The following is a 71,229-nucleotide window of genomic DNA, read 5'->3' as shown; positions in this document are numbered from 1 at the left end:
GAGCAACAGCTTCAGAGCATCAGCTTCAGAACAGCAGCTTCAGAGCAGCAGCCACAGAGCAGCAGATTCAGAGCAGCAGCTTCAGAGCAGCAGTCACAGAGCAGCAGCCTCAGAGCAGTAGCCTCAGAGCAGCCAGCACAAAGCAGCAGCCACAGAGCAGCACCTTCAGAGCAGCAGCTTCAGAGCAGCAGCTTCAGAGCAGCAGCTTCAGAGCAGCAGCCACAGAGCAGCAGCCACAGAGCAGCAGCCACAGAGTAGCAGTCACAGTGCAGCAGCTTCAGAGCAGCAGCCACAGAGCAGCAGTCACAGAGCAGCAGCTTCAGAGCAGCAGGCACAGAGCAGCAGCTTCAGAGCAGAAGCTACAGAGCAGCAGCTTCAGAGAAGCAGCTTCAGAGCAGCAGCTTCAGAGCAGCAGCTTCCGAGCAGCAGCTTCAGAGCAGCAGCTTCAGAGCAGCAGCCACAGAGCAGCAGCTTCAGAGCAGCAGCTTCAGAGCAGCAGCTTCAGAGCAGCAGTCACAGAGCAGCAGCTTCTGAGCAGCAGCTTCGGAGCAGCAGCTTCAGAGCAGCAGTCACAGAGCAGCACCTTCAGAGCAGCAGCTTCAGAGCAGCAGTCACAGAGCAGCAGCTTCAGAGCAGCAGCTTCAGAGCAGCAGCTTCAGAGCAGCAATCACAGAGCAGCTGCTTCAGAGCAGCAGCTTCAGAGCAGCAGCTTCAGAGCAGCAGCCTCAGAGCAGCAGCTTCAGAGCAGCAGTCTCAGAGCAGCAGCTTCGGAGCAGCAGCTTCAGAGCAGCAGTCAATGAAAAGCAGAGCAGCAGCTTCAGAGCAGCAGCCTCAGTGCAGCAGCTTCAGAGCAGCAGCTTCAGAGCAGCAGCTTCTGAGCAGCAGCCTCAGAGCAGCAGCCTCAGAGCAGCAGCTTCAGAGCAGCAGCATCAGAGCAGCAGCCTCAGAGCAGCAGCTTCCGAGCAGCAGTCACAGAGCAGCAGCTTCAGAGCAGCAGCTTCAGAGCAGCAGTCACAAAGCAGCAGCTTCAGAGCAGCAGCTTCAGAGCAGCAGCTTCAGAGCAGCAATCACAGAGCAGCTGCTTCAGAGCAGCAGCTTCAGAGCAGCAGCTTCAGAGCAGCAGCCTCAGAGCAGCAGCTTCAGAGCAGCAGTCTCAGAGCAGCAGCTTCGGAGCAGCAGCTTCAGAGCAGCAGTCAATGAAAAGCAGAGCAGCAGCTTCAGAGCAGCAGCCTCAGTGCAGCAGCTTCAGAGCAGCAGCTTCAGAGCAGCAGCTTCTGAGCAGCAGCCTCAGAGCAGCAGCCTCAGAGCAGCAGCTTCAGAGCAGCAGCATCAGAGCAGCAGCCTCAGAGCAGCAGCTTCCGAGCAGCAGTCACAGAGCAGCAGCTTCAGAGCAGCAGCTTCAGAGCAGCAGTCACAAAGCAGCAGCTTCAGAGCAGCAGCTTCAGTGCAGCAGCCTCAGAGCAGCAGCCTCAGAGCAGCAGCCTCAGAGCAGCACCTTCAGAGCAGCAGCTTCATAGCAGCAGTCACAGAGCAGAAGTTTCGGAGCAGCAGCCACAGCCAGCAGCCACAGAGCAGCAGTCACAGAGCAGCAGCCACAGAGCAGCAGATTCAGAGCAGCAGCTTCAGATCAGCAGCTTCAGATCAGCAGCCACAGAGCAGCAGCTTCAGAGCAGCAGCTTCAGAGCAGCAGCTTCAGAGCAGCAGCCACAGAGCAGCAGCCACAGAGCAGCAGCCTCAGAGCACCAGCTTCAGAGCAGCAGCCACAGAGCAGCAGCTTCAGAGCAGCAGCCACAGAGCAGCAGTCACAGTGCAGCAGCTTCAGAGCAGCAGCCACAGAGCAGCAGCCACAGAGTAGCAGCTTCAGAGCAGCATCTTCAGAGCAGCAGCTTCAGAGCAGAATCTTCAGAGCAGCAGCTTCAGAGCAGCAGCCACAGAGCAGCAGCTTCAGAGCAGCAGCTTCAGAGCAGCAGCTTCAGAGCAGCAGCTTCAGAGCAGCAACTTCAGAGTAGCAGCTTCAGAGCAGCAGCTTCAGAGCAGCAACTTCAGAGCAGCAGCTTCAGAGCAACAGCTTCAGAACAGCAGCTTCAGAGCAGCAGCTTCAGAGCAGCAGCTTCAGAGCAGCAGCCTCAGAGAAGCAGCTTCAGAGCAGCAGCTTCAGAGCACCAGCTTCAGAACAGCAGCTTCAGAGCAGCAGCTTCAGATCAGCAGCCACAGAGCAGCAGCTTCGGAACAGCAGCTTCAGAGCAGCAGCCTCAGAGCAGCAGCCACAGAGCAGCAGCCACAGAGCAGCAGCTTCAGAGCAGCAGCCACAGAGCAGCAGCTTCAGAACAGCAGCCTCAGAGCAGCAGCTTCAGAATAGCAACTTCAGAGCAGCAGCTTCAGATCAGCAGCCACAGAGCAGCAGCATCAGAACAGCAGCTTCAGAGTAGCAGCTTCAGAGCAGCAGCCACAGAGCAGCAGCTTCAGAGCAGCAGCTTCAGAGCAGCAGCTTCAGAGCAGCAGCCACAGAGCAGCAGCTTCAGAGCCGCAGCTTCAGTGCAGCAACTTCACAGCAGCAGCTTCAGAGCAGCAGCTTCAGAGCAGCAAATTCAGACCAGCAGCTTCAGAGCAACAGCTTCAGAGCAGCAACTTCAGAGCAGCAGCTTCAGAGCAGCAGTCACAGAGCAGCAGCTTCAGAGCAGCAGCCAAAGAGCAGCAGCCACAGAGCAGCAGTCACAGTGCAGCAGCTTCAGAGCAGCAGCCACAGAGCAGCAGTCACAGAGCAGCAGCTTCAGAGCAGCAGCTTCAGAGCAGCAGCTTCAGATCAGCAGCCACAGAGCAGCAGCCACAGAGCAGCAGCCTCAGAGCAGCAGCTTCTCAGCAGCAGCCTCAGAGCAGCAGCTTCAGAGCAGCAGATTCAGAGCAGCAGCCACAGAGCAGCAGATTCAGAGCAGCAGCTTCAGAGCAGCAGCTTCAGAGCAGCAGTCACAGAGCAGCAGCTTCTGAGCAGCAGCTTCGGAGCAGCAGCTTCAGAGCAGAGGTCAGGAAGCAGCACCTTCAGAGCAGCAGCTTCAGAGCAGCAGCTTCAGAGCAGCAGCCTCAGAGCAGCAGCTTCAGAGCAGCAGTCACAGAGCAGCAGCTTCAGAGCAGCAGCTTCAGTGCAGCAGTCACAGAGCAGCAGCTTCAGAGCAGCAGCTTCAGAGCAGCAGCTTCAGAGCAGCAGCCTCAGAGCAGCAGCTTCAGAGCAGCAGTCTCAGAGCAGCAGCTTCGGAGCAGCAGCTTCAGAGCAGCAGTCACTGAGCAGCAGAGCAGCAGCTTCAGAACAGCAGCCTCAGAGCAGCAGCTTCAGAGCAGCAGCTTCAGAGCAGCAGCCTCAGAGCAGCAGCCTCAGAGCAGCAGCTTCAGAGCAGCAGTCACAGAGCAGCAGCTTCAGAGCAGCAGCTTCAGAGCAGCAGTCACAGAGCAGCAGCTTCAGAGCAGCAGCTTTAGTGCAGCAGCCTCAGAGCAGCAGCATCAGAGCAGCAGCCTCAGAGCAGCAGCTTCAGAGCAGCAGCTTCATAGCAGCAGTCACAGAGCAGAAGCTTCAGAGCAGCAGCCACAGAGCAGCAGATTCAGAGCAGCAGCTTCAGAGCAGCAGCTTCAGATCAGCAGCCACAGAGCAGCAGCTTCAGAGCAGCAGCTTCAGAGCAGCAGCTTCAGAGCAGCAGCCACAGAGCAGCAGCCACAGAGCAGCAGCCTCAGAGCAGCAGCTTCTCAGCAGCAGCCTCAGAGCAGCAGCCACAGAGCAGCAGCTTCAGAGCAGCAGCTTCAGAGCAGCAGCCACAGAGCAGCAGCTTTAGAGCAGCAGCCACAGAGCAGCAGTTTCAGAGCAGCAGCCACAGAGCAGCAGTCACAGAGCAGCAGCCACATATTAGCAGCTTCAGAGCAGCAGCTTCAGAGCAGCAGCTTCAGAGCAGCAGCTTCAGAGCAGCAGAATCAGAGCAGCAGCCATAGAGCAGCAGCTTCAGAGCAGCAGCTTCAGGGCAGCAACTTCAGAGTAGCAGCTTCAGAGCAGCAGCTTCAGAGCAGCAACTTCAGAGCAGCAGCTTCAGAGCAACAGCTTCAAAGCAGCAACTTCAGAGCAGCAGCTTCAGATCAGCAGCCACAGAGCAGCAGCTTCAGAGCAGCAGCCTCAGAGCAGCAGCTTCTGAGCAGCAGCTTCAGAGCAGCAGCCACAGAGCAGCAGCTTCAGAGCAGCAGCCACAGAGCAGCAGCTTCAGATCAGCAGCTTCAGAGCAGCAGCTTCAGAGCAGCAGCCACAGAGCAGCAGCTTCAGAACAGCAGCTTCAGAGCAGCAGCTTCAGAGCAGCAGCTTCAGAGCAGCAGCCACAGAGCAGCAGCTTCAGATCAGCAGCCACAGAGCAGCAGCTTCAGAGCAGCAGCCTCAGAGCAGCAGCTTCTGAGCAGCAGCTTTAGAGCAGCAGCCACAGAGCAGCAGCTTCAGAGCAGCAGCTTCAGAGCAGCAGCCACAGAGCAGCAGCTTCAGAGCAGCAGCCACAGAGCAGCAGTCACAGAGCAGCAGCCACAGAGCAGCAGCTTCAGAGCAGCAGCTTCAGAGCAACAGCCACAGAGCAGCAGCTACAGAGCAGCACCTTCAGAGCAGCAGCTTCAGAGTAACAGCCTCAGAGCAGCAGCCACAGAGCAGCAGCCTCAGAGCAGCAGCTTCAGAGCAGCAGCTTCAGAGCAGCAGCCACAGAGCAGCAGTCACAGAGCAGCAGCCACAGAGCAGCAGCTTCAGAGCAGCAGCTTCAGAGCAGCAGCCACAGAGCAGCAGCTTCAGAGCAGCAGATTCAGAGCAGCAGCCACAGAGCAGCAGCTTCAGAGCAGCAGCTTCAGAGCAGCAGCCACAGAGCAGCAGCCACAGAGCAGCAGCCTCAGAGCAGCAGCTTCAGAGCAGCAGCCACAGAGCAGCAGCATCAGTGCAGCAGCCACAGAGCAGCAGCTTCAGAGCAGCAGCCACAGAGCAGCAGTCACAGTGCAGCTGCTTCAGAGCAGCAGCCACAGAGCAGCAGCCACAGAGTAGCAGCTTTAGAGCAGCAGCTTCAGAGCAGCAGCTTCAGAGCAGCAGCCTCAGAGCAGCAGCTTCAGAGCAGCAGTCTCAGAGCAGCAGCTTCGGAGCAGCAGCTTCAGAGCAGCAGTCACTGAGCAGCAGAGCAGCAGCTTCAGAACAGCAGCCTCAGAGCAGCAGCTTCAGAGCAGCAGCTTCAGAGCAGCAGCCTCAGAGCAGCAGCCTCAGAGCAGCAGCTTCAGAGCAGCAGTCACAGAGCAGCAGCTTCAGAGCAGCAGCTTCAGAGCAGCAGTCACAGAGCAGCAGCTTCAGAGCAGCAGCTTTAGTGCAGCAGCCTCAGAGCAGCAGCATCAGAGCAGCAGCCTCAGAGCAGCAGCTTCAGAGCAGCAGCTTCATAGCAGCAGTCACAGAGCAGAAGCTTCAGAGCAGCAGCCACAGAGCAGCAGATTCAGAGCAGCAGCTTCAGAGCAGCAGCTTCAGATCAGCAGCCACAGAGCAGCAGCTTCAGAGCAGCAGCTTCAGAGCAGCAGCTTCAGAGCAGCAGCCACAGAGCAGCAGCCACAGAGCAGCAGCCTCAGAGCAGCAGCTTCTCAGCAGCAGCCTCAGAGCAGCAGCCACAGAGCAGCAGTCACAGAGCAGCAGCCACAGAGCAACAGCTTCAGAGCAGCAGCTTCAGAGCAGCAGCCACAGAGCAGCAGCTTCAGAGCAGCAGCTTCAGAGCAGCAGCCACAGAGCAGCAGCTTTAGAGCAGCAGCCACAGAGCAGCAGTTTCAGAGCAGCAGCCACAGAGCAGCAGTCACAGTGCAGCAGCTTCAGAGCAGCAGCCACAGAGCAGCAGCCACAGATTAGCAGCTTCAGAGCAGCAGCTTCAGAGCAGCAGCTTCAGAGCATCAGCTACAGAGCAGCAGAATCAGAGCAGCAGCCACAGAGCAACAGCTTCAGAGCAGCAGCTTCAGAGCAGCAGCTTCAGAGCAGCAGCTTCAGAGCAGCAACTTCAGAGTAGCAGCTTCAGAGCAGCAGCTTCAGAGCAGCAACTTCAGAGCAGCAGCTTCAGAGCAACAGCTTCAAAGCAGCAACTTCAGAGCAGCAGCTTCAGATCAGCAGCCACAGAGCAGCAGCTTCAGAGCAGCAGCCTCAGAGCAGCAGCTTCTGAGCAGCAGCTTCAGAGCAGCAGCCACAGAGCAGCAGCTTCAGAGCAGCAGCCACAGAGCAGCAGCTTCAGATCAGCAGCTTCAGAGCAGCAGCTTCAGAGCAGCAGCCACAGAGCAGCAGCTTCAGAACAGCAGCTTCAGAGCAGCAGCTTCAGAGCAGCAGCTTCAGAGCAGCAGCCACAGAGCAGCAGCTTCAGATCAGCAGCCACAGAGCAGCAGCTTCAGAGCAGCAGCCTCAGAGCAGCAGCTTCTGAGCAGCAGCTTCAGAGCAGCAGCCACAGAGCAGCAGCTTCAGAGCAGCAGCTTCAGAGCAGCAGCCACAGATCAGCAGCTTCAGAGCAGCAGCCACAGAGCAGCAGTCACAGAGCAGCAGCCACAGAGCAGCAGCTTCAGAGCAGCAGCTTCAGAGCAGCAGCTTCAGAGCAACAGCCACAGAGCAGCAGCTACAGAGCAGCACCTTCAGAGCAGCAGCTTCAGAGTAACAGCCTCAGAGCAGCAGCCACAGAGCAGCAGCCTCAGAGCAGCAGCTTCAGAGCAGCAGCTTCAGAGCAGCAGCCACAGAGCAGCAGTCACAGAGCAGCAGCCACAGAGCAGCAGCTTCAGAGCAGCAGCTTCAGAGCAGCAGCCACAGAGCAGCAGCTTCAGAGCAGCAGCTTCAGAGCAGCAGCCACAGAGCAGCAGCTTCAGAGCAGCAGCTTCAGAGCAGCAGCTTCAGAGCAGCAGCCACAGAGCAGCAGCCACAGAGCAGCAGCCTCAGAGCAGCAGCTTCAGAGCAGCAGCCACAGAGCAGCAGCATCAGAGCAGCAGCCACAGAGCAGCAGCTTCAGAGCAGCAGCCACAGAGCAGCAGTCACAGTGCAGCTGCTTCAGAGCAGCAGCCACAGAGCAGCAGCCACAGAGTAGCAGCTTCAGAGCAGCATCTTCAGAGCAGCAGCTTCAGAGCAGCAGCTTCAGAGCAGCAGCTTCAGAGCAGCAGCCACAGAGCAGCAGCTTCATAGCAGCAGCTTCAGAGCAGCAGCTTCAGAGCAGCAGCTTCAGAGCAGCAACTTCAGAGTAGCAGCTTCAGAGCAGCAGTCACTGAGCAGCAGAGCAGCAGCTTCAGAGCAGCAGCCTCAGAGCAGCAGCTTCAGAGCAGCAGCTTCAGAGCAGCAGCCTCAGACCAGCAGCCTCATATCAGCAGCTTCAGAGCAGCAGTCACAGAGCAGCAGCTTCAGAGCAGCAGCTTCAGAGCAGCAGCTTCAGAGCAGCAGCCTCAGAGCAGCAGCTTCCGAGCAGCAGTCAAAGAGCAGCAGCTTCAGAGCAGCAGCTTCAGAGCAGCAGTCACAGAGCAGCAGCTTCAGAGCAGCAGCTTCAGTGCAGCAGCCTCAGAGCAGCAGCCTCAGAGCAGCAGCCTCAGAGCAGCAGCTTCAGAGCAGCAGCTTCATAGCAGCAGTCACAGAGCAGAAGCTTCAGAGCAGCAGCCACAGAGCAGCAACCACAGAGCTGCAGTCACAGAGCAGCAGCCACAGAGCAGCAGATTCAGAGCAGTAGCTTCAGAGCAGCAGCTTCAGATACGCAGCCACTGAGCAGCAGCTTCAGAGCAGCAGCTTCAGAGCAGCAGCTTCAGAGCAGCAGCCACAGAGCAGCAGCCACAGAGCAGCAGCCTCAGAGCAGCAGCTTCTGAGCAGCAGCCTCAGAGCAGCAGCCACAGAGCAGCAGTCACAGAGCAGCAGCCACAGAGCAACAGCTTCAGAGCAGCAGCTTCAGAGCAGCAGCCAGAGAGCAGCAGCTTCAGAGCAGCAGCTTCAGAGCAGCAGCTTCGGAGCAGCAGCTTCAGAGCAGCAGCCACAGAGCAGCAGCTTCAGAGCAGCAGCCACAGAGCAGCAGTCACAGTGCAGCAGCTTCAGAGCAGCAGCCACAGAGCAGCAGCCACAGAGTAGCAGCTTCAGAGCAGCAGCTTCAGAGCAGCAGCTTCAGAGCAGCAGCTTCAGAGCAGCAGCCACAGAGCAGCAGCTTCAGAGCAGCAGCTTCAGAGCAGCAGTTTCAGAGCAGCAACTTCAGAGTAGCAGCTTCAGAGCAGCAGCTTCAGAGCAGCAACTTCAGAGCTGCAGCTTCAGAGCAACAGCTTCAGAGCAGCAACTTCAGAGCAGCAGCTTCAGAGCAGCAGTCACAGAGCAGCAGCTTCAGAGCAGCAGCCACAGAGCAGCAGCTTCAGAACAGCAGCTTCAGAGCAGCAGCTTCAGAGCAGCAGCTTCAGAGCAGCAGCCACAGAGCCGCAGCTTCAGAGCAGCAGCCACAGAGCAGCAGCTTCAGAGCAGCAGCTTCAGAGCAGCAGCCACAGAGCAGCAGTCACAGTGCTGCAGCTTCAGAGCAGCAGCTTCAGAGCAGCAGCTTCAGAGCAGCAGCTTCAGAGCAGCAGCTTCAGAGCAGCAACTTCAGAGCAGCAGCTTCAGAGCAGCAACTTCAGAGCTGCAGCTTCAGAACAACAGCTTCAGAGCAGCAACTTCAGAGCAGCAGCTTCAGAGCAGCAGTCACAGAGCAGCAGCTTCAGAGCAGCAGCCACAGAGCAGCTTCAGAACAGCAGCTTCAGAGCAGCAGCTTCAGAGCACCAGCTTCAGAGCAGCAGCCACAGAGCAGGAGCTTCAGATCAGCAGCCACAGAGCAGCAGCTTCAGAACAGCAGCCTCAGAGCAGCAGCTTCAGAGCAGCAGCTTCAGAGCAGCAGCCTCAGAGCAGCAGCCTCAGAGAAGCAGCTTCAGAGCAGCAGCTTCAGAGCAGCAGTCTCAGAGCAGCAGCTTCAGAACAGCAGCTTCAGAGCAGCAGCTTCAGATCAGCAGCCACAGAGCAGCAGCTTCAGAACAGCAGCTTCAGAGCAGCAGCTTCATAGCAGCAGCCACAGAGCAGCAGCCACAGAGCAGCAGCTTCAGAGCAGCAGCCACAGTGCAGCAGCTTCAGAGCAGCAGCCTCAGAGCAGCAGCTTCAGAACAGCAGCTTCAGAGCAGCAGCTTCAGATCAGCAGCCACAGAGCAGCAGCTTCAGAACAGCAGCTTCAGAGCAGCAGCTTCAGAGCAGCAGCCACAGAGCAGCAGCTTCAGAGCAGCAGCTTCAGAGCAGCAGCTTCAGAGCAGCAGCCACAGAGCAGCAGCTTTAGAGCCGCAGCTTCAGAGCAGCAACTTCACAGCAGCAGCTTCAGAGCAGCAGCTTCAGAGCAGCAATTTCAGAGCAGCAGCTTCAGAGCAACAGCTTCAGAGCAGCAACTTCATAGCAGCAGCTTCAGAGCAGCAGCCACAGAGCAGCAGCTTCAGAACAGCAGCTTCAGAGCAGCAGCTTCAGAGCAGCAGCCTCAGTGCAGCAACCACAGAGCAGCAGCTTCAGATCAGCAGCCACAGAGCAGCAGCTTCAGAGTCGCAGCCTCAGAGCAGCAGCTTCAGAGCAGCAGCTTCAGAGCAGCAGCCTCAGAGAAGCAGCTTCAGAGCAGCATCTTCAGTGCAGCAGCCACAGAGCAGCAGCTTCAGAGCAGCAGCCTCAGAGCAGCAGCTTCAGAACAGCAGCTTCAGAGCAGCAGCTTCAGATCAGCAGCCACAGAGCAGCAGCTTCAGAACAGCAGCTTCAGAGCAGCAGCTTCAGAGCAGCAGCCACAGAGCAGCAGCTTCAGAGCAGCAGCCTCAGAGCAGCAGCTTCAGAACAGCAGCTTCAGAGCAGCAGCTTCAGATCAGCAGCCACAGAGCAGCAGCTTCAGAACAGCAGCTTCAGAGCAGCAGCTTCAGAGCAGCAGCCACAGAGCAGCAGCCACAGAGCAGCAGCTTCAGAGCAGCAGCTTCAGAGCTGCAGCTTCAGAGCAGCAGCTTCAGAGCAGCAGCCTCAGAGAAGCAGCTTCAGAGCAGCAGCTTCAGTGCAGCAGCCACAGAGCAGCAGCTTCAGAGCAGCAGCCTCAGAGCAGCAGCTTCAGAATAGCAGCTTCAGAGCAGCAGCTTCAGATCAGCAGCCACCAAGCAGCAGCTTCAGAACAGCAGCTTCAGAGCAGCAGCTTCAGAGCAGCAGCCACAGAGCAGCAGCCACAGAGCAGCAGCTTCAGAGCAGCAGCCACAGTGCAGCAGCTTCAGAGCAGCAGCTTCAGAGCAGTAGCCTCAGAGCAGCAGCTTCAGAGCAGCAGCCACAGAGCAGCAGCTTCAGAACAGCAGCTTCAGAGCAGCAGCCACAGAGCAGCAGCTTCAGAGCAGCAGCTTCCGAGCAGCAGCCACAGAGCAGCAGCTTCAGAGCAGCAGCTTCAGAGCAGCAGCCACAGAGCAGCAGCCAAAGCTCAGATTGATCATGCTTGGTGCCCCTTGTGCCCAGAGTGCTGCCACCATGGCCGCAGATCTCAGTGGTCAAAGGTGCTTGCAGGCTCTTGCTACAGGCCAACAATCTGCCCTCCAGCTGTTTCTTAGCATTGCTGAACTGTCGGCCTGAGGGTGTGATAGTGGCTGCGTGGTGCACGGACCTTCTGGCCTTGCCGTGGTCTCCTACAGTCTGCTGCCACCATATATATTGAGGGTCTGGACAGATACCTCACGGGATCTGTCTCTATGCTTAGCAAGATATTAAGACTGACGAGGGTTCCGGTTGAACACAGTTACATGAAGTTTATTACTGGCAACAACTATATATAGCTCGGCACAGGCTGTGATCTCGCCTGGGTCCTAATAGTTACATAGGCTGATTACTTGACTATATGCCTGACTCATGAGGTTTGCATAAAGTTTAACTGATACAGAGGCTGGAATTTTCTGCTCCCATTCCAGAGGATGTGTCTGGCAGCTTGAGCAGGAAAAATGGTGAGAAGGCCAAAAATAATTTTTACAGCATTGTGAAACCAGTATGTGATTCCCTGCTCCACCATCAATGGCGGGCCATGTTTCCTACCACCGCACTTCGGGAACCTAATTTAAATACATAAGCATCTCATTATAAGCTATGCTTGTCAGAATCAACCCCGCCCCCCCCCGGCTCCCACCCACCCCACCCCACCGCCCCCTCCTATGCTGGATCATCCAGGCATGTTGCGGTGATGCACTCCGATGTGTTTCACAACTGTACATAAGAGACTTGCATCTAGCGAGCTGCACTATGCTCAGGACTTCGAGGTTTGTTTGCCTACCTTGCTTCAGGCAGCACTCGTGGCCATCAGCGCCCGGCTTCGCAGACAGCACCACATCATTTTCAGCGGGGCTGATGGGCAGGTCTCTACCTACCAGACCAGCTGTAAGGCGGGGGTGACTTTTCATTGTCTGCAGGGCTAGGGCTTGCTTGGGGAAGAGGGAGAAGTGGTCTCAGGCAAGGGAAGAGGCTGCAGGACAAGGGCTGTAAAGGGGAAGGGAGTCAGGGTATCCCAGGGTCTTTGTGGGGGCAGATATTGATCTGTGCAAGTGGCCTGAAGACAGTGTAGACTGGGGAGGCAGTCTCCAGAGGAGATGAGGCCAGATGGAGATGTGAGGGTGTGTGTGAGAGAGTGAGTGGTGATGTCCCTTCAGCTGGCAGTGAGTGAGATGCCAGTGAATGTGTGATGGGCTTGTGAGTGTGTGAGTTTCGAGTGATGAGATGGTTGCCTTACCCTGGCGGCACGGATGAGATAATTCATCCTCTTTCCGCACTGAATGGCCAACCTCTTCTGTGCAGCGTTGGCACTGACCACCTCTGCCACCGCCTCCCAAGCCGGAGTGGTGAGATCGCTGGACCTCCTGCGGCCAGAGCCGTGGTGGACGACATCACTGGGGGCCTCCAAAAGGCCTTCCAGTGATGGGTCATTGAACTCTTCTTGGCTTTCAGGGCCGTGTCTTCACTGCAGCAGTCCCGGGCTGCAAGCATTGAGAGCTGTGTGTGTGGCTGTCATTTAGATACGGCATCCGGAGTGAGGAGACGGAGTGGTAACAATGTGGTGGGTGAATCAGACGCCACCCACCAGTGAGGCAGCGTTTTTCCTGTGGCTGCGTAATTAATGAGGTGAGAAGCAGACAATACGGTGCGAAAACCTGCCATTGTGGCCGGCGAGTAAAACGTCTAATTTCACGCCCACTACTGCACTTGGTGCAATTCTGGAACGATTCCACCCAGAGTCACAGACAGTGGTGAGCATCTGCTGGAGAGGTCACAGGCAATCGTGAACGTCTAACATGGAGGCTGCACCTTTTATCCTCCAGCCGTACACACGAGGATACCATATGCAGCTTCTTAGAGGTACCTGTCATTGTCTGCACTGGCATGCATACAATATCACAACAGGCCTCTTTCAGGATTACCGCAAGTTTTACAAGGGTAAAAGTAAGGGTAAAAGGACAATACTTGCAAGTTAGGTGGTTCGCCCTTTAAATAACATTAATGGAGGAGCAGGGTGGGAGTGGGGACAACCCTCAGCTGTGAATGATGAGGAGAAGGTATTATCCCGTCCTCCGTGGTCCAACCCAGAAAGAAAAAACTGTTCAGGCCAGCACTCTTACTTCCCAGTTTCACTGGCATAAAGGTATAAAAGGCCAGTTCGGACCAGTATTCTTATTTTCCAGTTTTTATTGTTTTCTTTCCTTCTGGGAAGTTTGCAGGCCGTGCATTGAGCCATCCTGAGAGGCTAACATATATCACGATCGGCCGCACTCAGCACGGTTATGGTACACGCACAGCACACTCTTCCAAGCAGGAGGCGCTGTGCTGATCACACCAGAAGGGACCTTAAGAATTGCAACCACCATTTTGAGGGCCTGTGGTTGAACATTGCAACAGCATTGAAACTCTAAGCATAAAGATAAGTCTGAAGCATTCGCAATGATCTTCAGCTAGAAGTACCAGGGAATGATCCATCTTGGCCTCCTCCAGAGGTTGCCAGGATCACAGATGCCTGTCTTCAATCAGTTTGATTCACTCCACATGATATCATGAAATGGATGAAGGCACTGGATACGGCAAAGGCTATGGGCCCTGACAATATTCCGGCAATAGTACTGAAGACTTGTGCTCCAGAACTTGCTGTACCCCTAGCCAAACTGTTCCAGTACAGCTACAACACTGACACCTACCCAGCAATGTGGAAAATTGCCCAGGAATGTCCTATACACAAGAAGCAGGACAAATCTAATCCGGCAAAGTACCACCCCATCAGTCTACTCTCAATCATCAGTAAAGTAATGGAAGGGTCATCAACAGTGCTATCAAGTGGCACTTGCTTAGCAATAACCTGCTCACTGATGCTCAGTTTGGGTTCCTCCAAGGCCACTCAGCTCCTGACCTCATTACAGTCTTGGTTCAAATATGGACAAAAGAGCTGAACTCTGGAGATGAGGTGAGAGTGACTGACCTTGACATCAAGGCCATATTTGACCGAGTGTGGCATCAAGGAGTCCTATCAAAACTGTAGTCAATGGGAATCAGAGGGAAAACTCTCTGCTGGTTGGAGTCATATCTAGCACAAAGGTTATTGTGGTTACTGGAGGTCAGTCATCTCAGTTCCAGGACATCACTGCAGGTGTTCCTCAGGGTTGTGTCCTCAGGCCCAACCATTTTCAGCTGCTTCATCAATGACCTTCCTTCCATCAAAAGGCCAGAAGTGGGGATGTTTGCTGATGGTTGCACAATGTTCAGCACCATTTGTGACTCCTCAGATAATGAAGCAGTCCATGTCCAAATGCAGGAAAATCTGGACAATATCCAGGCTTGGATTGACAAGTGGCAAGTAACATTCATGCCACCCAAGTGTCAGGCACAGATCACCTCCAACAAGAAAGAATCTAACCATTGCCCCTTGACACTCAGTGACATTACCATTGTTGAATGCCCCACTATCAATATCCTGGGGGCTTACCATTGACCAGAAACTGAACTGAACTAACCAATAAATACTGTGGCTACAAGAGCAAGTCAGGGACTAGGAATTCTGTGGCAAGTAACTCACCTCCTGACTCCCCAAAGCCTGTCCACTAGGCATAAGTCAGGAGTGTGATGGAATACTCCCCACTTTCCTGGATGAGTGCAGCTCCAACAACACTCAAGAAGCTTAACACCATCCAGAACAAAGCAGCCTGCTTGATTGGCACCCCATCCACAAACATTCACTTCCTCCATCACCAATGTACAGTAGCAGCAGTGTGTACCATCTACAAAATGCACTGCAGCAACTTACGAAGACTCCTTAGACAGCACCTTGCAAACCCACAATTACTGCCATCTAGAAGGACAAGGGCAGCAGATACATGGGAACAGCACTACCTGGAAGTTCCCCTCCAGGCCACTCACCATCCTGACTTAAGCAAATGGAGTGCAGCTGCATAACTGAGTGAAGACTTGGAGTTTGGTGGGAGGGAAGTTTTAAGTGTTCATTTTGTTCTTAAATTTTGCTCTTAAAATCTAATCTAGTCTGTAATTCACAGGAACTGGGAAGGGCTGTGTGAGCAGGCTAAGTTCTTTCTTTCTTGCAGTTTGGACAGGGTAAGTGCACTCTCAGCTGTAGGAGCTGAATAGTAAATGAGCTAACTGGCTGAATCTGGTTACTGTAGCCACGGTTCAGTTTACTATAAATTCAGGGTTCTTTAGTGCATTAATTAACAAAGCCTCCTGTAGTGGCCTTGCAAACAGAATGCAGCTGAGAAACTGGGTGAGGACTTGGAGTTTGGTGAGAGAGGAGTTGGAGAATGAGTTATACATTTCCTCTTTCTATCTTTCTCACCCCATAGAAATTGGTTCTTGCTCTACTACAGGGAAAAGAGCTAGCTGCTTGGTGACTGTCTGGTAAGTGGGTAAGTTCTATTCTATCCATAAGGTTTAAAATAGTACACAATTTGGTGGTAAAGTTAATAAAATATATAAGAAAGCAACATCATTAAGTGATTAATATTATTCTTAAAATGCCTTCTGAACAAGGGGAATTAGAGATGCGCAATAAATGCTGGCCTCACCAGCGATGCCCACATCACATGAACGAATTTTTAAAAAGCAATTGTTCACAACACTTCAAGGGTGGCAGGACAGGTGATGTGTCAAGCCTGCAGCATGTGGGAGCTCCTGGATAATATTGTGTTCCAGGGCAAACGCGTCTGTTTGCATCTTGAGGAACTTTGGCTAAGAGTCATTGAGCTGGAGGCTGAGCTGCAGACTCTGCGACACATCAGGGAAGGGGGAAAGTTACCTGGATGCTTTATACCAGGAGGCAGACACACCACTTAGGATAGGGTCTTCTGATTTGGTCAGTGACCAGGGACAGCAGGGTGTGACTGCGAGTGAGGCAGGTAAGGGGACTCAGAGTGCAGGAGTGTGAGCCTCTGCAATTGTCCAACAGGTTTGAGGTTGTCTCAGTTTGTTTGGATGAGGTTGGTGGCTGCAGGGTGGATGAGCTAATTGACCATGGCACAGGAAGCCATCAAAGTGGGGGGAGTGAAAAGGGATGTAGTGGTAGTAGGGGACAGTATAGTAAGGGGGATTGACCCTGTTCTCTGTAGCAAAGAGCAAGAGTCCTCATTGCTTTGTTGCCTGCCCAGTGCCAGGGTTCGGGGCATCTGCTCAGGGCTGGAGAGGAACTTGCAGTGGGAGGGGGAAGATTCAGTGGTTGTGGTCTGTGTAGGTACCATAGGCAGGATGAGGAAGGAAGTTCTGCATAGTCAGTGTGACAAGCTATGCATCAAATTAAGAAGCAGACCCTCAAAGGTTATAATTTCTGGATTATTACTTGAGCCATGTGAAAATTAGCATTGGAAAAATAAGATGAGAGAAATGAATGCATGGCTCAAAGACTGGTGTGGGAGACATGGGTTCCAGTTTGTGGGGCACTGGCATCAATATTGGAGAAAGTAGGATCTGTACCATTGGGACAATCTATACCTGAACTGTGCTGGGCTGGTGTCATCGTGAGCCACCTAACTAGGGAAGTAGAGAGGGTTTAAAACTGAATAGTGGGGACAAGGGATCAAATTGGGAAGATGTGGTAAACCAAAGAGTAGAGAAACGTAAGAGAGACAGATATTAATATGGGAAATGATAAACAGACTGTACAAATCTAAGGGTAATTAGGAAGGGACAGAGAGTACAAATCTAAGAGTAAATCAGCAGATAAGGTTAGACGCTACAAAAATAATAAAAGGACAAAACTAAAGGCTCTGTATCTAAACGTACATAACATTCGAAATAAAACAGATGAACTGATGGCACAAACAGAAATAAATACGATCTGATAGCCATTACAGAGACATGGTTACAGGATGATATAGATTGGGACCTGAATATTGAAGGGTATGTGACATTTAGGAAGGACAGGGAGCCAGGAAAAGGTGGAGGGGTGGCTCTGTTAATTAATGATGGTATTAGCACATTAGAGAGGGATGACCTAAGTTCAGGAAACCAGGATTTAGAAGCAGTTTGGGTTGAGATGAGGAATGATAAAGGCAAGAAATCATTTATGGGAGTGGTGTACAGGCCCTCTAATTGTAACTACAAAGTAGTACAGAGTATAAAAGAAGGGATAATGGGAGTTTGCCAAAAAGATACAGCAATAATCATGGGGGATTTTAATCTACATATAGAATGGAAAAATTAGATGGGCAAAGGTAGCATAGATGAGGAGTTCATAGAACGTTTTCAGGATAGTTTCATAGAGCAGCATGGTCTGGAGCCAGAGAGCAGGCTATACTAGACCTGGTATTGAGCAACGAGACAGGATTAATTGATAACCTCCTAGTGAAGGCACCCCCTAAGTAACAGAGATCGTAATATGATTGAAATTTACATTCATTTTGAGGGAGAAACGAGTGCTTTTACGAATGAAACCAGATGGAGCACCCAGCATTGACCTAGGCACTGGAAACAGCATTGGCAATTGCAGTCCTGTCGACCCTGCAAAGTCCTCCTTAATAACATCTGGGGGGCTAGTGCCAAAATTGGGAGAGCTGTCTCATAGACCAGTAAAGCAACAGCCTGACATAGTCATACTCACGGAATCATATCATACAGATAATGTTCCGGACACCACCATCACCATCCCTGGGTATGTCCTGTCCCACCGGCAGGACAGACCCAGCAGAGGTGGCGGCACAGTGGTATACAGTCAGGAGGGAGTTATCCTGGAAGTCCTCAACATCGACTCAGGGACCCCAAGACATCTAATGGCATCAGGTCAAACATGGGTGAGGAAATCTTGTGCTGCTTACCACGTGCCACCCTCCCTCAGTTGATGAATCAGTGCTCCTCCATGTTGAACATCACTTGGAGAAAGCACTGAGGATGGCAAGGCTGCAGACTGTACTCTGGGTGGGGACTCAATGTCCATCACCAATAGTGGCTCATTAGCACCACTACTAAGCGAGCTGGCCGAGTCCTAAATGAAATAGCTGCTGGACTGGGTCTGCAGCAGGTGGTAAGGGAACCAACAAGAGGAAGAAACATACTTGATCTCATCCTCATCAACCTGCCTGCTGCAGATGCATCTGTCCATGACAGTATCGGTAGGAGTGACCACCGCACAGTAATTGTGGAGATGAAGTCCCGCCTTCACATTGAGGATACCCTCCATCATGTTATGTGGCACTACCACTGTGCTAAATGGGATAGATTTCAAACAGATCTTACAACTGAAGACTGGGCATCCATGAGGCACTGTGGGCCATCAGCAGCAGCAGAATTGTACTCGAACACAATCTGTAACTTCATGGCCCAGCATATCACCCCACTCTACCATTAGCATCAAGCCAGGGGATCAACCCTGGTTCAATGAAAAATGCAGGAGGATATGCCAGGAGCAGCACCAGGCATACCTAAGAATGAGGTATCAACCTGATGAAGCTACAACACAGGACTATTTGCATGCCAAACAGCATAAGCATTAAGTGATAGACAGAGCTAAGAGATCCCATAACCAACGGATCAGATCTAAGCTCTGAAATCCTGCCACATCCAGTCGTGAATGGTTGTGCACAATTAAACAACTCACTGGAGGAGGAGGCTTCACAAATATCTCCATCCTCAATGATGGAGGAGGCCAGCACATCAGTGCAAGAGATAAGGCATTTGCTACAATCTTCAGCTAGAAGTGCCGAGTGGATGATCCATCTCGGCCTCCTCCAGAGGTCCCCAGCCTCACAGATGCCAGTCTTTAGTCAATTCAATTCACTCCACGTGATATCAAGAAATGACTGAAGGCACTCGATACTGCAAAGGTTATAGGCGCTGACAATATTCCACCAATAGCATTGAAGACTTGTGCTCCAGAACTTGCTGTACTCCTAGCCAAGCTGTTCCAGTACAGCTACAACACTGGCATCTACCTGGCTATGTGGAAAATTGCCCAGGTATGTCCTGTACACAAAAAGCAGGATAAATCTAACCTGGCCAATTACCGCCCCATCAGTCTACTCTCGATCATCAGTAAAGTAATGGAATGGGTCATCAACAGTGCTAGCAAGTGGCACTTGCTTAGCAATAACTTGCTCACTTACACCTAGTTTGGGTTCTACCAGGGCCATTCAGCTCCTGACCTCATTACAGTCTTGGTTCAAACATGGATAAAAGAGCAGAATTTCTGAGGTGAGGTGAGAGTGCCCTTGACATCAAGGCCACATTTGACCAAGTGTGGCATCAAGGAGCCCTAGCAAATCTGGAGTCAATGGGAATCAATTGGAAAACTCTCCACTGGCTGGAGTCATACCTAGCACAAAGGAAGATGGTTGTGGTTGTTGGAGGTCAGTCATCTCAGCTCCAGAACATTGCTGCAGGAGTTCCTCTGGTTGGTGCCCTAGGCCCAGCCATTTTCAGCTGCTTCATCAATGACCTTCCTTCCATCATAAGATCAGAAGGGGGGGGATGTTTGCTGATGATTGCACAATGTTCAGTACCATTCACGACTCCTCTGATATTGAAGCAGTCCATGTCCCAGTGCAGCAAGACCTGGGCAATATCCAGGCTTGGCCTGACAAGTGGCAAGTAACATTTGCACCACACAAGTGTCAGGCAATGACCATCACCAACAAGAGAGAATCTAACCATCGCCCTTTGATGTTCAATGGCCTTCCAATCAGTGAATCCCCCACTATCAACATCCTGGGGATTACCATTGACCAGAAACTGAACTGGACTAGCCATATAAATACTGTGGCTACAAGGGCAGGTCAGAGGCTAGGAATCAAGCAATGAGTAACTCACCTCTTGACTCCCCAAAGTCTGTCCACCATCTACAAGGCACAAGTCAGGAGTGTGATGAAATATTCCCCATTTGCCTGGATGAGTGCAGCTCCCACAACACTCAAAGCTTGACACCATCCAGGACAAAGCAGTCTATTAGATTGGCACCACTTCCACGAACATGCATTCCCTCCACCACCAATGCACAGTAGCTGCAGTGTGTACCATCTACAAGATGTACTATAGGAATTCACCAAGACTCCTTCAACAGCACCTTCCAAACCCACGACCATTACCACCTAGAAGGACAAAGGCAGCAGATAGATGGGAACACAACCACCTGGAATTTTCCCTTCAAGTCACTCACCATCCTGACTTGGAAATATATCACTGTTCCTTCAATGTCACTGGGTCAAAACCCTGGAGCTCCCTTCCTAACAGCACTGTGGGTGTACCTACACCACATGGACTGCAGCGGTTCAAGAAGGCAGTTCACCACCACCTTCTCAAGGGCAACTAGGGATGGACAATAAATGCTGGCCCAGCCAGTAAAGCCCACATCCTATGAATAAACCTGTCCAGCCTTTCCTCATAAGACAACCCGCCCTTTCCTGGTTTTTTACATCTTTCTTTAAATAAGGAGACCAGTACAGTACACAACACTCCAGATGTGGTCCCTCCAATGCCCAGTGAGTTACTCGCCACAGGATTCCTAGCCTCTGGCCTGCTAGTCATTGGTAAATCCAATAGGGAATTCAGGGGAAACCTCTTTACCCAGAGTGGTGAGAATGTGGCATTGGCTGCCACAAGGTTTATTTGAGGTGAATAATAAGATACATTCCAGGGAAGCTAGATAAACACATAAGGGAGAAAGGAATAGAAAGTTATGCTGATGGAGTGAGATGATAAGAGGTGGGAGGAGGCTCATGTGGAACAGTAACATCAGCATAGGTCAGTTGGGCCGAATGGCCTGTTTCTGTACTGTAAATGCTTTGTAATACTATATAATACACAAACACATATACATGCACACAACATATACACACACACACATATATATATGCATGCAGACATATACACTCATTCATACATATTCAGTACTGCTAGAAGCTGGTATCTTTGTTGATCTGGTCATAACTACATATCTTGATATGCTGACTGTCATCGTTAATGCTGAGACACTATAAGAAAAAAGAGAATTGATAGAGGTGTTCAAAATGATGAGGGGTCTGGACAGAGGAGATAGACAAAAATTGTTCCTGTTGGTAGAATAATCAAGATCTAGAAGACAAAGATTTAAGCTGATTGGCAAAAGAACCAAAAGTGACATAAGCAAAATCTTTTTTACCCATTGGGTGTTTAGGATCTGGAATGCACCGCCAGGGACTGTGGTGGAAGCAGATTCAACTGTGGCTGTCAAAAGACAATTGGATAGCGCCTGTAGAAAAAAACATGCAGGGCTAGGGAGAAGGGCAGGCAAGTGGGACCAGCTAAATTGCTCTTGCCAAGAGTCAGCATGGGCTCAATGGGCCAAATTTGCTCCTGTGCTATAGCCATTCTATGATTCTATGGCTAAAAGTGAGTTATTAGTCAATGCACAATACCACAAGTTGCAGGAACAAACCTGCAGGTACTATAAGTCTGAAATAAAAACAGAAAATGCTGGAAGTGCCCTGAAGGTCTGGCAGCATCTGTGAAGAGGGAACAGAGTTGACATTTCAGATCGATGACCTGTCATCAGAACATTTCCAATGAAAGTTCACAGGCCTGATTAGCTTGGTTCCTCTCTCCGCAGATGCCACTAGACATACTGGGTGTAGCCAGCATTTTCTGTTTTTATTTGGTTTATATCTTGTTGAGTCATCAGGTGGAAGCTTGTGGAGGTCTCAGAGCTGGTGAGACCCCTGCATTGCCTCTTTTGGGGAAGGCCTACTGCATCTTGTGCCACTCAGTCACTAGACAAGTCAGCGGTGGACATTCCCCCACCCCCCCGCCACCCACCCCTTGCTGCCACCACCACCCCTCCCCCCACCCACCATCCTGATCAAGGATCCTGAGGCAGACGACCAGCCCAATGAGAGATACAAGCCAGTCAGAGGCCAGCAGCTCTTCTGTACTCAGCAGCACCAGTGGGAAGGCAGAGGCTGCTGTCAGTACTACACCCATCTGAGGCTTGGATTGACGAGGGACCCAAGCACAGGTGGGTGATGGCAGGGAGGGGGTCAAGAGGTGGGGTCACGGTGGTGTGAGGGGGCTTAGTAGTAAGGGTGGGGGATGGCTTTCATTGGACCCCATCCCCATTTCCCAAAGCAGGGTCCCTCGATCAGGCACTGGGACCTCCCCGACCCCCACCTGGGAGTCCGCAAACAAACACGCGGGGGTTTACATGTTGTCCTTACCCATGGTGAGTCTCCCCCCTCCCTACCACTGGGTTAATACGAACAGCAGCCGGATGAGAACATTCAATGGGCATTAATTGACCATTTAAGGTCCTTTCCGCCATGGGCTTAATCAGGGCAGAGGGGGAAAGCAGCAGAGTCCCCATCCATCACCCTCCCACACGATTAACTGCCCCCAACCCAACACCTGCCAACAAACCTGCCATAGGGGAGGGCACAAGATTCTGCCCATAAACACTAAAGCAGTAATTTAATCAAGTGATTGAGAAGATGTTACAGATTGTGGGGCCCAGTTGGTTAGAGAGCACAATGGCTCTTTTCCATTGTTTTACAGCCTTGAACTTTCTGTTATTTTGCTGAGTTTTGTCTCTTCTTCAAGTCAATGTACTGGTTGTTGTTTGGCAGTTTCACACAAAAGTATAAGAATTAGTTAGTACATTTCCTCTCAAGGCCATCAGACACCAAAAACAACTTGAATTTATATAGAAACAAAATACTGTGGATGCTGGGAATCTAAAATGAAAACAGAAAATGCTGGAAAAGCTCAGCAAATCTGGGGGCATCTGTGGAAAGAGAATCGGAGTTAACGTTTCGAGTCCATATGGCTCTTCTTCAGAGCATTTATGTAGCGCCGTTAAGGTCGTGAAACATCCCAAGGCATTTCACAGAAATGTTAGCAAAAGTTTGACACCAGGCCAAATAAGCAGGCAATAAGCTTTTTTTTTATTCATTCATGGGATGTGGATATTGCTGGCTAGGCCAGCATTTATTGCCAATCCCTAATTGCCTTGAGGTGGTGAGCTGCCTTTTTGAACCGCTGCAGTCCATGTGGTGTAGGTATACCCACAGTGCTGTTAGGGAGGGAGCTCCAGGATTTTGACAGAGTGACCGTGAAGGAACGGCGATATATTCCCAAGTCAGGATGGTGACTGGCTTAGAGGGGAACTTCCAGGCGGTGGTGTTCCCATGCATCTGCTGCCCTTGTCCTAAATGGTAGCGGTAGTGGGTTTGGAAGGTGCTGTCTAAGGAGCCTTGGTGAGTTGCTGCAGTGCATCTTGTAGACAGTACACACTGCTGCCACCATGCGTCGGTGGTGGAGGGAATGAATGAATGTTTGTGGATGAGGTGCCAATCAAGCGGCTGCTTTGTCCTGAATGGTGTCAAGTTTAAAACATACATAATAAATAGGAACAGGAGTAGGCCATTCAGCCCCTCAAGCCTGCACCGCCATTCATAAAATCATGGCTGATCATCTTATGTTTTGATTTCCACATTCCCATCTAACCCCCAAAACCTTTGATTCCCTTGCCTAACAAGAATCTATCTTCCTCTGCCTTAAAAATATTCAATGACCCCCACCTCCACCACCTTCTGAGGCAGAAAGTTCCAAAGTCGCACAACCCTCTGAGAGAAAAAAATTCTCCTCATCTCTGTCCAATAAGGGCAGCCCCTAATTTTAAAACAGTGGTCCCTAGTTCTGGACTCACCCACAAGAGGAAACATCCTTTCCACATCTGTCTTGTCAAGGCCATTCAGGGTCTTATATACTTCAATCAAATCACCCCTCACTCTTCTAAATTCCAGTGGAAACAAATCCAGTCTGTCTAACCCTTCCTCATAAGAGAAGCCACCCATTCCAAGTATCATTCTATTAAACCCCCTTTAAAGCATTTCTTGAGTGATGTGGGAGCTGCACTCATCCAGGCAAGTGGGCAGTATTCCATCACACGCCTGACTTGTGCCCTGTAGATGGTGGACAGGCCTTGGGGAGTCAGGGGGTAAGTTATTCACCACAGGATTCCTAGCCTCTGACCTGAACTTGTAGCTACAGTATTGATATGGCTTGAACAGAGAGCTAGGTTTTAAGGAGAACATTAAAGCAAGAGAGGGAGGTGGGGAGGTTAGGGAAGAAAATCCAGAATTTAGGGCCTAAGCAGCTGAAATTAAGTCCACCAATTGTGGAGTGATGGAAATTGGAAATGTGTAAAAGGACAGAATTGGAGGGACGCAGAAATCATGGAGGGTTGTGGGACTGGAGGAGGTTACAGCGATAGGGAAGGGGTGAGGCCATGGAGGGATTTAAACATAAGGATGAGAATTTTAAAACTGAGGAGTTGGTTAACTGGGAGTCAATGTGGATCTGCGAGCACAGGGGTGATTGGTGAACTGGACGTGGTGCGAGATAGGTGAGGGGTGATATTTGGTAGGATAATATGAAAAGGAGGCCCTGAGCTCAGTAACCCTGGCCGATTTCCTCCCTAATTCCAGGGACATTGAAATTTCATTCTACGATGGGTTCAATGAGTGAGCCATTGTACATACTGATATCATATTGTGTGATGCTCTTTCCTGATCTCCAGTAAGAAGGGCAAGTTGTGAGGGCAGTGTGGATAAAGTTGGTTTGTATTTGCTTGACTTTAGACGGTTGAAGACAATCCCATTGAGGTGCTCAAATCGATAATGTTTTCTTCTCCTTATGTATAGTATCCTGCAGTTTTACAAGTTGAAGTCCAAATCAGACAGCCAATCACAGCCCTGTGTGTTGCCAGGTGCATTGCCTTGAACCAAGGGCAGCAGATACATGGGAAAACCACCACCTGCAAGTTCCCCTCCAATTCACTCACCATCCTGGCTTGGAAACACATCGCTGTTCCTTCACTGTCGCTGGGTCAAGATCCTGGAACTCCCTCCCTAACAGCACTGTGGGTGTACCTACACCACATGGACTGCAGCAGCTCAAGAAGGCAGCTCACCACCGCCTTCTCAAGGGCAACTAGAGATGGGCAATAAATGGTGGCCCAGCCAGTGATGCCCACATCCCATAAATGAATTTTTAAAAAAATTAATGAGCTGCATTTGGTGAAGTGATGCCATTGGTTAAAAACAGGCTGGGCTGCGTGAAGGTTAGCATCTTCATCTCCCAATGATAACGTGGTTGATCTGAAGCAACAATTTCCTCTGGTGGGAAAATTAAGAACAAGGGGACAAAATCATAAAACTAGAGCTAGGCCGTTCAGGAGCAAAATCAGGAAGCACTCCCCACACAAAAGGGTGGTAGGAATTTAGAATTCTCTCCCCCAAAAAAGGCTGTGGATGCTGGGTGTCAACTGGAGCTCTGAAGACTGAGATATAGATTGCTGTAAGGTGTTGGGCATAGTTTGGTGTATCCTAAGGGGAGATGAGGTAGTAGTAATAATTTCATGCGTGGAGTAAACTGGGATAACTAATAAATAAATTGGATAAAGACTTGGGGGGGAGGTGTAGGATAAGGATTTGGCAGATAAGGGTTAGTGTGGGACTGAGTACAGTACCACCCACACAATGATGTAAGAGAACACATGACATACACCAAGGGGTCATAGCCTTAGGTAGTTCAACAATAAGTATTTCTTAACTGCTTGAACTATATACATAGGTACAGTAAAGGTCCAAGCTAGGAGCTGTCTCCGTGCTTGCTTCTGCACATGGCTCTGTCCAATACTACCCTGACCCCTTGGTGTATGTCATGTGTTCTCTTACATCATTGTGTGGGTGGTACCGTACTCAGTCCCACACTAACCCTTATCTGCCAAATCCTTATCCTACACCTCCCCCCCAAGTCTTTATCCAATTTATTTATTAGTTATCCCAGTTTACTCCACGCATGAAATTATTACTACTATCTCATCTCCCCTGCCCTCAAGTCTCTGAGTTCATAGGTTCAGGAGGTCTCGAGGCCTTGTAACCCTTCCATATCTTGTACTCACGCTGTCAGGGGACTGGTAGGCTCTGTCACTGCAAACTTTGTTGAATTGGATGTTGTTCTGACATCTGGGTGTCTTTTCATCCCCCTTTTCCTTTCTTTGGCAGTGAATCGCTCTTTGTCGATTCCCCAACTGGAGTGACAAATAGCGATTGGTTTATCCCATTCTTTACGCGCCAAATGAACCCTGAGTTCATCTCTACTGTTTTTACTTTCTCTTCTTCCTTCATGCGGCTCACCTGGACACACGCTGGGATGGAAGATGGCTCTTCCTATTGTGAGGATGTGACTGGGTAGTAAGCTCACCTTTGTGTTTAGCCGTGTGGTATGCTGTCATCACTGGACGGCTGCTACTTGGTTCCAGCATCGCTTGTGGCCCTGTCATGCTGGCTGGGGGTTGCAGCGTCTGCTCTGTGGTCTCAGGGTTTATCTCCAACTGACATCAGAGCTGGAGGTTGAGGCTCTTCTCGTTGTTGGTTCCTCTCTTGTTGACTGTCATCGACTCAAGGTGTCATGGCAACGTTCTGAATGGCTGGCTGGTCTGACAAGTAAGGGGTTTCTGTCACAAAAGTGGGCAAACCTGCTCTGCAAAGGGAGAAGATAATTCAGAGCTGAAGTCCCAGTCGAGAGAATCTTTCTTGTTGGAGCACTCGGGAACTTGCAGTTCTGTACAATTTACGATAGTGGTTTTCGTGACATCTTCTGCCATTTTGAGGAGATTCAGGGCCACACAGGCATCTCTGCTCAGGAGAGAAAAAGACTGGTTACAGATGATGTACATCAGCTCGAAGATTTGTTTCCGCTATACCTTAATGTTTCCAGAATCATACCTATGACCAGAAGATGGGTTCCTCCGGGCCCTTGGAATGTTGTGTCTGTTGCTCAAAGCCAGAGGTCACTCAGCCATGGTTCTTTATCCAATAGGACCTTAACACTGGCTCCTGTGTCCAATTTAAGTTTTACAAGATGGGCATTAACTGAGATGTCCGCAGTCTAGAATGAAAATCCAGCATCTTTGACCACACCCAAGAAGCATGGCTTTGTGTACTCTTGGTGTGCTCTCTTGGCCTCGTGAATCCTCTTAGGATCTTCTGTGCGTCTTGATGTTTTGGCTTTGCACAGCTTCCTGGGGTGTCCTATTCGGTTACATTGAAAGTATTGGGCTGAAATTGCTGGACATAGATCTATTGGGGTGCTTTGCTCCACAGTGCTGGCATGGTCACACTACTGGTCAGTTAGGGCATTGCTTCCCTTGGCCTGAAGTGTCCCTGTTTCTGTGCTTTTTCACTAACTGCCAGTAGGGTTTACTTTGTATGATGGTTTGCTTTCTCACCTCAATATGGCTGCAAACAGATTTCAATTTGCCTGACAATCTGGATGGCCTTCTTGAGGGTTAGCATTCCTTCACTTGAAGCATATCTGAGTCCGTCGTCCACCACTCCTACAACAATTCTATCCCTGATTAGCTCAGATTTCAGGTCACTGTAATCACAGCCTTCAGCCATTCTGTACAGTTCAGTAATGAAAGAATCAACAGTTTCCCCTGGCTGGTATTAAATTTAGACCTTTCAAGAACTTTGTCACTTCTGAGGTTAAAATAAGTATCAAATTATTTTAAAACTTCATCATCAAATTTTGCAGATGATTCATTGGTTCCTTGTCTAGCTATTATATTGTTGGCTATTGGGCCTACTGGCTAGAACAACGTGTTAACCTATTCAGCTTCTGTCTTTTTATCCAGACCTGAAACAATCAAGTATATAAGGAATCTCTTTCTCTAAAGTTCCCAATTTTGTGATCAATCTTGGCTTGGATAAGTCCAAATTGATCTGGAAGAGTGGATTTCTGATCCATGGTTAAAATTTTTAAATTGCAGGCTCAGTTTTAAGAAGTTTCTGAAAATCCAAGCTGGTGCACCTTACGCTTCTTTGCAAAGGGTTTTTCCCATGCTTGTTGGTTTTGGCAGGCTCCCGCAGTAATGGCATTCATGATCTCAACATTTAAATTTTTCAACAATGGTTACCTGGATCGACTGGTTAGTCTTCCCTGCTTTAACACAATGTCCTCAGGTCATGAAAGCATCAAATGCCAGCTTTTGCTGTTTTTTTTAAGCTGCCAACTCAACTTTACTCATGATTACTTTTTAATTATTATTATTTTTTCTTTGTTCGGAGCGAGCTCAACCTCCACATGTTCAGGTGCTGACTCGGCAATTGGACTGCAATTTAAATGGCAATTTCTGACCACTGCTGTGTTTAACTTTTTCAGAACTTGTGTCGTCCAGGAATTTTAAATTTTTAGCTCATCCCTGCTAGATCTGCTGACTCCACACACTCTGGGTATTGAAGCTGGACTCCCACAAGGTTCACTGGGGTCTTCTGCTGCACTGAGGAATTTAATTTCTGCCTTCAGCTTCCAAGACTTTCTTTGCAGCATTTCTTTGGTGATTTCCTTCTGTGCCTTCACTTCTTGAGCTTTTCTTCAGGTTAGAAAGCTTATTTGATTTTTCCTTCTATTTTCCAGGATTTTAATTTTCTTCTGCAGTCTCTGCAAGATTTTGAATTTTGAGGTTTGGAACCATATCCATCAGATATTGCTAACCCTTTACAGCCATATTATGAGTGTAGTTCGGTAGATCTTATTATAGTCTTAGGTAATTCAACAGTAAGTATTTATTAACTACTACAAACTATATACATAGGCACAGGAAAGACCCAAGCTAGGAGATATGTCCATTCTACATGTGGCTCTGTTCAACACTACGCTGACCCCTAGGTGCAGGTCATGTGTTCTCTTACATCGCTGTGTGGGCAGTATTGTACTCAGTCCCACATTAGCCCTTTATGTGCCAGATCCTTTTACTTCACAGATTTTTATTTAGCACATGGATATGGAACAAGTTGGGGAAATGGAGTTGAGCTACAGATCAGCCATGAGCTAATTGAACGATGGAACTGGTTGGAGGAGCTGAATGGCCTTCTCCAGTCCTGAGGTAAATAGGAAGGAGATTCGAAACAAAATACTGCAACAACAACAACTTTCCCTTATATAGCACTCTTAACATTGTAAAATACCCCAAGATGCTTCACAAAAGCACTCTAAGTCAGGAGTTAACTTACCATAAATCTATTTCTCGTCTTCATAAACCAATCTTTCTTCCATTGTGGGAACAAGAAAAAAGTCGAAACCTAAACATGTTAAATTGAAAGAGACAGGGTTCTCTTTTACTGCTTACAGCAGTCCTTAAATTTAATGATTTGACCTTCACCCCGTGGCTCAGGCTTGGTGTTTGCCGGCCACTTATGGCTCCTTGATGTTGTGAACGTCTTTGCAAGGCAAGAAGATTCCAGAGCAGGGTAAAGTCCTGAGAGCTGTGTTAGTTGCATCTAATGAAGCAGTGGCAGCTTTTTGGCAAGTTCTCTTGTCAAACGCCTTCTTCATTTTTTCATTTTCATAGTGGGGTATTGGCACATTTCCTCATGCTGTTCGTTGAGATGTTTTTTTCTGTAACACTGATGCTTAATTGGCTCTGCCAACGCTGCCTGTGGTTAAACCCTCTGCCAGTTATAATCACACCCAAAATCACAAAACAATTTGCAAAAGAAAAATATGATCGTAATCTCCTCACTTAGAATTTCTTTTAATATAAAAGTTAGTCTGTCCCTGATAGCTTGCTGCGTAAATACATGAATCAGGCTGGCAAGGGAAGGGCTCGAGGAGTTGACAAACTAGATTTTGTTCCCATTGATCCAACATTTCATTTTGGTAGACATGGGAGTCAGACAGGGAAATTACTCAAGTTTTGGGCTGAGATATATGTTCAGTGGTCTCCTTTTCACGGAGGACAGTTGAACTGAGGAACAAGTTGCTGGCTGAAGTGCTAAATGTTGGCTTTGCAAACCTCAAACTGAGCCAGACCTGACTGCGGCAGGGTTCCCATCTTAGAAAAGGGAGGTGAAATACTAGGTCACAGAGTTCATGGGATGTGGGTGCCACTGGCTAGGTCAGATTTTATTGTCCATCCTTAATTGCCCTCATTCAGGGCATTTTTAAGAGTCAGCCACATTGCTGTGGGTCTGGAGTCACATGTAAAAGCCAGACCAGGTGAGGACAGCAGATCTCCTTCCCTAAAGGACATTAGTGAACCAGATGGGTTTTTACAACAATCGGCAATGGTTTTATAGTCTTCGTTAGACTTTTAATTCCAGGTATTTATTGAATTCAAATTCACAATCTGCCATGGTGGGATTCGAAGCCAGGTCCCCAGAGTATTACATGGGGTCTCTGGATTAATAGTCCAGTGACAGCCCCACCAAGCCACAGCCTCCCCCTAACTGTTAGAGCTTGGAACTTTTGTAATGTAAGAAACATAGCAGCCACTTTGCGCACAGCAAGCTCCCACAAACAAAAGTTCAATAATGATCAGATAACCTATTTTTGTGACGTTGGCCTGGATAGCAGGAATAACTCCCCTGTCCTTCTTTGAAATAGCAGTTGTGGGTGTTTTGGCAGCCACCTGAGAGAGCAGACAGAGCCTCAGTTTATTAATTGATTCGAAAGATTGCATCCCCGACAGTGCAGCACTCGCTCAGTGCTGCCCTTGAAATTTTAGCCGAGATTATGTGCTCTGCAGTTGGATTTAAACCCAAAACGTCTGACTCAGAGGCTACCCACTGAGTCAAAGCTGATGCCTCTGCAAGTCAGGCACAGTGTGCTTGGAGAAAACAGGCAAATCAGAAGGTTGTGTGTTCAGTTCCCACTCTAGGACATGAGCACAAAATCCAGGCTGACATTCCAGTGCCAGTACTAAGGGAGTGCTGCACCTTCAGAGGAGCCATCTTTCTGATGGGACATTAAATCAAGGCCCCAACAACTCTCCCAAGAGGATGTTAAAGGTCTAATTTCAAAGACCAGTGGGGGGAGTTCTCCCCAGTGTGCTGGCCAATATTTATCCCTCAATCAACATCACAAAAACAGATTTCTTGACCATGATCACATTACTGTGTGTAGCTTGCTGTGAACAGGTTGGCTGCCATGTTTCCTACGTTACAATGGTGAATACGCTTCAAACCTGCTTGTAAAGTGATTTGGGGCACCCTGAGATTGAGAAAGGTGCTCGAGGTTATGGTGCCTGCAAATCAGATAATCCAAAACTGGCATAGGACCCCTATAGCAAAACATCACAAGGTGCTTCACAAAATCCATTATGAAACAAAACTTTACATAATTGGAGGTTTTAGGAAAGGTGAGTGAATGTTAAATGAAAGAGGTAGGTTTTAAGGAATGCTCAAAAGAGGGAGATAGCGAGGCGGAGAGGTTTAGGAAGGGAGCTCCAGAGCATAAGGCACAATAGCCAACGGCGGGAAGATTAAAATTGTGACGGTCACAAGGCCAGAATTAGAGGAGTGCAGAGATCTTGGAGGGTTACGGGTGATTGACTGTGATTTTCAGCCAAATTTAACCCTGTTCCTGTGAAGCGGAGGCTATACTAATATCACCACTGAACATTCTTATCTAAAATTCACTAAAGTTTACTTTTCCCATCAGTTGCAAATACTCCACCAATGGTAAACAGCAAGTTTGGTGATTCAATTTATAAATATGTTCAGGGATTACAAATCTATTTATAATCAATCACAGCTTCAGTCCTGTCAGGTCTAAAGCTTGATGTGCGAGCTGTTGTTTAGCTTGATGCTGCTGAGAATGAACGATTCGTCAAATTCACTCTGCACTCTTTAAGCTCGGTGGTCGTAGGAGAGACACCTCAACTTCCAAATGCCAACACATATCTCAAGTATCAGGAATCAACCAAAGATTAAAGGATAAAATGGGAATTTCAAAGGAACGCTGAGGAACAGTGCAGTTTATACAAAACTTAGAAAATGGGGACAGAGTTATTAGTTGGAGCCATTTGTATGGACTGGGATAGATTGTTAATGGATAACAGATACCTGGGAGTGAATTACAGACTGGAATCTAATCGAGGGGTTCGGGGTGGTTTATATATAGAATAACAGAAATCTGGGAGTGAGTTACATCCTGGAATCTGATTGAGGGGTTTATGCAGATTATATATAGATTAATAGATACCCAGGAGTGAGTTACAGGCTGGAATATAATTGAGGGGTTCAGGGTGGTTTACATGTAGAATAACCGATACCTGGGAGTGAGTTACAGACTGGAATCTGATTGAAGGGTTTAGGCAGTTTATATATAGAATAACAGATACACGGGAGTGAGTTACAAGCTGGAATCTAATTGAGGCATTTAGGCAGTTTATATATAGAAGAACAGATATGCAAGAGTGAGTTACAGGCTGGAATCTAATCGAGGCATTTAGGCAGTTTATATATAGAATAACAAATATCCAGGAGTGGGTTACAGGCTGGAATCTAATTGAGGGGTTGGGTGGTTTATATTTGGAATAACAGATATCCAAGAGTGAGTTACAGGCTGGAATCTAATTGAGGGGTTGGATAATTTATATATAGAATAACAGATACCCAGGAGTGATCTACAGTCCGGAATCTAATCGAGGGTTTCAGGGCCATTTATATATAGAATAACAGATACCCAGGAATGAATTACAGGTTGGAAGCTAATTGAGAGTTTTAGATGAATTATATAGAATAACAGATACCTGGGCATGCGATACAGACTGGAATCTAATCGAGGAGTTCAGCCTGTTTATATAAATAGAATAACAGATACCCGGAGTGAATTCAGGCTAGAGCCTAATTGAGGAGTTTGGGGGTTTATATATATATATATATATATTTATATATACCTGGGAGTGAGTTACAGACTGGAATTTAATTGTACTGGCTGTAGAATCACAGAGGATTCCCCTTTACCTCACAACCCTCAGGAAGATGAAATCTTCCCCTCCACAAATGCAGTAACACTGCAAAGAATTGCCAAGGGTTAGTTGAGAAGCGAGAAAATTCTATATTTTGTGTGGTCTGGATTAGTTGCATACAGGTGTTAGGCGTCTTTAATAAGATTGACATTTGATCCACTGATACTGGGAAGCTGGGTGAGCTCCACAACAGGTGCTGCCACTGAAGCCCTTTTGTCAGTTTAATAACTGTCTGGGTCCCAATCTCTTTCCCCTTTGTCCTTTCTCACGTTTCTGACTCAGCTAGCAGACTAAACAAGGTCAGATGTTACTCCGGTGCCATGAGGGATCATACACTACACAGCTCAAGGGTCACAAATGCCAGAGGTTGAAGATGAAAGGTCATCCTGTCACCATCCCCCTCACCCAGTAAACTTGCAACGTGTCAAAACGAAAGCATCATTTGACACTGATGTTATAATTATTGGATTAAGCAGCCTGAAGTCTTTAACCCTTTGCGTGCAACCTATCCTCCTCTTTATAAAGTCAGATCTGTCTCCCAATTCCTTGCCGGGGGAATATGGCTTCCTGACGGTATTCAAGGATAATGATTCTGTGGGCGTGACAATGAGTGCCCTCGGCTATTCGACTGAGGGTAGCATCACAATCGAAACAAACCCTCTCCTCACCTGATTCAGACGCGCAGTGGCAGCCACTGGATAGGGGTCAGCAGCTGGATCCTACCTGATTATTCTCCGCCTTCCCTTCCCGAGCATCCACCTCGTCACTGCCCCAGCGAAGATCAGGGAATCCAGCATTGCAAACCCGCCATTCCCTCCACCTCCCTCCTCCCGACCCCTCCACCCTCACCACCTTGATCAGTATCACACTAGACATTGAATCCACCCACAGACATAAAGGGGAGAGCACAACAAATATTCTTCTGCCTTCAGTGTCTCAGCAATTTTGACCAATGACATTTAAAGGGACAGCTCCTGGAAGTATCAATGGAGTTACAAATAACTTTCTGGTTTTTACATTCAATTCTTAAAATGATATAATTTTGATTAGATGTTGCATTCTGTCTGGAAAGACAGACCTGATGAAAGTAAAGTTAGAGGAACTCCCTCTTAAAAAGGGGTCCTAATGGCAAGACCCACTCTATACAAGGAGCCCAGTTAGTGACTCTCCCTCTTTAGGAGAATTCCCGGTAATGATTCTCTCTCTCTCTCTATAAAAAGGATCCTGATGGTGTCATGTAATCTTTAAAAGGAGTCCTAATAGTTTTGCTTCCCTCTATAAAAGGGTTCTGTCTTTAAGAGGCTGGATTGCTATGCCTGTAACTTTAAAAGGAACGTGGAACTCTCTCTATAAAAGAAGTTCTAATGAGCGAGTATCGCTTCACTAAAAGCTCGTCCTACATTGAGAAGCCCTCGTTAAAAAGGGGGCTCCTTGAAGCAAGACACAAGCCTCTTTTTTTTTAAGTGATCCCAGATGCTCAGGTTTTGTTTGATTTTAATTCCCATTCTGCCCGGAGAGGGAGTTAAAAACCTCCTGAAAAAATGTCTTTCTGGTGCTTTTCAAAGAGGAGTCCTCCAGCATGACCAAGTATAGACCATGTACAGTCTCCCTCAGCAGTCCCTAGCCGTGAGCCTCCCACCCCCCACTCTCACCCCTGGCACCCCCCCCCCCTCCCCCGCCCCCCCCTCTTCCCCGCCCCCCTCCCCCACCAACCACCACCCACCCCCACCCCCCCCCCCCCCACCGCCCCCAAAACACCATTCCTTAGCTCAGGATGTTCCACTGCTGCCTGCTCTGTGGCAGAAAAGAACAAGTTAATTTGATTTGTAAAACATCTTTTCTATTCTTCTCCCTCTCCCTGTTTTGGTTGCTGAGTCTCCCAGTGATCTGAGCTGACCTCTTTTTGTCCGATTAATCATCTTTTAGGATCCCACCGTTATGGAGGATTAAATAGGCCGGATTGTGTCCCGTGCCTACCCCTCAGGGGGTGAGTGCGCTGGCCTCTTGCTTCAACAGCACAGATCGTCCCCCCAACAAGGTGCCTGTCACACTTTGATCATCGAAGCTTCAAGCTTCTAAAAAGTTTCTGATTTCTTCGACAACCAAAGAACCTCTCCTATTCTTCCCTTCCATTATCTCGTTCTGATTCACTGGGGTACATTCTCTCCCCACCCTCCCCCAACCAGCACACAACTCCACCTCCTGCCCCCATGACTTCACTTCGAGGAGCCACTAGTCACCTTCCCACTGTCTGTAAAACTCTGTTGTCTGTGTCCTAACTCCTGTTCACCCATCATCCTCTGTGTTTGCTACATTTGTTCCTGGTCCGGCGAACCTGGCACGATTTTAAAATTAGCATCCTTATTTTCAAATCCTTCCATCGTCTCGCCCCTCTGTAAACCTCCCCCACCCCTACAACCCTCCCAGATCTCTGTGCCCCCCCAATCTGACCTCCTACGCAACCCCAATTTTCATCACTCCACCATTGTTGTCCATGCCTTCAGCTGCCGAGGCCTTTAGCGCTGGAATTCCCTCCCTAAATGCCTCTGTCTCCCCCCTCTCTCTTCCTTTAAGACCTTACTTAAAACCTACCTCTTTGACCAAGCTTCAGGTCACCTGACCAACTGTCTCCTTATTGGCTCAATGTCAAATTTTGTTTGACAATGCGCCTGTGGAACACCTTAGGAAGTTTTATTTCATTAAAGTCACTATATAAATGGAAGCTGTTCTTCTTTGGTGGTTTTACTCAGCTGGGCAGTTGCCATGAGAACCTTTCTCAGGAGGCCACTGCCAGTGGGATCCTGCCTGCATCACAGGACCTCCCAGATTAGTGAATATTAACCAGGCTCCCCCTTGCAACAAACACAATTATAAAGAAATTGTGGGGTCGCAGGTCATAGAATCTTAGATTGATGTGGCACGGGAAGGAGGCCATTTGGCCTATCATGCCTAAGCCAGCTCTTTCACAGAGCTATCCAATCGGACTCACTCCCTCTAACTTTCCCCAGGGCCCCAACTTCTTTCCGAGACCTCCAGTTAAAGCCCCGCTAATTCTAATCCCCGTTCCGCCTGGGGAGAGAGTTAAAATCCTCCTTTCAAACCGCTTTCTGGTGCTTTTCAAAGAGGAGTGGAAAGTCCTCCCAATACTCCTGACTGCTCCTCCCTCAACCAGTGTGACCAGGCAGTCACCCGCATTGCCTTAATTGTGGGATTTGCCTGTGTGCACAATGAGTGTTACGGCCATCCGTATAAAAGGCGCCAAATCACCACCCAAGGGTTTTCAACCACCTCCCTGGATTGGTCAGAGATGCTATGGAAATGAACATTAATCACTGCTGCACGTCCTGAATCCTCTTCACAGCGCTCGATAGATAAATCTGCCCATGGCCGCTCACCTTTCACTCAGCAGCCAAAAGATCTCACTTGGATCAATGACTGGATCTCACCTTCCTTCTGTAGCACTGCAGGGTGCCTGTGCATCTCCAGCAGTTACTGCTCAAGAGGCAGTCTCAGATGTTACCTATCAAATAGATTCACTCTGCTCACACTCAAAAAACAATTTTCCAAACTGCGTCCTAACTTTTCAATTGCGAGCCGAGCGACTTACATGTTTGCAGTCTGCGACATACCTACCCTGTCATTTTAAGTGTTATTTTTCCATGTAATAATTGTGAACATTAATATTAACCTGCATTCCCATAGCACCTTTCACAACCTCGATTTAGAACCAAAGATGTACTTTTGAAGTGCAGTCACTGTTGAAATGTAGGAAACGTGACAGCCGGTCTTGTTTGCGCTCAGCAAGCTCCCACAAAGAGCAACGTGAGAACAAGCGGATGTTTATTGAGGAATAAACATTAGCCAGGACATCAGTGAGAACTCACCTTTTAAAACTGAGATTATTAGGTAAGGATACTAAGGGTTACAGAACCAAGGTGGTTAAATGTCGTTGAGATACAAATCAACCATGATCTAGTTGAATGATGGATCAAGCTTGAGGGACTGAATGGCCTCCTGTTTCCATGGCCAGGAATTTTGCTTTGCCGTGTGGGCTTGATTGGGGTGGGAGGGAGTGGTCAGGAAGCTGGAGGTGGGGAGGGGAGGGGGAGGAGAGGGATGGGGGAGGAGGGGAGGAGGAGGAGGGGGGAGGGGGAGGAGGGAGGGAGGGAGGAGTGAGGGCGGGAGAGTAAGGAAGGAGAGGGAAGGTAGAGGGGGGAGAGAGTGGGGGGAGGGGAGAGGGTAGGGGAGGGGAGAGGGGAGGGAGGGGAGGGAGGGGGAGAGGGAGTAGGGAGGGGGAGGAGGGGAGGGGGAGGAGGGAGGGAGGGAGGAGTGAGGGCGGGAGAGTAAGGAAGGAGAGGGAAGGTAGAGGGGGGAGAGAGTGGGGGGAGGGGAGAGGGTAGGGGAGGGGAGAGGGGAGGGAGGGGAGGGAGGGGGAGAGGGAGTAGGGAGGGGGAGGAGGGGAGGGGGAGGAGGGAGGGAGGGAGGGTAGAGGGAGGGTAGGGGAGAGGGAGGATAGGTGGGGAGAGGGTGGGGGAGGGGAAGAGGGTAGGAGGAAGGGGAAGAGGGTAGGGGGGAAGGGGAGAGGGTAGGGAGGGGAGGGGGAGAGGGAGTAGGGAGGAGGGGAAGGGAAGAGGGAATGGGAGGAGGGGAGGAGGGGGGACGGGGAGGGAGATGGGAGGGGGAGGGAGGACGGGGCAGTGGAAGGAGGGGAGGGGGAAAGGAAGGATGGAGAGGGGAGGGGGAAGGGTAGGAGGGAGAGAGGAGGGGGACAGGGGGAGGAGGGGAGGGGGGCAGGGGGAGGAGGGGAGGGGGGAATGGGAGGAGGGAGAAGGAGGGAGAGGGGAGGGGGGAAGGGGAGGAGGGGGAGGGAGGGAGGAGGGCAAGCAGGCAAGTTCACGAGTGTGTGCTGGTAAAGCTCCCTGAGGCAGAGATAAAGATTTTAAGAAATAAAAATAAAGGATTTTAAATTGTTTAAAAAAAAAACGTCCCTCATCACATGAGCAGGGACATGTTCTTAATGAAATGCTTACATTTTTTCGTTAATTTTTATTTGATGTTGGGAACCTCATCCCGCCTGTGGATGAGGTTTCCCTAAAAAATACAAAGGCCGCTTGGCCTTTTTGCCTACTCGTCAACCGTAAGGTTAGACAGGCAGCAAAAAATTTATTTCAGTTATAATTTAAATGGCCTTAATAAGCCTTTTAATTGTCGGCGGGCGCGCTGCCAACTCCCACGCCCGCCCGCTGAACGAATTATTGGGCGAGTGCGCGATGATGTTGGGATGTTCGCCCGACATCATCATGCATCATTTTACGCTCGGCCGGGTTAGACGCGGGTCCCCCTGACAGGCATTATATTCTGGCCCATGTCTCTTATTTTCTTCAAAATATTGGTCGTGTGATCTTTTACATCCATCTGAGAGGGCAGGCAGGGTCTTGGTTTAATGTTTCACCTGAAAGGCAGCGCCTCCAACAATGCAACACCCCCTCAGCACTGCAGAGGAGTATCAGCCACGATCTGGGCTGTGGAGTGGGACTTTGAACACATGACCTTCTGACTCAGATGTGAGAATGCTCTCACTGAGGCAAGGCTGGCAATATTCAGACTTTCAAATTATTGAAAGCTGGATTGTTAAACAACTAGAGATGGCCTGGGCAGTAAAGGCTCTGGGGGAGTGATGCATCCTTAGGGAGGTAGTCACTTGGAGAGTGTGCCAACTCCTGTACATAGTTTGGTGCATGTGTAAACATGCCTGTTTTTGTGTGTTTGAGAGAGAGATTGAGAGTGATTGTGTGTATGTGTGTGTGTGTGTGTGAAAGAGTGTGTATGTGTGTGTGAGAGAGAGCATGGGAGTGAGTGGGTATATGAGAAAGAGACAGTGTTTGAGAGATTATGTGCTAGAGACAGTGTGAAAGAATGTGTGAAAGAGTATGAGTATCAGAATGAGAGAGAGTGTGTCAGTTAGGGATAATGTGTGTGAGGGAGAGAATGTGTGTGTGTGTGAATCTAAGTGATTGTCCATGAGATTGAGTGTGTGATTAAGGTGTGTGTGTGTTTGTGTGTGTGTAAATGTCTGAGGGTGTGTTTGTGCAAATGTGTGAGGCTGTGTGTCTGTGAGTGAGTGTGTGTGTGTGTGTGTGTGAGAATGAGTGAGGGTGTGTTTAATTGTGTTTGTGAGTGTGAGGGTGTGTGAGCATGAGTGAGAGTGTGTGTGAGTGGATGTTTGAGTGTATGTATTTGTGAGTGTGTGAATGTGTGAGGGTGTGTCTGTGAGTGTGAGATTGTTTGAATGTGTGAATGCGTGTGTTTCTGAATGTGTGGGTGTTTGAGGGTGTGTTTGTGAGTGTGTGAATGTGTGAGGGTGTGTGTTTAGTGTGTGAGGGTGTGTTTGTGAGTGTGTGATTGTTTGAAAGCATGAGTGTGTGTGTTTGTGAGTGTGTGAAAGTGTGAGGGTGTGTTTGTGGGTGTGTGAACATGTGAGGGTGTGTTTGTGGGTGTGTCAATATGTGCGGGTGTGCATTGAGTGTGTGAGTGTCTGTGTGAATATGTTTATGGTAATTGAGTACAAGAAGTTATTGGCTGTGAAGTCCACTGTGGTTAAATAGCTGGCCACCACTCTGTTTGGATGAGATGATGCTGGAGACCACCGGACACCTGAGTAGCCCACTTGCCATTTCCGTTTGCCCACCCTCACCCTCCATCCCCACAATTTTGCCAAAGGAGGGGAGAAAATTTAACTAAAGAAACTGTTCCAGATTTTAACCAGAGGTGGCCAGCAGAACACTCCACAGTTCATTACAGTGACAATAGGAGCCAAAATCACCCCTAGGCCTCAACTCCCCTCCCCTCCCACCCCTTGCAGGGTGGCAGCCCCGAGGCAATTCCAGAACTGCAGCAAAGCCACTAAGTTTTTTGCTGACAATTATCTTGGAAATTGCAAATTGTGCATACAGCCTTTGCTTCCTGTCTGTTGGCATTGCTAGACCTGCTTCGTGGGACTGAGGTGGGCCAGTTGGATCAAGTGTCAGTAGGAGAACATTTAGGGGCTAGTAATCTGTGTGTGTGTGTGTGTTTGTGTGTGTGTCTGTATCTGTATGATGTGTACAAGTCTGTCTGTGTGTCTGCCTAAGTGTATGTCTCTGTGTGTATCTTGATGTGTATATGTGTGTGTGTGTCTGTGTTTCTGTGTCTACATGTGTGTCTCTGTGCCTGTTTGTGTGTATGTCTGTTTGTCTCTGTGTGTGTGTGTGTATATGTTTGTGTGTCTGTGTGTGTGGTCACCATTCTTATCCCATTCTTCGTGGTCGCCAGCAAGCTCACCCACTCACATTTTTCGTCTCATTTGAACTCTCTGTTGCCATGGCTATGCCGTCTATTGAACTGACTTTGTAAAGTTTGTGCAAGAGGCCACCCCCCCCCCACCCCAACCCCCACCCCAGCTACCCCCCTCCCTTCCTCCTCCACGCCTTCACTTTTTTGCTAAAACACTTCCCGACCATAAGTGTAACCCCACTGTGGACAATGAGCATTCCCACTCTTGGCTCCCTGACACCAATCTCCTTTATAAGGCAAGTCGTCTCCCTAGCAACCGTCCGGCTTCAATAGCACTGTCAAAGCCCTGCACACGCAGTCACTGACTCTCATCTCCTGTTTTATTCACGAAACTCGCCCTCGTAACCTTTCCTAGACCTCGCATCTCCATTTTATTTAACCTCCCCCCTCCCTCCTTCCTCTCTGTATGCATCAGCTGAGTTTCTGGGAGTCTCTCTGACCCTCCCTCTCCCAAATCCACTCACCCTAACCCACCCCCTCCATCCTCCCTCCCTCCCTCAGGTCAGGATCCCATTATCCTGCAGCGCAAAAAAAAAACTTCTGCCCGGTCTCTCAGACAGCGACTGAATCCTGCTCGCCGAGGAGTTGAGGAGGGAAAGAGAAAGCCAAAAAACAAAAACTTTGGGAGTTTGGCTGAGTGAGAGTTTTTTTGTTTCTCAAAAGCGACTTTACTTTGTCCTCCTTCCCTGGCAGGAGGTGTTGCTGGGGTGGGGTGGGGTGGGGAGGGGAGGGGTGGGGAGTGTTGGTGGGATTGAGGGGGTGGGGAGAGAGAGAGAGAGATGTCTTTGACATGGATGTGAAGTGATTGCTGTTGGTTTACACACGACTTGCTCTCCGGCCCCTGGAAGCCGAGAGTGAATCGAGCGAGTTTTTTTTTTCTGGTTTGGTTTTGTTTTGTTTTGTTTCTATATCCCTGGGAACTCTCAGCCCGCCAGAGAGGGTGAGGGAGGGACCCCACTGACTGCCCCTCCGCTCTGGAGGATGCCAAAAATGTCCAAAGGACCTTCCATCCAGTGTGGGACCCGGTGACCTCTCTCCCACCTAGCCCCCCACCACAAGAAGTGTGAACCCTCCAGTTTTAACCCCCAAACTCTCAGCTTCTTGAGCAAGAATCATGTTGGATTGGAAACAGTAACTCACTGGATTGGAAACAGTAACTCTCTCACTGGATTGGAAACAGTAACTCTCTCTCTCTCTCTCTCTTTTCACAGATGCTGAGGTTTGTCCAGCATTTGCTGCTTTAGTTTCTGACCTTCTCGGTTGTCTTTCCTCCCAAACTGTTTTGTCCTTTGACCTGCCCTCGGCTGCCAACTCTCAGTTTTCCCCCTCGCTCCAGCTCTCAGGAAGCTCCCGGCGCCCAGATCCCTGGAAGGAGAGAGAGAGAGAGAGAGAGGGATTTTTTTTTAATTATTTGTTTTTTTTAGTGGGGGGGTGGCTGGGTGGACAGAGAGATGGCCATGGCCGCCAGTGACTGGGGAGACCCTCGGGACGACAGCAAGCCTTATCCCCACAACGGCGGCGAGGAGTCCCTGGAGAGTCCGGCTCCATCCTCCTCCCAGACCGGGGGCAGTGAGCCCGAGCTGGGCGAGCCGGACAGGCAGGGGCTCCAGGTGGACTGCGTGGTTTGTGGGGACCGGGCCAGCGGCAAGCACTACGGCCAGTTCACCTGCGAGGGTTGTAAGAGCTTTTTCAAGAGGAGCATCAGGCGAAACCTCTCGTACACCTGCAGGTCCAACCGAGACTGTCAGATTGACCAGCATCACAGGAACCAGTGCCAGTACTGCAGGCTCAGGAAATGTTTCAAAGTCGGCATGAAACGAGAAGGTAAGTACCCGGTCAATTCTCTTTCAAAAACAGACGTTAAGATTTCTCCCGTGTGTTAGCCTGTGGTGAGTCAGTCCACTGATCTCAGATGGGGTCCGAATTTTCTTCAGTAACCCCTGTGCCTATGTTAGTGGTGTGTGTGTGAGTGTGTGTAAATGTGCACGCCTGTGTGTTTGTGTAAGTTTGTGTGCGTGTGTTACTGTAGGCGTCCGTGTATGTGTAAGATTGTGGGTCTGTGCTTGTGTTAAGTGTGTGCATCTGTATGTGTGTTTGTGTATGTGCGTGCGTGTGTAAATGTGTATTTGTGTAAGTCTGTAAAAGTGTGGGTCTGTACGTGTTTAGATAAGTGTGTCTGTGTAAGTGTGAAAATGTGTAAGTGTGTGCGTCTGTGTGTAAATGTGTGTGCATCTGTGTGTTTGTGTAAGTGTGTGTACGTCTGTGTGTTTGTATAAGTGTGTTTGTGTGTGTGCCTATGTGCATGTTTGTGTCAGTGTGTTACTGTGTGCATCAGTGTCTGTAAGTGCGTGTGTGTGTTGTGGAAGGGTAGGGGGAGAGAGGGGTAGGACAATGATCAGCCAGGGTTTGTGCTCCTCATTGGTATCTGATACCAGGCAATACCAGCTGTGTGCACTCAAAAGGCACTGGGGTGAGTCACCAGTGGAGGTGATCTGACTGTGCTGCCACCTGTGGTTCATCAACCATTTGAAACCTGCTCGCTCTCTTTCTCTCGCTTCAGGTTGATTTACAGGGAAGAGACCCCAAGGCGGAGGGTGCTGGGTAGCTCCCTGTGATGACAGGTCTGGAAAATAGCGGAGAGGGAAATTGGAGTGCAGGTGGAGAGGTTATTTGAAATATTAGTAGTATCATGGGCGATCGAGGCAGCCCTATGATAACCAGCACAGTCACCCAGTCTGCTGCAGCGTGTCTCCAACAAGCCCACCTTCTAAGCTGAAGTGGACTTGTAGTGGCTGGGGTCACATAGCGAGCATAAAAATAGAAAATGCTGGTAATACTCGGCAGGTCAGGCAGCATCTGTGGAAAGAGAAACCGAGTTAACTTTTTAGGTCGATGACCTTTCATCAGAAAGGTTCTGATGAAAGATCACAGACCTGAAATGTTAACTCTATTACTGTCTTTACAAATGCTGCCTGGCCTGCTGTGTATTTCCAGCATTTTCTGTTTTTATTTCAGATTTCCAGCATCCGCAGTATTTTGCTTTTGTTACACAGCAAGTGAGTGGTCGTAAACCTCTTGAAGGCTTGTGTGAACCCACAAGGCTTGGCAAAACTTGGCAACAAGTGGTAACCTACCTTGGAAAAGGGCAGACTCATCACTGGAGACATCAGATAAGTTTAGCGTAGATTACTGGGGCAGCATAAGAGGGAATCTGCCTGAGTAGTCCAGAGATGTAATGGACACCAACTCGGAGTGTGCCAGCTCAAGAAAGTCTTCTTTATAAACAATAATCTCATTTTAAAAAGGGACTGAAAATCGATAAATAATGTGTAGAGAATGGGTCAAATTGTATAAGACGGAGTTATAACAGTGTAAGAGGAGCATCATTTCGACTTCAGGCACTGGGATCTATTAGGTGATATTGATCTGGCCTGTTCTACATCTGTCCTGATTTTCCATTCCATTGAAGCACCCAAGGTCAAAATCATCCCCCATGATTGTATATATGAGGAGGAAGGAAGTTTCTGTTGTTAAAGTGACTTGGTCTGTGAGTATTGTAGAGACAATGAGACTCCCTATAGATTGTATAGAATTGAAACACACAATGGCCGTGATGCAAAGCCACAAAGGCTAGGAAGATCCCCAGTTCCAGGTCTGGTCTGTACTGACTTAACTGGGCTATACTGCTTCTTCCATCATACTGCTACAGTTGGCCTCAGTACCTTAGAGATGGTAAAATCAAATGTTGCATCTTCTGATCATTATTGGAAGGCTCCTGCTAGAAAGTGTGTGTGACCTGCCTGTGTGCCTGTGTGTGTGCCTGCCTGTGTGCCCGTCCGTGTGTGTGTGTGCCCGTCCGTGTGTGTGTGTGCCCGTCCGTGTGTGTGTGTGCCCGTCCGTGTGTGTGTGTGCCCGTCCGTGTGCCCGTCCGTGTGCCCGTCCGTGTGCCTGTCCGTGTGCCTGTCCGTGTGCCTGTCCGTGTGTGTTTGTGTGCGTGCCTGTCTGTGTGTTTGTTTGTGTGCGTGCCTGTCTGTGTGTTTGTTTGTGTGCGTGCCTGTCTGTCTGTGTGTACGTGCTTATCTGTCTGTGTGTGTGTCACTCTGTGTGTGTATTTGTGTGTATGTATGTTTGCCTGTGTTTCTGTGTCACCGTGTGTGTTCTTTTTATTCATTCACGGGATGTGGGCCTCACTGGCTGGACCAGTATTTATTGCCCATCCCTAGTTGCCCTTGAGAAGGTGGTGGTCAGATGCCTTTTTGAATCGCTGCAGTCCGTGTGTGTCTGTGTTTGTGTGTGTGTGTTTGTCTGTGTTTCTGTGTCACCATGTATGTGTGCGCAGACTGGCTGCAGTCAAGACCCTGCTTGACTGTGATGCCCTTCCTAGTTAAATAGCATGGCGACATTCCTGCTGAGAAGAATTGCCAGTTAGAGATGAAAGGGGATAGCAGCACCTCCAAGGGAAAACCTACAAGCTAGATCCTAATTTTTTTTCCGGATGTTAGATTTGAAGCTCATGTGTTGTGCATTTTGAGTTTTACTACAAAAGAAACCCTTGCTTAACAATTTTTACTTCAGCAATCATATCAAGAGTTTCTTAGAGTAGATTTATTCGGCTCAGTGAGTGGGGTAAAAATCTCAGGGCTATCAGTAACTGACTCCCATTCCCTTGCCCAGTTTGTAGCTTGCCCATTTCTTCATTGAACTTCATTGGGCCAGTTCCAGTTACACTGTGACCCTGACACTGTGGGCAGTGTCTCACCTTCACTTTAACAATTTCACAATGTCTAATGACTATCCTCCCACCTCCTCTGTCTCTCTATTTTTCTCTCTTTCCCTCGTATACTACTCACTGCCATTTTCAAACTATGTCTGCACCCTCTAACCTACCTCTCTTTTTCCTTTTTTTCTTTCTATCTCTATTTTCCCTTCTCTCTGTCTCTCCTTCTTTATCTCGTTCTCTCCTCTGTTTCTCTCTTCCCTTGTTTCTCTCATTCTTTCTTTCTCTTTCTTTTGTCTCTCCCGCTTGTTTTTCAGTAAATAGACTGGATTTCTATTAGACCTTATAAAGCTTGTTACCAGCCTGATGTATTTACTCTTCCCTCTATCTTTTATCCTTATGCTCTCCATCCTTCTTCCCATTTCTATCTCCGATCTGCCTCTCCCTCTCTCTGTTATGGTATTTGCTTCTTCCAGGCTGGACTAACATCAGATTTTCACTCTTTCTCCAGGTCCCATTAACTTTTTTTCTTTCCCTCAAATCATTCTGCTCACTCGAAGCCACAAAAGGCCCGTCTGAAGTTCCTTCTGTTGTTTAAAAAAACAGAATTGATCATCCCTTTCACACGCATGCAGGCCTCTGCTGTGCCCCCTCCTGACACTCACTCACACACACACACACACACACACTCTCAGTCACACACTCACACACACACTCTCTCTCACTCACTCTCTCTCTCAATTTCTCACACACACACACACACACACACACACACTCTCACTCACACTCTCATTCACTCACTCACACACACAATCTCTCTCACTCACACTCTCACTCTCTCACACACACACACAGACACACACACTCACACACTCTCACTCACACACTCTCACTCACTCACTCACACACACACTCTCTCTCACTCACTCACTCTCTCTCTCTCTCATTCTCTCTCTCTCTCTCTCTCACACACACACACACACACACACACACACACACACACTCTCTCTCTCTCTCTCTCTCTCTCTCTCTCTCTCTCTCTCTCACACTCTCTCTCACTCACTCTCTCGGTCTCCCTCACACACTCTCACTCTCTCTCACTCACACACACACACACACACACACTCTCACATGCGCGCACACAAACACCCACCCACACACACATGTAGACACACAGACATACAGACACACGCACATGTAGAGACACACGCACATAGCCAGCATGTGATAACCCTGGGTGTTTTCATGTCTGCAGACGGTGATTGTCAGTGTCCCCTTGGGATCTCAGCCCTCACTAGGGTCAATGTGCCATTGACCTCAGTGCAGCCTCCCCCCCACCCCGCCCCTCTGCCACATAATCTCCTGACCAGAATGCAACCACTAAATATATCAGCCACATGCTTCCTGCAAAAGTGTACACTACCAGCAGAAAAATTCCAGAGTTGGTACGTTTACAGACAGTGGGCTGTGTCACAAGCTTTCTGTCCTGTTCAAATTTATTTAAAATGTGGGATTTAGGGCTGGATATTCAGAGTCTGTTGTACTTTATACTTACTGGGGAACGGGAGAGATTGTTCAGTCTTCCACACAGGAGCTAGCATATTTTAAGGAGGTACTCTTCCAAGTGTCATAGGTCACCACATCACTGCCTTCTCTCTTATTCTCTTTCTCTACCACCCTCTCACTTTTTCAGTCAGCTTTTTCCTCTCATTCAATTCCTTTCTCTGTCACTTATTTTCTGTCTTCCACTTTTCATTCCCTCTCTCTTGCTGTTATTGTTTTCTTCTCTGTAACAAACACACTTTTAGCTTTAGAAATGTTAACTTGTTCTCCTTATTCCTCTTTTCCGTTCATTGCTGGATTCCTCACTCAGCTCCCGCTTCTCTCTGCAGGATATAGAAACTTGATGCCAACTCACCATTCCAGACATAGGACATGTGGCTGCTATTTTGACCTTAAGAGGATTGTTGCAATATCTCACACATCACTGCTAGAGTTTTATATGGGTTTTAAACCGACTTTATTTGGACAGAAATAGGAGTGACTGACACCTAGCCAAATCAGTCTGAAGATATTTTGTTCTGCTTCTCTGCCCTTAGTCTTTGAAGCTGCCCAGGGAGAATTCAGTTGCTTCTTACCCATTTGTCGGGTGCGTGACGAACCCAGTAGCAGGTCTGGTGGCGCAGTGGGTAGTGTCCCTGCCTCTGAGCTAGAAGCTCCAGTTTCAAGTCGCACTCCAGGACTTGATGGCCAAGGAAGGTGCATTCATAACGCAGCCAAACTCGTTGAGTGTCAACCTGTAAATCCTTCCAACAAATGCTAATGGCAGGCGGTAAGAGTGGGAGAGATTCCTGGTCAGACATGTGATGGAAAGAAATTGGAGCCTCTCCCATCACTCTCCACAGCTCCAGGCTACAACGTAGGCGTAAAAATGAATGTTGCCACAGCTCCTTGGGTGGGCAGGCAGGGGTCCACGGGGGAGGGGGTGTGGGCGATGGGGTGGGGAGGTCGCTTGGATCAGTTAGCTGAATGGTCGGTGTGGCGGAGGTTAGCGCTGGCAGCGTGGGACTCGATTTCCCCACCCCGACTGGGATGGATTCGGGACCTGCTTCCTTGTTGTGGATGCGGGTTGGACCTATCTCTGGGCAGAAAGATCAAGAAGAGTCCCCCAGAGTGCACTGGCAGACTGAACCCACTGGAAACTAGAGAAGGCATATCAATGGGAAATGCTGTACCTGCTCTGGGAGTGTTTGATGGGGACAGTGTAGGGGGAGCTTTACTCTGTATCTAACCCTGTGCTGTACCTGTCCTGGGAGTGTTTGATGGGGACGGTGTAGAGGGAGCTTTACTCTGTATCTAACCATGTGCTGCACCTACCCTGCCATGAACTATAAAAATTAGAAAAATTTGGCATTCCTCAGTAATTTTGGGAGAAAGAACATTAAATAATTTAAGCCGGATTTTGTGAAAGCAGCAGAAGTGCAAATCAACCCTTGAACTAAACCAACTTTTTAAAAAAAGTTTGACAATCAATTTATTTTCAGTCTTGAAAGCCTCAAAATGTGGTTTAATAAAGTAAAACAGAACTGTCCCTGCCACTGTGTTTCAGGTTTGTGTAACTTGTGGAAGGAAATTGAATTCTTCCAAAAGAAGAGAATGAAGAGTTAATTATTAATTTGATGGAAGGTGAAAAGGGGTCAAGCTTTGTTTTACCTTAAAGAACCATTTAAATTTTTACATAATCTGACTCAGCCGAACGCTTCTTAAAAGAAAACCCAACGTTTCTGCCTGAAAGGGAAGTTAAATATTCTCTTTGATGATTAATTGCCACTGTCTTTCTTCCCAAATGAGACTTTCCGTTTGTCCGAATTTCTAGATTTTGTTTTGGGAAATTCTTGTGCTCAACATTATGTCCCCTCAATGGGGACATTTTAAAACTGACTCTGTCATCAGGTTAATCCCTTCCCGTTTTCTACTTTCATAGTCTGCGAATTCTCTCAGCTTTTTAAATCCACTTATTTACAGCCATAGAGGTCTACAGCACAGAAAAAGGCCCTTCGGCCCATCCAGCCTGCGCCAGTCAAACAAGTACCTAACCATTCTAATCCCATTTTCCAGCACAAGGCCCATAGCCTTGAATGCTGTGGCATTGCAAGTGCACATCCAAATACTTCTTCAATGTTATGAGGGTTTCTGCCTCTGCCACCCTTTCAGGCAGTGAGCTCCAGATTCCCACCACCCTCTGGGTGAAAAAAGTCTTCCTCACATACCCTCTAAACCTCCTGCCTCTTACCTTAAATCTATGCTCCCGGTTGTTGATCCCTTCACCAAGGGGAAAAGCTCCTTCCTGTCTACCCTATCTATGCCCCTCATAACTTTATTCACCTAAAAGATTATTTGTCCGACTCTGGCCAGAAAGGGCCAGTTGCTCCTGAGCCCCCTATGGACCACCCAGCAGGCCCAGTGGTCTTCCAAGAGGCTTGGGATGGGATTGGGCACATAGTGCGGGTAGCTGCAGGCCCTAAGAAGTTCCTGGTCAGCAGAATCAGGATCTTCTGGTTGCTGACAGATGTACGGGTGGGGGAAGCGACATCGGAGGGCTAGAATCTCCCCTTCCTGCATCATCAACGTCCCAGCTCCAGGTCTGCCTCTTGTAGGTGCAGGGCCTGCTTACTGAGGGGGTTCCCAGAGATCCCAGGGCAGTGTAATGGTGGGGGGGAGGGTGGTGGAGGACCAAAGCTTAAAGAAAAAAAACATATAATTACACCAAGATGGGTGGCAGGTCAGAAGATTGGACAGAATATAAACAACAGCAAGGAATGACAAATAAGGAAGGAAAAATTAAAGTACAAGAGGAAGCTAGCTAGTAATATAAAGATGAATAGTAAGAGTTTCTTTAGGTATTTAAATAAGAAGAGTTTTAAAAAATGAGTGCTGCTGTTGAAAGTGAGTCTGGGGTATTAATAATGGAAAATAAGGAGGTGGCAGCTTTGAAGTGAACAGGTATTTTGCATCAGTCTTCACTATAGAGGATACAAGTAATATCCCGGAAATAGCTGTAAATCAGGAAATGGAAGGCAGGGAGGAACTCGGGAAAATCACAGTCACCAGGGAAGCGGTAGTGAGTGAACTGTTGGAGCCATGGGCTGACAAATCCCTGGGTCCTGATGGACTTCATCATCAGGTCTTGAAAGAAGTGGCTAGTGAGATAGTTGATGCGTTGGTTTTAATTTTCCAAAACTCCCTGGACTCGGGGAAGGTCCCATTAGATTGGAAATTAGCAAATGTAACTCCTTTATTCAAAAAGGGAGGGAGACAGAAAGCAGGAAACTACAGACCAGTTAGCTTAACATCTGTCATAGGGAAAATGTTAGAAGCTATTATTAAAAATGCTATAGCAGGGCACTTAGAAAAAAATCAAGATAATCAGGCAGAGTCAACGTGGTTTTGTGAGAGGGAAATCATGTTTAACCAATTTATTGGAGCTTTTTGAAGGAGTCACAAGTGATGTGGATAAAGGATGTACTATACTTAGATTTCCTGATGGCATCTGATAAGGTGCCAACTGAAAGATTATTGCAGAAAATAAAAGCTCATGGTGTAGGGGGTAACATATTGACATGGATACAAGATTGGCTAGCTAACAGGAAATAGAGGGTAGCCATAATGGGTCTTTTTCTGGTTGATCCACAGGGATCAGTGTTTGGGGACCTCAACTTTTTACAATTTGTATTAATGACTTGGATGAAGGGACCGAAAGAATGGTTGCTAAATTTGCTGACAACACAAAGATAGGTAGGAAATAAGTTGTGAAGAGGAATTAAGGAAGCTACAAAGTGACATAGATAGGTGAGTGGGCAAAGGCCTGGCAAATGGAGTATAATATGAACAAATGTGAAATTGTCCATTTTTGCAGCAACAATAAAAAAGAAGTGTATTATCTAAATGGTGAGAGGTTGCAGAGCTCTAAGATTCAGAGGGATCTGGGTGTCCTAGAGCATGAATCACTAAAGGTTAGTATGCAGGTACAGCAGGTAATTAGAAAAGCTAATAGAATGTTATTGTTTATTGTGAGGGGAAATGATTACAAAGGTAGGGAGGTTACGCTTCAGTTGTACAGGTGAGATTACGTCTGGCTATTGTATACAGCAATGGCCCCCTTATTTAAGGATGCATTAGAAGCAGTTCAGAGAAGGTTTACTAGGCTAATACCAGGAATGGGTGGGTTGTCTTATGAGGAAAGGTTGAGCAGGTTAGTCTTATATCCATTGGAGTTTAGAAGAGTAAGAGGCAACTTGATTGAAACTGTTAAGATCCCGAGGGGTCTTGACAGAGCGGGTGTGGTGAGGATGTTTCCTCTTGTGGGAGAATCTAGAACTAGGGGTCACTGTTTAAAAATAAGGGGTTGCTCATTTAAGACAGAGATGAGGAGAATTTTTTTCTCTGAGGGTCATGAGCCTTTGGAACTCTGTTCCCAAAAAGGCAGAGCTAGATCGATTCTTGATAAACAAGGGGGCGAAAGGTTATTGGGGTAGGTAGGAGTGTGGAGTGGAGGTCACACTCAGATCAGCCATGATCATATTGAATGGCAGAGCAAGCTTGAAGGACTGAGTGATTTACTCCACTCCTAATTCATACGTTTGTATGTATGTTTGTATGAAGTAGTCAGTTTCTATTCACATTTTCCCATCACTGTACTTGGGGTTCCTGAGATTCAACCAAGGATTAAGGATAGCTGGAAGCGTCAGAAGACATAGGACTTTGATGGGAGTCGCAATGACACAGGTTGATTAATAAGCTTTGGAATCTCCTCCCTACACCTCTCCACCTCTCTCCTCCTTTTTGACACTCTATAAAACCTACTACTTTGACGAAGCTTTTGCTTATCGGGCCAAATATCTCCTTGTGTGGCTCGGTGTCAAAATGCCTTTGATAGCTTTCCTGTGAAGCACCTTAGTATGTTTTCCCACACTAAAGGCGCTACATAAATACAAGTTGCAGTTGTTGCAAGAGAGACAAGCTTGGGACTGTTGTGTCTGTGTGCCAGAATTGAGGGTCTAGATTGCTATAGATTTTATGAGAGGGATTGACACAGTCAATACACAACATGAAGGCTACACGAACCACCATGATACAGTTCCTGAGCTCAGCTGCAAGATGATTCACTCCTGGAGTTTCCCTAATTCTTTCACGGTGGTCTTGCTTTCTATTCTCAGCTGGAAGGTTATTACAGCATGTCTATCTTTCTGTGATCACATTTCTCAGTTTAGCCAATATAACATCAACTCAGCCAGCATTCCAGGGACTGCATCTCATAACAAACAGTGTGCTTGCATGTATAGCAACGGTGAATGCATAGGTCTAGAAATTCAGCTGCACAGTCAGACTAAGTAGTATCATAGAATGGTTACAGTACAAAAGGTGACCATTCAGCCTATCCTGTCACTGCTGGGTCTCTGCAGGACTAATTCACCCAGCCCCACTCCCTTGCCTTCTCCCCATAGCCCTGCAATATTTTTCTCTTCAGATATTTATCCAATTTCCTTTTGAAAGTATTGATTGAATCTGTCTCCCTCACCCTCTTGGGCAACACATTCCACATCCTAACCACTCGGTGCATAAAGAAAGATTTTCCTCATATCACCATTGCTTCTTTTGCCAATCACCTTAAACCATGGCTCTCTGGTTCTGAATCCAGCCAACAGGAAGAGTTACTGTTACTGACCTCATCTCCTCTGGAGATGTTCTATCCACAGCTTCCAACCTGATAGTCTCCCAACCTCGGACGGCCCGCTTCTACCTCCAACCCAAAATCCACAAACAGGATTGTCCCAGCAGACCGATCATGTCAGCCTGTTCCTGCCCCATGGAACTCATTTCTCGTTATCTTGACTCCCTTCTCTCTCCCCTTGTCCAGTCCCTTCCCACCTGCATCCGTGATTCCTCTGACACCCTACATCATATCAACAATTTCCATGTACCTGGCCCCAGCTGCCTCCTCTTCACCATGGACGTTCAATCCCTCTACACCTCCATCCCTCACCAGGATGGTCTGATGGCCCTTAGCTTCTTCCTCGAACAGAGGCTCGAACAATCCCCATCCAGCAAAACTCTCCTCTATCTGGCTGAACTTGTTCTCACACTGAACAATTTCTCCTTAAACTCCTCTCACTTCCTCCAAATAAAAGGTGTGGCCATGGGTACCCGCATGGGCCCCAGTTATGCTTGTCTCTTTATGGGGTATGTGGAACATTCCTTGTTCCAGTCCTACACCGGCCCCCTCCCACAACTCTTTCTCCGGTACATCGATGATTGCTTTGGTGCTGCTTCATGCTCTGGTCTGGACCTGGAAAAATGTATTAATTTTTCCTCCAATTTCCACCCCTCCATCATTTTCACATGGTCCATCTCTGACACTTCCCTTCCCTTCCTTGGCCTCTCTGTCTCAATTTCTGGTGATAGACTGTCCACCAATATTCATTACAAGCCTACCAACTCCCACAGCTACCTTGACTACAGCTCCTCGCACTCCGCTTCCTGTAAGGACTCCATCCCATTCTCTCAGTTCCTTCGCCTCAGCTGCATCTGTTCTGATGATGCCACTTTCAAAAACAGTTCCTCTGACATGTCCTCCTTCTTCCTTAACCGAGGTTTTCCACCCACGGTGGTTGAAAGGGCCCTCAACCGTGTCCAGCCCATCTCCCGCGCATCTACCCTCACACCTTCCTCTCCCTCCCAGAACCATGATAGGCTCCCCCTTGTCCTCACTTATCACCCCACCAGCCTCCGCATTCAAAGGATCATCCTCCGCCATTTCCGCCAACTCCAGCATGATGCCACCACCACATCTTCCCTTCACCCGGCACCCCCCCCCCCCCCCCCAACCCCGGCGGCATTCCGCAGGGATCATTCCCTCCGGGATACCCTGGTCCACTCCTCCAACACCCCCTACACTTCAACCCCCTCCCACGGCACCTTCCCATGCAACTGCAGAAGGTGCAACACCTGCCCCTTTACTTCCTCTCTCCTCACCGTCCAAGGGCCCAAACATTCCTTTCAAGTGAAGCAGCATTTCACTTGCACTTCCCTCAATTTAGTCTACTGCATTCGTTGCTCCCAATGCGGTTTCCTCTACATTGGAGAGACTGGGTGACCGCTTTGCAGAACACCTTCGGTCTGTTTGCAAGCATGACTCAGAGCTCCCTGACTCTTGCTATTTCAACACTCCACCCTGCTCTCATGCCCACGTGTCCATTCTTGGCTTGCTGCATTGGTCCAGTGAAACTCAACGCAAACTGGAGGAACAGCACCTCATCTTCTGACTAGGCACTTTACAGCCTTCCGGACTGAATATTGAGTTCAACAATTTTAGATCATGCACTGTCTCCTTCATCCCCACCCCCTTTCCGATCCCCCTTTTTTCCCCAATAATTTATATAGATTTTTCTTTTCCCACCTATTTCCATTATTTTTAAATGTATTTCCATCCATTGTTTTATCTCTACCTTTTAGCCTATTTCAATCCCTTGCCTTCACCCCACCCCACCCCCACTAGGGCTATCTGTACCTTGCTTGTCTTGCTTTCTACCCTTAACTAGCACATTCCTTAGATAATATCACCACCTTCAACACCTTTTTGTCCTTTTGTCAATGACATCTTTTGGTTATCTCCACCTATCACTGGCCCTCTATCCAGCTCTACCTATCCCACCCCTCCCCTTAAACCAGCTTATATTTCACCTCTCTTCTGTTTTTACTTTGTTCTGTTGAATAGTCATACGGACTCGAAACATTAATTGTGTTCCTCTCCGCAGATGCTGTCAGACCTGCTGAGCTTTTCCAGGTATTTTTATTTTTGTTTAGGAAGAGTTTCTCTCTCTCTACTCTGTCCAGACCCCTCATGATTCTGAACAACCCTATCAAATCTCCTCTTAATCTCTTCTCTCGGGAGAAGAAAACCCTAGCTTTTCCAATCTATCCATGTAACTGAGGTTCCTCATCCCTGGAACCATTCTCACGAATCTTTTCTGTGCCTCTCTAATACCTTCATACCCTTCCTAAAATGTGTGCCAGAATTGGACATGAATACTGCTGCATGGGACCAGATGGGTGGGGGACATATTTCTGAAGTAATGTGGAGTTCCAATTGCCAGCTAGGAGGGCAGTGGAAAAGTCAACTTTGGACAAAAGCATAGCTGAAGATTTCAGCAGTAATGGGCATGAGCTGGAGACAAATGTGGATTCAGATTCAGGGGTACAACTAGGTAGTCAATGTTCTGACAGATTGTTTTACTTGATTCTACATCGAGAGAGAAGGTCATTGAGCCATGGACTAAGGGTAGTTTCAAGCACAATGCCTATAAGAGGATGTTGACTGCTGTGACACCTAATCATGATCTTTTTATTAATTATTCATTCATGGGTTGTGGGTGTTTCTGGAAGCTGACATTTATTGCTCATCTCTAATTGCCCTTGAGAAGGTGGTGGTGAGCTGCCTTCTTGAACCGCTGCAGTCCGTGTGGTGTAGGTACACCCACAGTGCTGTTAGGGAGGGAGTTCCAGGATTTTGACCCAGCGACAGTGAAGGAACAGCAACATACTTCCAAGTCAAGATGGTGAGAGGCTTGGAGGGAAACCTTCCAGGTGGTGGTGTTCCCATCCATCTGCTGCCCTTGTCCTTCTAACTGGTAGAGGTCATGGGCTTGAAGGTGCTGTTGAAGGAGGCTTTGTGAGTTGCTGCAATGCATCTTGAAGATGATACACACTGCAGCTACTGTGTGTCAGTGGTAGAGGCAGTGAATGTTTAGGGTGGTGGATGGGGTGCCAATCAAGCTCCGTGTTGTTGGAGCTGCACTCATCCAGGCAAAAGGGGAGTATTTCATCATGCTCCTGACTTGTGCCTTGTAGATGGTGGACACATTTTGGGGAGTCAGTAGGTGGGTTGCTTGCTACCGAATATCCAGCATCTGGCCTGTTCAAATAGAAAAAAGTCTTGCACTCCTATAGTACCTGTCTCAACCTCAGGACATCCCAAAGAACTTTAAAGTCAATAACGTACGTTTTGAACTGTAGTCACTGTTGTAATATGGGAAACATGGTCATCAATTTGTGCACAGCCAACTCCCACAAACAGCAGTAGAATAATGACCTGATAAATCTACTTTTAGTTGTTTGGTAGTACAGAACTTGAGTATTGCTAAAACAAGAGAGATGTCTAATCTTTTCTTCTTGCACGCATCAGGACACTTGCAGGAATACCAATATAAGGAGAAAACAACAATTTATACTGTATGCGAAGAGAGTGCTGATTAGTTGGAAAGTGGCATTGCCATGGAGAATGCACCAGTGATGGTGACTGCCAGTTAACTGCCAAGCATTGTTTAAAATTTAAACCAGGCAGATTGACCCTGATTGGTCAAGGCATTGCCCTGAGGAATGAATCAGCAAATGGCTGTCACTTATTTTGTTTAGTTGAAGCAGGCACAATGCGTGTCCATGGTCTTTCTGTCTGCAAAGAACAGGGCCCTGTGTATTAATATATGTAGCTTCCAGTACATATAAATGTTCCACACTGCAAGCCTGACTCTCAATCTTAAATTGGCTGTCAGCGTAATTCTTAGCACACTGCGGATTATTTAGCAAATGTTGTCCAATCACAGAATCACATCTACTGTTGGACACTATGTTTTAAGTTTTGCAAGTACACCCTGGTTGAGTACCCTGCCCATTGCAAACAACGGCTAAGATGTGCAATTTGATACAATCCGCAACTCTTTGGGACGTATGACCTACATACCGAGTATCATACAGGCACTGACATTCATATATTACATTACTCATTAGTGTGTTAGGCAAAATGTCTTTTTGGCTTGACGGCAGCATCCTGTTAGTGGTGAATACCACTTGTGTTATATAGTAGCAGCGTAAAACAGCTAGCTTCACGTATTGCTCAAATTTTTGAGATACCTTGCCCTTTCAGGGTATCCTGAGGTAGACTGGGCACTTTTCAGGGCCATTCATGAGTTTGCATGATATACATTGTGAAATGATCTGATCAGGGTAACCATTATCCCGCAGGAAATCGTTGATGCCCCTATTTCAGCATCAAGCTTGCATGGTGAGAAAATGACTCGGGGCCTTATTTACAAGGTTGCAGATAAGACTAATTTTATAGCATGTGAGACTGTAAAAATCCCAAGGCGTATATTGACCAGTGAAGGTAGGCTTGCCATAGACCGTGGTAGAGAATCCCCTGGCAGATCTCTCAACAAGTACGTCAGGGAAGGGGAGTTTGAAGTTTGACTTCAAAGGTGAATTTGAGTGCAGGATGGAGCCCATTAAGACATGTAAGGAAATTGTTATATGAAGCTGCAGATTTAAATATAGCAAACATATTATCCACAGATCAGAAATATGTGGGAGGTAGGAGGTTAGGTGTCATTCCATTTCTCACGGAACCCAACAAAGATGTTTGCGAGAGCTGGGTCTAGAGGGGATCCCATGGCAACACCATCTATTTGGGCATACAAGGTGTCATTAAAACTACTCAACTGTGCCAGTTGCTGAGCTCATAAGTTCAATGAATACTGATTCACGCAATGGTGGCGGGTCTAGATCTCCATGATATCTATGGCTTCCATTGATGAATAGGCTAGCAATGTCAAATGAGCACATGGACACAGCATTGCTAACGATATGCAAGTCCAGCATGGTCTCATAAGTGTGAAGGAATCTTTCACCGGGTATGTGGAAAACTTGATCAATTTGTAACAATTCACCCAACCATTCGGCCAATTCATGTTGTGCGGAATCGGTCATAGATAAGATAGGGCTTGGAGGGACATCACTTTTGTGTGTTTTGGGCAGCCCATACATACGCAGACATAGCGAACTGTGAGGGCTAACTCTTTCATATATACATCACGCGGTAGCTCATCGCTCTTACACAAGTCCAGCAAGCAATTTTTTTAACTTACTTTCAAGCAAGGCTGTCAGGTCACATTAGGCGGCAGACCCAGTGGAGACGAATTTGGACCTGTCGTTAAGAATAGTGTGCATTTTGTTGATATAGTCACACTTGTTAAGGATGATATTCCAGTCCCTTTGTCAGGTTTATTGATGTGTATGTCCAGAATGGTCTTAAGTCCTCGCAATGCTATAAGATATTCACTTTGCATGCGGAAGTCGGACAGATCATTTGGAATCCCGCAATATGCTTGCGCCAGGTCAACTGGGCTTTCCTTCCAGGATTCAGCGTCTTCAGCGGACACTGGCTTGTGGTGGGACAGTTGGGAGGAGAGGAATTCAAATTCCACAAATACCTCTTCCCGTTTGATTTGGAATGAAAGCGCACCAAGGCCAGGATTTTACAGCCCTCGCCGTGACATGTCGCCCAAATCTCCATTCAGTCTGGCGGATCTACAATGTCCGGACAGGGGGGAGGGGCCATAAAATCCTGGCCCAAAATTGAAAGTATACAGTATAAACACATAGAGTGTAAACAATTGTTTTCCGCTGACATTGATATTCTTGCAAAGTCCCCTGGTGCGTGCAAGACGAAAAGCTTCAACATGTATCTATTTTCAGCAACACTCAAATCTGTTTTTCATGACGTTAGTTGAGGAATAAATATTGGTCAGAACACAGTAATCACAATATTTATGTGGTTGGTGCAGTTGTATTTTCCATTGGCCATTGATCATTCTTCTTGATTCTAAAGTCTTTTTTTTCTCCATTAGCTGTCCAACGAGGAAGAATTCCACCAGCCCAAGCAAACCCTGGGGAGCTTTCGCTGTCGAGTGGAGATCATTTGAATGGGGGCAACATCTCAGGACTTATCTCTCTCCTGTTGAGAGCAGAGCCGTACCCCACGTCTCGCTTCAGCACCCAATGCACTCAGTACAACCTCATGAGCATAGACAACATCTGTGAGCTGGCAGCAAGGCTGCTCTTCAGTGCGGTGGAGTGGGCCAGGAACATCCCTTTCTTCCACGAGCTGCAAATCTCTGACCAGGTGGCCCTGCTGCGACTGAGCTGGAGTGAGCTGTTTGTCCTGAACGCTGCCCAATCTTCCCTCCCTCTCCACATGGCTCCACTCCTGGCTGCTGCCGGCCTCCATTCCACGCAGATGTCTGCAGACCGGGTGGTGAGCTTCATGGACCAGATTCGAATCTTCCAGGACCAGGTGGAGAAGCTCAAGGTTTTACAGGTCGACTCTGCTGAATACAGTTGCCTGAAGGCCATTGCCCTCTACACTCCGGGTTAGTATCAAAGGCCAGAGGGGCCGTTGTGTTGCATGTGACGTTCATCGCACTGGACTAACCACTTAGAAGTCATGAGTTCAAAGTGCACCATGTCAGGATTGACTATAATAATCTGGTGAGCTGACACTGGAGAAACAAAACTAAATGTGAGACATGTCAGATTGTCGTTAAATACTCCATTTTCACTCTATTCATTCATGGGGTATGGGCTTCACTGACAAGGCCAGCATTTATTACCAACCCCTAGTTGCCCTTCAGAAGCTTACGGTGAGCTGGCTTCTGGAATACAACTGAGTGACTTGCTGGGCCATTTTCAAGTTAAAACCACATTGCTGCAACAGGGTGATCACCTGGACTGGATTTTACGAGATCGTCCTGTAATTGGGCCAGTTGTCCCATGTCCCGGGTTGCTTGAGGCTGTATTTGTGATGTTTGAGCATTGCGCTGTCCTCTTTAATCTCCCCTCTGGCAGCTAGAAAACCCCTGGCAACCAATCCACCCCATCCCCTAACTCCCACCGATCTGACAGCATCCCACACCCCTGTCCCCTTTGCTCACACAGGCTCACGCCAATGCCAAAGTATCCATAAAATTTTCACTTGGAAATGGTCACCCTGTGCTGTGGATCTGGGGTCACATATAGACCAGACTGGTCAGACCGGGTAAGAAGGCAGATTTCCTACCCTAAAGTGAGTTATGACAATCTGATAGTTTCATAGTCACCGTTACTGATACTAATTTTATCCTGCAGATTTATTTAATCAACTGAGTTTAAATTCCTCATCTGCTGTGGTGGGATCTAAACTCATAACAGCTCACTTGTTCAGGCTGCTAGATTACTAATCCAGTAACATAAACACTGCTACTATAATCCACAAAGAGAACAAGGAAATGCACTGGGTTGTAGGGTGGCCGAGTCATGCTATTAATGATTGAGTTGATCTGCAGACACTTCTTTGGTGGAAACATTAAGTTTATTTACAATATACTCAGCAGCAATGACACATCTGCTTTCAACTCCCAACTCTATCTCTACACTGACTGCTGAGGTAGCCCAAACTACTCTCCTATTGGTTACTACCGATCATGTGATCTTGCCTAACTAGTATTCTTAAAGGCACATTGCACACTAAATAAAACCATAATTACTACAGAATCCTTAAAGGGACAAGAGCAAAACTTTGTGAAGGGAAATGACACCATCAGAGGGGGCTGACCTGGAATTGACATCACTAACCCAGGAGAAGCTGCATAGTGTCACAATCAAATGCATACAGCATAGTGGGATTTGAATTCATGTCTCTTGATTATTAGTCAATGGGCCTCTGGCTTCTAGCCCAGTAATGTAACAGCTTTATTACCGTACCTTGTGATTCTGATTCACTAATGGCATCGCTGCTTGTCCTGTCTAACCCTCCAGGATTGCACTTGCACTGCTGTAAGAAAATCCCAAAAGAAAAATCATTGGGGCATTGAAGGAAATTGTGGTTCCTTTTAATTTTCATTGAACACTTCTGCTCATTAGTTATTAAAATATTGGGCTATGGAGAATATGTTGGTGCTTGACTAATAGTCAAGAATTGGCTAATGAACACTCTACCCACTTTCCAATTGGCTGTTTGGAACGCAGGGCATCGTGAGGGTAGGCACGTCAGTCAAAAAATCGCAGGATTGTGGGGGTGGGGCAGCTGGAGCTAGGAGGTCATGTGACAAAACCTCCAGGAATCTGTCCACCCAGAGTTGGCAGCCTGACTGTAGCGGCAGCTGAGTTGTCTGAGTAATCCAGTTCAGTTGTAAAGTCAATCAGTAAAAGAATCCTCAGCTATATGACCAGCGTATAAATGCCATCCTCGTTAACATCACTCACATCCTGAGAATAAGTAATAAAAAAAAATTAACTCATGACCAACAGAGTAGAATGTCACTCAATAAGCACTTCTCCAGGACAGCAGCTCCCAGCAACAACTTACATCTTTCACAAATGTCTCAGTGATTCACAGGGATCTAAGCAGAAAAGTGTAACAATGATCCAAAAAAGGATTTGTTAGAAGTGGTGCGAAAAGGATTGGTGGGATTTAAGGAAGGTCAGAAGAGAGAAGAGGCTGGTGCAAAGACCAAAGGGCTCAGGGAATGAATCTCAGGGCCTGAACCCCTTGAAGCTGAAGGCCCAGTCACCAACTGTGGGGCAAAGAATGCTGGAGAAGCGCCAGAGTCGGAGGAATCTAGGTTTAGTTGGGCAGAGGATTATTAGGGCAGGAGGAGGTTACAGAGATTGTGAGGTGAGAGGCCATGAAAGGATTTAACCATGAGGGTGACATTTTTTTATTTGAGCCATTGGAGTCAGTGGAGGCCAGTGAAGTCAAAGGTGATTTGGTGATCAAGATAGGGGCACTAGAGCTTTTGCATGAGATGAAGTTTGTGGAGGGAGGTGAGTTGGGAAGCCGGCCAGGAGAGTATTGGAATAACCAAATGAATAGCACAATGTCCAGCACCATTCGCAACACTTCAGATACAGAACAGCCCGTGTCCATATGCAGCCAAGACCTCAACAACTTTCAGGCTTGGACTGATATGTAGAATTAACATTCACACCACACAAGTGCCAGGCAATGACCAAATAGAGATTTGACCATCTCCCATTGACATTCAATGGCATTAACATTGCTGAATCCCTGACGATCAACAACCTGGGGAGACCATTGACCATAAACTGACTGGACCAGCCATATAAATATTGTGGCTACAAAAGCAGGTCAGAGGCTGGGAATCCTGCAGCGAGTAACTCACCTCCTGACTCCTCAAAGCCTGTCCATCATCTACAATGCTCAAGTCAGGAGTGTGATGGAATACTCTCCATTTGCCTGGATGGGTGCAGCTCCCACAACACTCAAGTGGCTTGACAGCATGTAGGACAAAGCAGCCCACTTGATTGGCACCCCATTGACCACCTTGAACATTTACTCCCTCCACCTCCGACTCACAGTAGCTGCAGTGTGTACCATCTACAAGATGGACTGCATCAACTCTCCAAGGCTCCTTCGACAGCACCTTCCAAACCAGTGAACTCTACCACCTAGAAGGACAAGAGCAGCAGATGCATGGGAACACCACAACCTACACGTTCCCCTCCAAGCCACAGACCATCCTGATTTGGCACTGTATCACCATTCCTTCACTGTCGCAGGGTCAAAATCCTGGAGCTCCCTCCCTAACAGCACTGTGGGTGTACCGCAGCTGTTCAAGAAAGTGGCTCACCTCCACCTTCTCAAGGGCAATTAGGGATGGGTAATAAATACTGGCCTCACCAGCAATACTCACATCCCATGAAAGAATACATTTTAAAAATCCTCGTAAACCTCCTCTGTACCCTCTCTAGCTAAAACAAAAGGAGGTTTCTGTGGCCGCTAAGCCAAGGCAAGGGTAGAGGTGAACAATGTTACGGAGGTGGTTGTCTTCATAAAGCCAACATTCTGGGATTGGCAGCTCAGCTTAAGGTTAAGTTGAATGTCAAAGTTGAGAATAGTCTGGTTCAACCTGAAACTGTGGCAGAGAGGTGAATGGAAATGATGGCAAAGTCCCGGAACTTGTGGCATGAACCGAAAACGTTTTTTTTAAAAATTCCTTCATGGGATGTGTGCATCGCTGGCTAGGCCAGCATTTACTGCCCACCCCTAATTGCCCTTGAGAAGGTGGTGGTGAGCTGCCTTCTTGAACCCCTGCAGCCCATGTGGTGTAGGTACATACACAGTGCTAACAGGGACTCAGTAACAGTGAAGGAACGTTGATATAGTTCCAAGTCAGGATGGCATGTGGCTTGGAGGGGAACTTGCAGACGATGGCGTTCCCATCTATCTGCTGCCCTTGTCCTTCTAGGTGGCAGAGGTTGCAGGCTTGGAAGGTGCTGTCGAAGGAGCCTTGGTGAGTTCCTGCAGTGCATCTTGTAGCTGGTACACACTGCTGCTTTTGTGCGTTGGTGGTGGAGGGAGTGAATGTTTGTGGGTGTGATACCAATCAAGCGGGCTGCTTTGTCCTGGATGTTGTTGAGTTTCTTGAATGTTGTGGGAGCTGCACTCATCCAGGCAAGTGGAGAGTATTCCATCACACTCCTGACTTGTGCCTTGTAGATGGTGGACAGGCTTTGGGGAGTCAGGAGGTGAGTTACTCGCTGTGGAATTCCTAGCCCCTGACCTGCTCTTGTAGTCTCTATAGTTTTAATCTTCCCAGACTTTAAATGGAAATTGTGGCTCATGCATGACCATGGGTTGCAGAATAAGTTTGAGAACATGGCGACAGTAGAGGCACAGAGAGGTGAAAGGGAAATAGAGCTTGGTGCTATTAGCATATGTGTCGAGGCTAACCCCGTATCTATGGATGATGTCTCCAAGGAGCAACTTATAGATAAGAAACAGGATGTACACAAGGGTACAAAAGCAAAATACTGCGGATGATGGAAATCTAAAATAAAAACAGAAAGTTCTGCAAATATTCAGCAGATGTGACAGCATCTGTATCAAGAGAGAAACAGAGTTAATGGGCAGGACTTTACATGGTGGGCGGGGCCTGCTCGCCGACACATAAAATGAATGTGTGGTGACATCGGGGGATCTCCCAACATCGCCACGCCCCATTTAAATTTTCCGGAAGGCAGGGGCGTGGCGAAATCAGCTGTGCGCCCACCGACCTGTCAATGGCCAATTGAGGCCATTGACAGAGTCAATTATGTAATTAAAGGACCTGCCAGTCCAATCTTAAAGTCGTCGGGCAGGCCAGGAGTCCCGATGAGAACTAGAAAAAGCATGAAACCTCATCCACAGGTGGGATGACGTTTCATGTAGCTTTTAAAAGATTTTATTAAAATTTTTGTTAAAATTATGGACATGTCCCAACTCATGTGACATTGTCACATGAGGGGACATGTTAGGGAAATGTTACTTTTCTATTTTTAGGTTTTGTACATTTTGAGCCGATCTCCCTGAGGCTGCACTTAGCCTCAGGGAGATGAGTGCGTTCTTTCATGTGCATGCGCAAAAGAGCGCACTCTTGATTTTGGGATTCTTCCCCATCCCTCCCCCCACCTGCACAGGGAGCACGTAGCGCTTCTGTGCGGATGTCATGCTGGGCGGGTCTTAATTAGCCCACCCATGTAAAATGTTGCCACGCCTCCAATTGGAGGCGCCAATCGGAAGCGCGCCTGTGTGCACCCACCCTTCAACTTCCCTCCCCAACGGGGGGAAAATTAGCCCAATGACAGAATTTGCCGGTCCCTCCCACCGGGGGGAATCTTCTGGTCCCATTGAAGTCAACGGTCATGCAAATGATTCACATCCACCAAGGCGGGGCCAGAAAATCCTAGCCAACGTTTCAGGCCTGTGACCTTTCATCAGGACTGGGAAAAGTTAGAGATGTAATAGGTTTTGAACAAGTGAAAGGGGGGAGGGTAGGGAAAAGAACAAAAGGGAAAGCCTTTAAGCTCTGGTGGATGGCAGGAGAGTTTAAATAACAAATGGGTTTGCGGTGCGAGGCCAAAAGGAGTGGTAATGGAACATGTAAAGAAACAAAAGATGTGTCTAGAAGAGGTGTGAATGGCAGAAGCCTGCACAAGTGCCATCCAAAAGTAAAGGAATTAATAGAGAAAGCAGAAAACATGAAATCTTTTCCTGCTCTCCACCTTCCCATTCGTTCCTTTCTTTGATGTGGTAAACTGTTTTGGACTCAAAAGAAAAATTCTCTCTCCACTTCTCTTTACCAGATGCTTCCGGTCTCTCCGAACCCGCCCACATCGAGAGCTTGCAGGAGAAGGTTCAGGAATCTCTGGCTGAGTACGTGCGCTGTCAGTATCCACCACAGCCCCAGCGTTTCGGGAAACTGCTCCTGCGGCTCCCAGCGCTACGAGCTGTGCCAGCCTCCCTCATTGGACAACTCTTCTTCATGAGGCTGGTGGGGAAGACCCCCATCGAAACCCTAATCAGAGACATGCTTCTGTCTGGAGGTTCCTTCAACTGGCCTTACATGCCAACTCAGTGACAAGCCTGATTAGCATCAGTCTCTGACGGGTTCAATGCTTGTATTGGGCACTGCCAAGGACGCCACTTGGCATGCGTGAGATTAATGGGATCAGTTGACTTCAGGCACTAACAGGATCCTGGGATGCAGTATTTAAATTAGTACAGTTTTTTTTTCGTTTGCTTAAAGAGATTGAGGCATAACTCGAGAATATTTCATAAAATGGAAATGGGCCCTGTTCCTGAACAATAAGACATCACAAGTTGCGATGTTGAGAGTTGTGCCCCCGAGCAAGGATACGGATGAAAGTCAGCCAGTGCTCCTGATCCTGATGACTGTCCATTGACTTCAATGGAAGATACCTGGGTACAGTTGAACAGAAGATTGGCTGTGTTGCGCCAGGCTGAATCTACCGAACTCACCATCTTGGTTCACTCACGAAGAATGGTCAAGTGAGGGAGCTACTGGAGGCCACCAATACCCATCACTATATCTCAGAGTGCTTCAGCCCCTTCAGGAAAGATGGGGAGCAAACCTGAAGGAAAATTTGAAAACAACATCTCATGGATTGGATATGATTGAAGAAATGGGTAATCTCTGCTTCATTAGAATCTCACCATTGACAAGCTTCAACTGTATTGTAAAGAAGTGTACAGTGTTTAACTGTGTACCATTTATGTGCATTGCACCCAACATGGTGATGTTTGGGAGCAGTATTGGAAGGGGACTGGGTTCCTCACTGTTTAACTTGTAAAGTCTTTCAAGCACTCCAAGGTCACCTCTTAGTGTCCTCCTTATATTATCCCAATGCCCTCTGGACCTCGCTAACCTTGTGGAGCACTTCACAAATTTCCAAATACACAAGGTTTTCACGCCGAGAGCATCATTAGACCAAGGAGACATGTTACCACAAGGAACAGCTACTATAGCATTGTTTAAAACGCAATTGGAGAAGTTTTTCAAAATAAAAAAACACATGCAAAGATACAAAGAAGAAGCAATGAAGTGGAATTCATTTAAGACCTTGCACTGGCAGATTGTGGTGGGATTGAAGAGTTATTACCTGTGCTGTAATATTTTATAATTCCAGCCAACTTGCTGGAATCTCCTTTACCACACATCCTTTGTTGAGCTCAGCATTGCAAGGCCAAGAGTCACCTGGCAAAATCTAGTCTTGATGTTGTACAGTATTCATTGGCAACTGGATTCATGTGAGTGTATCTTTTAACTGTAACTTCTAGTTTGTGTGGCATAGCTCCTGATCTTCTGCGTGTGATGTTGCAATGTTGCAATAAAATATATTGAGTCTTTTGACTTTCTTAATTTTATTTGGCGGGGCTGGGAGGTCAGGAGAGGGAATGCATTTTTTTTTTTGGGTCTGTGAGCCTGCAGTGGTCAGCCAAGAATGGAAAACGGTTTCCCACCATCTCACCACTGACTGCAGGAGGTAAGTGGTGACCAGCGGGCACTCAGCTTCCACCAGCAAAGCAGCATCACCAAGAACACCACCCTTAAGAACATGCATCAGGTGCAGGATGTATTGACCTGGATTTTACGCTGGTAATGACATTGAAACTGTCGGCATTCGTGGTCATTATTCTGCTGAAACTGACAGCAACTTAAGAAGTCCACACGTGCAAAATAAAGCAGAAATCCAAGTGTTTTACATGCTGTAACTGATTCAATGCTTCTTCAGAGGTTGCACTGTTGAGGCACCTCCAGTTTTCAATCGATGGGATATTTTATGAATTGATGAGAATTTCCATTTTTACTTACACTGTTAGACTCACTGTAAAAACTCTTGAAGAAATTACACCTTTGTATAAGTTGTAACTGAGTTTTAAATTATGTATTAACTAATAAGTAATGTTAAACACTCTCACTTGTCCTGAAAGGCTAATTTTATATTTTTGGAATGTCAAATTTCTCCATAATTAGAAATAACCCACATATTTTTAAAAATATAAAAAATCTTTTTATTTTAGCTTCTGTCTTAATCCAGTCATAATTGTTTGTTTCACTGTCTAAGATTCTAAATTCAAAGTGAAGGATATTAAGCACTTTTGACTTCCTGGTTTTCTGTCTTTGAGAATACTTCAATGTGATTGGCTGCTTGCTGACATCACTGCTGCTGCACACTAAGAGACCCCTCTTAACTTGCTCGCAGATTTAAAAGACTGTTGGGAGAGGGGAAATTCCCACCACAGAGAAATCTTTGTGGTCAGCTTTCTTCCAGGACAGTGGCAAGAACCATTCTTTATTGACTACAAAATCTGGCACTTTAGGAGCCAGGCATATTAGGGGCAGGATACATTAGGAATGAGGTACATTAGGAGTAAAATATATTAGAAGAAAAATACATTAGGAGTGGGATACATTAGGAAAGAGTTACATTAGGAGCAAGGTACATTAAGAACGAGGTAGATTTGGAGTGAGGTACAATAGAGTGGGTTACATTAGGAGTGAGGTACAATAGAAATGGGTTACATTAAGAGTGAGGTACATTAGGAGTCGGGTACATTAGGAATGGGATACATCAAGCGTGAGGTAGATTAGGAATGGTTTACATTAGGAGTGAATACATTAGGAAGATGATACATTAGGAATGCAGTACATTTGAAGTGAGGCACATTAGGAGTGAGGTATATTAGGAGCAGGATGTGTTAGGAGTGAGGTACATTAGAATGAGGTACATTAGGAGGGAGGTTCATTAGGAGTGGGATACATCGAGAGAGGTAGATTAGGAACAGGTTACATTAGGAGTGAAGTACATTAGGAGGAGGATACATTAGGAATGTGGTAGATTGGGAGGGAGGTGCATTAGGTCCAGGATACATTAGGAGTGAGGTACATTAAGAGTGGGCTATATTAGGAGTGGGATACATTAGGTGTGGGATTGTAAGATAAAATAATTTTCATAATGTTATTTGCAATTTACTGTAAAGTAATAGCAGGGTCTATGTATGTGTGTGTGTGTCTCTGTAAGTGGGATTTAATTGACTTTGAGACAGCTGGTCTGAAGACTTTGATGTAAGAAGAGAAGCTAGGTTTGAAATACTAAATAGGTAAACATGGGTGAAGTTTTAGAATGTGAGGTGTAAAGGGAACATTTGCATTTTAAAATAAACCAGAGTAGCTTGAATTCAAAAGGGAGGGTGAAATGTTTCACCTAGCCAGAAGTTGTTAAGAAACAGTGCTTATTTTTCCCAAAGGTTACTGGTAAAATTGAAACAATGATAGGTTTTTATTAATAGGTGAAGTCCAAAGACATAGTGAAACAATGGGAATTTGCATTCAAAGGGGAAAATATGTATAAAGGAGCGAAGACTGTGTGCAAGTGAAGGAACTCTAAGATCTAACAAGTGTGAAAAGCCTCCAGTCTCTGTGTCTAAACTGCTGTCTGCAAGAACTGAAGTTAAGAAAGCATCACTTGAATTTGTCTGTTCAGGGTATTGTGTTACTTTACCTGGGTCTTTTAAAATCAATGTGTTTTTACTGTTGCCTTAACAGAGGTGTAACTGGGAGTAGATTAATTAGGGGAGCTAGGAGTTATCATAGTAGTAATTTTTAGACCTATGTATGTGTTTAAAATTATTTCTTTTATTAATAAATGTTTAATTTAGTTTTGTAAAAACCCTAGGAGACTCAGTCATCTTATTATTACTGAATTCAACGCACGCATCTCAAAATAAGTATACAAATTGCCAAACAGTTGTGGCAGTTGTTTCAAGTTCTCTTTGGGATTTGAGCAGCTCAGCATTTACCATCTGCTGTGCCATAACAGAGATACATCAAGAGAGAGGTAGATTAGGAATGGATTGCATTAGGAATGAATAACATTAAGAGGAGGATACATTAGGGATGAGGCATATTGGGAGTGAGGTACATTAGGAGCAGGATATATTAGGAGTGAGGTACATTTGGAGAGTGGTACACTAGCAGTGAGGTACATTAGGAGTGGGGTACATTAGAAGTGAGGCGTCTTAGGAGTGAGGTACATTAGGAGTGACGTACATTAGGAGTGTGGTATATTAGGAGTGAGATATATGAGCAGTAAGATGCATTAGGAACGATGTATTTTAGGAGTGAGCTACATTGGGACTGAGGTACATTGGGAGTGAGGTACCTTAGGAGTGAGGTACATTAGGAATGGAATGTATTAGGAGTGAGGTACTTCAGGAGTGGGATACAAAAGGAGTGAGGTACATTAGGACTGGGATACATTAGGAGTGAGGTAGATTAGAAGCAAGGTACATTAGAAGTGAGGTAAATTAGGAGCAAGGTACCTTAGGAACGAGGGGTAGGGACTCGCTGTGGATCCTGGCCCATGTTTTATGTCTAGCACTATCATAGAATGATGAGGGAATCCTATGATTTCCTGTAGACGGCAGAGAAGAGAATGTCCTACCAAGGAAGTGAGCAAAAGTCAAAAGAATGTTGTTTGAATGACATGTTGGAATGGTTGTGAGCAACAAGAGTCCTCAGTCTTTATTCAAGAAAGTGAGGAAGTCTACGTGGTACATATGCTAATGAACTGTCTTTCCTGGTTTCATGGAGGCCCATTTTGATGGGATGAAGGTTTCATTTCACTGCTGGTAGTAAGATCCTGGTGTGGGAACAGGTCAGGAAGGCCCTGCCTATTTGGGAATCAGGCATAGCAGAATACTCGGAACCAGACTAAGAATTCTTGAGGTCCCTTCACATCCAATCCATTTGAACACAAATATATCGTAAAACTCAGGAAGAAATAGGCTGAAAACATTCAACCACTGCATCAATCATGAAGCAAGTCACATCACATCATACAAGATCATCAACCTACACTTAAACATCACCTTTAATGTAGGAAGGTGTCCTAAGATGCTTCATAGAAGTGTAATCAGATAAAATAGGACAATAGACCACCCAAGGAGGTATTTGGGACAAGTGACGAAAAGCTTGGTCAAAGAGAAAAGTTTTAAGGAGAGTTTTAACAGGTGGAGAGAGAGAGAGACAGAAATGTTTTGCAGGCTTAAGGCCTATGTTACAATCTCATTCACTGAAACAAAACTTCCTCCTGCTGGGGCTTCACATTGGGGTGAGGCTCCCGGTTACAGGCCCCATAAAGCTGGAGGGATTTCCGAATCCAGGGAGTAGACAATTGGATCTTTCAAGAGTGAATAACTAAATTATTACAATTATTATGGAGAATAGTCTTCAGTTCCTGGAGACTCCCACATGGCCCAACTGATTCTTGGATTCACTGTGCTTTCGTGAAGATTGAACGAGTGTTGATGTGTTCACTGAGTCTCAGCTGTCCTTAAATAGCATTGCCATGTGTAATCCAACAATTCGGTTTATCATCAATTTAATTTAATTAACCAACATGTTTAAATTACACAGCGGGATGATCTTCAAAGCAGCGATCACTCAGGCTGACTCATTATTCATTTACTGGGGATTGGCTGTGTGGGTTTTATCAATAAAGTGATGCTTTGACACGGACTCCTGTACTGAGGTTGCTACCAGATAGCCTCCCTTGTAGTTATGAGGACAGATGTGTATCAAATTACAGCTGCTGTGAAGTTTACCAAAATAGTTGACTGGGTTGGAAAAAAGAAAAACTTTCAAATCAGAAAATGATACAGTGCAGAAGGAGATCATTTGGCCTACCATGTCTGCGCTAGCTTTTTGGAAGAATTATCCAATTGGTCCCACATCTCCGCTCTTTCCCCTTAGCCCTACAATCGTTTACCCCTTCAAGTACCCAATTCCTTTTTGAAAATTATTACTGAATCTGCTTCCACCGCCCTTTCAGGCAGCACATTCCAGATCGCAACAAACTCGCCGTTTAAAAATGTTTCTTCATCTCACCTCCAGTTCCTTTGCCAATCAGAGTAGATCTGTCCCCTCTGTTCCTCCACCTGGTTGCCCCTGGAAACAGCTTCTCCTTATTTACTTAATCAAACCCATTCAGGATTTTGGACACCTCTAACAAATCTCCTCTTAACCTTCTCTGCTCTAAGGAGAACAATCACAGCTTCTCCAGTCTCTTTATGTCACTGAAGTCACTCATCCCTGGTACCATTCTGATAAATCTCCTCCGCACTCTCTATAAGGCCTTGACATCCTTTCTAAAGTGTGATGTCCAGAATTGCACAATTTTCCAACTGAGGCTAAGTGTTTTATAAAAGTCCAGCATAACTTGCTTGCTTTTGAATTCTATTCCTTTATTTATAAAGCCAAGGGTTATGTGTGCTCTTTAACAGCTTTCTCATCTTGATCTGCCAGCTTCAAAGATTTATGTCCATACACCCCTGGATCTCTCTGTTCAAGCACATCCTTTAAAATTGCATTATTTTGGCTCCATAGCCTTTCCTCATTCTTACTACTACAAGGTATCAGTTCACACTTTCTGCATTAAATTTCATATGCCATGTGTCTGTTGATTTGACCAATTCCCCTGAAGTCTGTTGATGTCCTCTTCACTGTTTACAACATTTCCAAGTTTTGGGTCAACTGCAAACTTTGACGTTAGATCCTATGCCCAAGTCCAACTCATTGACATAAATCAAAAGAGCAGTAGTCCTAATACCAACCCCTGGGGGATACCACTACTGTTGTAAGGGTAGCCAAGTTGCTACTAATGATAGACTTGATCTGCAGATCTTGGGTGGAAATATTAGGTTTATTTACAACATACTCAGCAGCAACTACACGCGTGCTTTTCAATCCAACTCTATCTCTACACAGACCCTTGAGGTAGCCCACGCTACAGATCATGTGATCTTCTTTAACAAGCATTATTCTTAAAGGTACATTACACACTAATTAAAACCATAATTACTACATTCCTCCCCCTTTCACTCAGCTATACATATTATATTTACAAGGACATAGTTTTCAAGACAACATAATATTTACACTAAGGAATTTAAAAGTTCAGTCTTTCAGGTGGTTTTCTGATATGTGCGGAATGTTGCAGCTCCACAACTTCAGATCCTTTGTCAGGAACCTCCTTTTCCAGAGTTGCCTGAACATCAGGTGCTTCGGTGGTCACCAGCAGTTCTGTATCCCCGACTCTGACAGGAATATCGGACATGTCAATCCTGGGTTGAGAATCATCAGGAGGAAATGCAGACCCAGTCATGATCACTGG

The 71,229-nt window shown here is 47.5% G+C and overlaps 1 protein-coding gene across 1 annotated transcript; it reads left to right on the top strand.

Moving 5' to 3' along the window:
- The first annotated feature begins 40,857 nt into the window (after positions 1-40,857).
- On the top strand, positions 40,858-65,393 carry LOC121287657 (COUP transcription factor 1-like). The gene is made up of 3 exons (XM_041205616.1): positions 40,858-41,432; positions 57,564-58,085; positions 63,838-65,393. The coding sequence occupies exons 1-3, from the start codon at positions 41,060-41,062 to the stop codon at positions 64,110-64,112; spliced, it is 1,170 nt and encodes a 389-aa protein (XP_041061550.1). The 5' UTR covers positions 40,858-41,059; the 3' UTR covers positions 64,113-65,393.
- The last annotated feature ends 5,836 nt before the right edge of the window (positions 65,394-71,229 follow it).

This window comes from Carcharodon carcharias, chromosome 14 (genome assembly GCF_017639515.1).
Source record: "Carcharodon carcharias isolate sCarCar2 chromosome 14, sCarCar2.pri, whole genome shotgun sequence".
In the NCBI taxonomy this organism is placed as follows: Eukaryota; Metazoa; Chordata; class Chondrichthyes; order Lamniformes; family Lamnidae; genus Carcharodon; species Carcharodon carcharias.
Note: the sequence above shows the minus strand (reverse complement) of the source record. Positions and strands in the feature narration are given on the sequence as shown.

What these genes read in the sequence shown, in the direction of transcription:
- LOC121287657 (XM_041205616.1), top strand. Translation starts at nt 41,060, where the DNA reads ATGGCCATGGCCGCCAGTGACTGGGGAGACCCTCGGGACGACAGCAAG. An exon ending in AGTCGGCATGAAACGAGAAG is followed by an intron (nt 41,433 to 57,563) that starts GTAAGTACCCGG and finishes TTTCTCCATTAG; the next exon opens with CTGTCCAACGAGGAAGAATT. An exon ending in CATTGCCCTCTACACTCCGG is followed by an intron (nt 58,086 to 63,837) that starts GTTAGTATCAAA and finishes TCTCTTTACCAG; the next exon opens with ATGCTTCCGGTCTCTCCGAA.